The 72,089-nt window shown below is 36.2% G+C and overlaps 5 protein-coding genes across 8 annotated transcripts; 4 read left to right on the forward strand and 1 right to left on the reverse strand.

The window, feature by feature from the left end:
- Positions 1 to 2,721: 2,721 nt before the first annotated feature.
- Positions 2,722 to 8,607, forward strand: LOC122294513 (putative disease resistance RPP13-like protein 1). Its single transcript, XM_043103304.1, has 4 exons — positions 2,722 to 6,963; positions 7,301 to 7,412; positions 8,227 to 8,290; positions 8,416 to 8,607. Exon 1 carries the CDS (start codon positions 3,208 to 3,210, stop codon positions 5,392 to 5,394), a length of 2,187 nt encoding a protein of 728 aa, XP_042959238.1. The 5' UTR covers positions 2,722 to 3,207; the 3' UTR covers positions 5,395 to 6,963; positions 7,301 to 7,412; positions 8,227 to 8,290; positions 8,416 to 8,607.
- Positions 8,608 to 17,641: 9,034 nt separating this feature from the next.
- LOC122295042 (putative disease resistance protein At3g14460) lies at positions 17,642 to 23,350 on the forward strand. Of its 4 annotated transcripts, none has more exons than XM_043104062.1 (5): positions 17,642 to 17,744; positions 18,037 to 21,656; positions 21,959 to 22,081; positions 22,944 to 23,007; positions 23,133 to 23,350. In XM_043104062.1, the coding sequence occupies exons 2-3, from the start codon at positions 18,038 to 18,040 to the stop codon at positions 22,009 to 22,011; spliced, it is 3,672 nt and encodes a 1,223-aa protein (XP_042959996.1). In that variant the 5' UTR covers positions 17,642 to 17,744; position 18,037; the 3' UTR covers positions 22,012 to 22,081; positions 22,944 to 23,007; positions 23,133 to 23,350. The 4 variants fall into 4 exon arrangements, with proteins under 4 accessions (XP_042959996.1, XP_042959995.1, XP_042959994.1 ...); XM_043104061.1 differs by lacking the exon at positions 17,642 to 17,744 and adding an exon at positions 17,748 to 17,828; XM_043104060.1 differs by lacking the exon at positions 17,642 to 17,744 and having other exon boundaries at positions 17,874 to 21,673.
- A 1,564-nt stretch (positions 23,351 to 24,914) lies between these two features.
- On the forward strand, positions 24,915 to 30,132 carry LOC122294892 (WD-40 repeat-containing protein MSI1-like). The gene is made up of 6 exons (XM_043103875.1): positions 24,915 to 25,468; positions 25,852 to 26,178; positions 27,237 to 27,389; positions 28,413 to 28,537; positions 28,789 to 28,884; positions 29,658 to 30,132. Exons 1-6 carry the CDS (start codon positions 25,124 to 25,126, stop codon positions 29,881 to 29,883), a joined length of 1,272 nt encoding a protein of 423 aa, XP_042959809.1. The 5' UTR covers positions 24,915 to 25,123; the 3' UTR covers positions 29,884 to 30,132.
- A 3,915-nt stretch (positions 30,133 to 34,047) lies between these two features.
- Positions 34,048 to 44,141, reverse strand: LOC122294386 (ent-kaurenoic acid oxidase 1-like). Its single transcript, XM_043103080.1, has 8 exons — positions 43,697 to 44,141; positions 36,140 to 36,620; positions 35,803 to 36,066; positions 35,631 to 35,720; positions 35,436 to 35,514; positions 35,171 to 35,277; positions 34,706 to 34,827; positions 34,048 to 34,563 (listed from the first exon to the last, which is right to left on the reverse strand). Exons 1-8 carry the CDS (start codon positions 43,948 to 43,950, stop codon positions 34,458 to 34,460), a joined length of 1,503 nt encoding a protein of 500 aa, XP_042959014.1. The 5' UTR covers positions 43,951 to 44,141; the 3' UTR covers positions 34,048 to 34,457.
- A 9,132-nt stretch (positions 44,142 to 53,273) lies between these two features.
- LOC122293962 (protein NRT1/ PTR FAMILY 7.3-like) lies at positions 53,274 to 57,859 on the forward strand. Its single transcript, XM_043102423.1, has 5 exons — positions 53,274 to 53,493; positions 55,369 to 55,495; positions 55,654 to 55,871; positions 55,987 to 56,552; positions 56,644 to 57,859. The coding sequence occupies exons 1-5, from the start codon at positions 53,464 to 53,466 to the stop codon at positions 57,521 to 57,523; spliced, it is 1,821 nt and encodes a 606-aa protein (XP_042958357.1). The 5' UTR covers positions 53,274 to 53,463; the 3' UTR covers positions 57,524 to 57,859.
- Positions 57,860 to 72,089: the final 14,230 nt, after the last annotated feature.

Genomic DNA, 72,089 nt, shown 5'->3' on the forward strand with positions numbered 1-72,089 from the left:
TCGACGAATGGCCCTAACGAATACTTCTAGATCTCCTGTGGATGATTGACAGGTAGCTTTCAGAAAGTGGAGGATGATGATCACACTATTAACAAGTTCTGGGTACAGCTTTTCTTTCATCTTTACTTAAAATTCACATGACTAATGAATTACTTTTATTTTTCAAAAACAAATGCAATATTATATATATGGCTAATTTTCTTGATCTTTGGAAAAATCGTCACTCATTTGGTTGCTTTTTTTGCAATCTAGTACTGATCATGATCATATTGATATTATCTGATGTTATCATATACTCATTTTTCTTTAAATTGCACCATAAACTATTAAAATTAGCAATTTACATCATAAACCTGACAATTTGTACTCTCAGCGCTTCACATATTGTGCCCCTATAACATATATGATCATTAATTTGTTTATCACGTACGTACGTACTTGATGTTATAACTAATTACTTATTATTGGAATATTATATAATTCTTGATTTTTAAATTATATATATATATATATATATATATATATATATATAATTGAATTGGGGTTCGTATTTGAATCTGAATTGATATTAATTGAATTGTTTTTATATATATAATTGATTTGATCCATGAGAAGTGAAGATATTTGCTTAAATATTGTGTGCGCCAGAAGTCATGAACAGTGGATTTTGTTCGTTTTTACACTATGCATAGTTACATTTTTATCCTCTAATTCATCGTTAAAAATATAATGAAATTTTATTATTATTATTATTATTATTATAATAATGAACTTACAAATAATCTAAATTGAAAGATTTTTGTTTCTTTTATTTATGATTATATATTTGATTTCTTTTATTAATGTTATGAGATCTTTTTGTGACAGTAAATCTTCTCTTAAAATATATAACTATATATCTATATTTTATACTTTAATATATATATATGACTACATTGGGACGTCTACCTCTATGCTGTCTTTGGACTTCTCAACAATCGGCCCAAATCTAGCGTATAGCTGTATAGCTACTTGTTTTATTCTACAATGTTATTTTCACACAATTAATTAATTTTTCTTTTTGTAAATTCAAAAACCTTTTTATTCCCATTGGTTTTCAACAGTGTAGATCCAGGTTTGAAAATAAGATGAGAATTTTGAATTTAAGATAAAAGTTTAAAATATTATTTTTTTAATATTATTATTATTTTGAGATTTAAAAAAGTTGAACTGGAATTTGAGAAAATTAAATTATTTATTATGTTTTGTGTAAAAATTTAAAAAAATTATAATTATAAGATAAAATGAAATGAGAATTTTGTATCTAGTCTTACTTCCAAACCTGTATCAAATGACCTTGTTTGCATTTGTGTTAGGACTTTCAAATTTTCTAAGTGTCCCCAAGTGACCAGTGCATAAATGCTTGCTTGCTTTTGTTACATGACTGCCTCTTACAAGTGCCAATATCACTGGATGAAAGCGGTCGATCGTTTTCAAACGCATTCCTTGTATAGGCTAATGGAGTACAAAGCTCAGTCTATGCGCACCAATCTTAAAAGAAAGATCCAGAAATATCGTATAATAAGTGTATGAAAAAGTTAATTACACTGCTCCAAGCTCACAATTTAGGTGCCTTCGAAATCTCTGGTTAATTGTAAGACTGCTAATCATGACAAAAAAGAATATGGTTATTGTATTGGTTGTTTATCATTATGTACGTTGGCAGGAATGTTGAAAACAACTTGTGTAACTTCTGTTCAAATTATTTTTATTTAGGGATTTAACAATTCAAATTATTTTTGACTTTGTGATTAAAATTAAAGTTGGGGTTGTTTTCCTTACTAATCTTTTTATATATATTTTTTTTTAGGCACATCTTGGAAGTTTGAACGTTTGGAAGTTTGTAATATTTACTTTATTGTTGTTGGGAACATTTGTTGGACATTTAGAAGTTTGTAATTTAATTTATTTTGGTGCATTTGGGAGTTTGTAATTTGTTGTTGTTGCCTTGTTGGGAACATTTAATTTGGTTTGCACTTAGAAGATATTGGATTTCATTTTATTTTTTATTTTTAAATTTTGACAGCATGTTAGTATGTTACTTGTTTTTAGTTAGTTGTATTTTTTGTTATAATCAAAAGTGAATTATTTAGTTTAGATTTTATTATAATAAAAATATGCGGATTCATTTCTTGTCTTTGAATAGCGGATATAGCAATTTCGTTTGAACTGTTCAATTTAAGGAGGAGGCAATAGGCTTGTATTAAAAATAAAGATACGTGTTTCTCTAATTAAAAATTGGTTTAAAATGTTTGGAAAAATCTAGGCATTAAAATAACATATAGGTTTTGATTGATAAAACTCAAGACTTTTGTTAAAAATAAAGATATGCTTTGAAAGAATACGTCTCCTTGTGGGAGACTTAAAGATTCCATTTCCTGCATGATCCCATTCACATCAAAATTTCAAGAGAATTCCTGATTACATCGTTGCCTACACTAGTATTACTCCCCTTGTCCTTGGATAGAGTATAGGCTGTACTTTTAAGCAACATATTTTTATTTTTTTCTCCTTCCTTTTTCTTTGCTATGGTAAACTAAGACTGGGTGACGTGCTAATTTAACAAATTAAAATGGTTATTAAGAAGGAAAAATTCCCATAATTTGATATGGCACAATTAAATCTATCTTTAAAAAAATTCCCATAATAGTATTGTGCATCATTTCAATTTATAATCAGTTTTTTGAAATTCTTTTTCTAGATAATTAATCTTGTTAAAGTAAATTTTAATTATTAATTTTATTCTATGAAGTCACAATATTGTTACCTAATAGTGATAGGGAAAAAGGGGGCGCCGTTGATAATGTTTCATGGTGAAAGAATGGATTGAGATAAAAAAATTTGTGGAGGAGGTTCATTTAAAGTCTGACAATTTTCACTCTTTGTTCCCATTGACTTTGTGGTCCACGTAGCACCACAAGGGATGATTTCAGATATTTAATGCATTAAATGGTGGTAAAATGACAATCACGACTACTAAATTAATTAACCATACAGCGTCAGCCATTTTTCCCATTTAATTTTATTACAGTAAAGATGATCTCTTTTCATCTTCAACTTACATAAAAAGCAACGTATAGCTTGCTGTACCTGATCTTGCTCTGCACTTTGCTAAAAAAAAACCTTCTTTCATTTCCCTTAATATCTTTCATTTCGAAGAAGAAAAACATGGCTGAGGTGGGAATTGCATTTCTCTCTGCCCTCCTTGGAGTCGTATTTCAAAAAATAGCTTCTCCGGGAGTCGTTGATTTCGTTTACAAACAAAAATCAACAGAACAACCCTTAAAGAAGTTGGAGATAGCATTACTGCCATTGAATGTGGTGCTGGAAGATGCGGAAGAAAAGCAAATTACGAATCCTAATGTGAAAAGGTGGATTGATGAGCTTAAAGATGTTGCCTATACTGCAGAAGACATATTGGATGAGATTGCTACTGTAGCCCTCCGACGCCAGTTGCATGTTGAATTCAAACCCGTTGCAGGAAAGGTACGAAACTTCTTCTCTAGTACTTTTCTTAATCCTTTTGTCCATCGGGTAGAGGCGAAGATTAAAGAGGTACTTGATAGACTCGAATATCTAACAAAGCAAGAGGATTCTATGGGTCTACAAGTAGGAGTTGCAGGAAAACAATATCCTGAAAGGTTGACCACTGCTCATGTCGTAGAGTCCGACACTTTTGGTAGGGATGAAGACAAGAAAAAAGTAATTGACTTATTGCTCTCGTCTGATGTCGGGGGCAATGAAAGGTGGGTGATTGCCATCTTTGGCATGGGGGGAGTCGGCAAGACTACCCTTGCTCAATTGGTATACAATGAAAGTAGAGTGAAACATCATTTCGACCTTAAAATATGGTTTTGTGTTTCAGAAGAATTTGATATGCCCAAGGTAGAGAAATCTATTATAGAGGCAGCAACTTTGTCACCTTGTCATAAATTTGAGAATCAAGAGGTGCTTCAAGTTAAACTAAGGGAGAATTTGAATGGCAAGAGATTTCTCCTTGTTTTGGATGATGTTTGGAGTGAGAAACCTATTCATCGGGAGTTCCTAGAACAACTCTTGCAATATGGGGCTCGAGGAAGTAAGATCCTTGTCACCACAAGGAATGAAAGCGTTGCATGGGCCATGCATGCTATTGAACCTCATCATCTAAACCATTTACCAGATAATGATTGTTGGTCCCTCTTTGCAAAACATGCATTTCCTGATGGTAGCTCCAACACAGATCCAAAGATAGATGAAATAGGTAGACAAATTGTGAAAAAGTGCAAAGGTCTACCTTTAGCAATCAAAGCTATTGGCGATCTCTTGTGGTCTGAATCAAATGTCGAGAGATGGACGAATATATTGAAGAGCAATTTATGGGATCTTCCCATGAAGGGGACAAACATTCTTCCGGCTTTGATGTTAAGTTATAAGAATCTCCCCTCATATTTAAAAAGATGTTTTGCTTATTGTTCGATATTCCCAAGAGATTATACTTTTGAAAAAGATGAATTAGTTTTATTATGGATGGCGGAAGGTTTCTTGCAAGAATCCAAAATAGAAACTATGGAAGAAGTTGGCAATTGTTACTTCGATGCTCTTGTATCAAGATCTTTATTTCAACAATCACTTGAAACTAAGTCAGGTTTTGTAATGCATGATCTTGTCAACGACTTGGCAAATTTCGTGACTGGGCAATTTGGCTTTACACGGTTGGAGGGTGATAATTCAAAAGAAATTGGGAGGATGACTCGCTATTTATCGTATTTCGATGGAAGTTCAGATAACTTTGAAAAGAATATTGAAGAGGATCTTTACAAGGCCAAGCAGTTGCGCACTTTCCTAGTATTAGATTGTAAGGAATGGAGTGAAATCAAAATGCCAAGGGCATGGTGCTTAAAAGTTCTTTCTCTATCTAGGATAATGCAGCTAACTGAGTTGTTTGATTCAATTAGCAAAATGAAACATTTACGTTATTTGGATGTTTCTGACTCATTTATTGAAGGATTGCCAGACTCCATATGTATGTTGTACAATTTGCAAACGTTGAAGTTATCAAGGTGTAGCGAGTTGGAAAGATTGCCAAGAGATATGTGGAAACTCATTAATTTACGTCATCTTCAAATTGATGGAACTAGACAATTAAAGGAGATGCCGATACAAATGGGTAGATTAAATTGTCTCCAAACATTATCCAAATTCATCGTCAACAAACATGACAGTGGGTCTAGCAATATTGGAGAATTGGGAAATCTAATAAATCTTCGGGGAAATCTTTTAATTCAAGAGCTCCAAAATATTAGATCAGCCAAGGATGCTTTGGATGCAAGGTTGAAGGATAAGCGTTACCTCGAGGAGTTGGTGTTAAAATAGAATCCTCCAGAAGAAGTACTTGGTATTTCGGAAAGTCAAAGAGGTGTAATTGAAAATCTGCAATCTCCTGCAAATTTGAAAAGTCTCACCATCAACTGCTACAACGGGAGAGGTTTTCCTGATTGGATAGGACCAGGGCTTCCTTCATTGTCTAAGTTGGAATTACTTGATTGCAAATATTGTAGTGCCTTGCCACCTCTTGGGCAGCTACCTTCTCTTAATGAACTCTACATTGTTGGGTTGGATGGAGTTGTTACTGTGGGTCCAGAGTTTTATATAAATAGTTGTTCTTTTCAGAATCCATTTGGAAGACTGAAACTTCTATGGTTGAAGAATATGCCGAATTGGGAAGATTGGTTTCATTTGAATGTCCAAAATGAAGTCAAAACTTATTCTCAACTCGAAGAGTTGTATATTGAGAATTGCCCCAAGCTGAGAGGAAGGTTGCCTGTACATCTTCCTTCGTTAAAAATACTTAAGATTATGGATTGTCAACGTCTCGAGGCTTCGCTTTCCATAGAATCTTTCCCAGTACTTACCCCTAAGGAAATAACTGGGTGTGATAATTTGGGATCGTTTGCACTTCCAGAACAACATGAACATGATAAAATAGTGGACTTTAATAATTGTCTTCAAGAGCTACTAATCTGCCATTGTTCCTCGCTCGTGTCCCTTCTCATGGAAGATTTACTCTCTACATTGAAAGTACTTTGGATCGATGATTGTAAGAAGTTGGAGCTCCCATGCCCTGGCAACATTCATCCCTTGAAAATTTGTACTTGAGAGATTGTTGTGATTCTCTGACGTCCTTTCCATTAGACCTATTCCCCAATCTGAAGCATATCCAAATCCAATGGTGCAGGAACTTGCAATCTTTAGAACCACATGGAGTTGATTTAGCGATATCAGATATAAAAATTCATGGATGTCCTAATTTTATATCTTTTCCAAAAGGAGGATTGCTTGCCCATAACCTTGTAAGCTTTATTGTCAAAAACTGTGAGAGCTTGAGGTCAATGCCGGATGAGATGCACCGATTCCTTCCGTCTCTTTGTTATTTGGAGTTAGTAGATTGTCCAAGAATTGAGTCGTTTCCAGAAGGGGGGTTGCCTTCCAATCTTAAGCAAATTGTGATCAGTAGGTGTAAGAAACTCATTGCAAACAGGATGGGATGGGGTTTGCAAATACTCCCATCTCTTGAATGGTTGGAAATAATTTGGGATGACAAATTAGAAGATCATGTGGAGTCCTTTCCTGGGGGGTTGTTGCTGCCCACCACTTTGACCAATCTTAAGATCTCTTCATTTGGAAATTTGAAATCTTTGGACAAGGAGGGGTTTCAACACCTCACCTCCCTTGAAGAATTGCACCTCAATGACTGTCCCAATCTCAGATACATGCCAGAAGAGGGGTTTCCTACTTCCCTTCATGTTTTAAAAATAAAGAACTGTGATCCTGTGTTGAAGGAAGAGTTGGAAAGGAAAGAAGGAGAAGAATGGCTCAAGGTGACTTGCGTCCCCAACATAATAATTACTCACAAAGTCATCCAAGGAGATTATTTTTGGGAAGGTGAGAGCCCCATGCAAGCAACCTCATGAAAGCTTTTAATTGAAGTTATAAAATAAAATTTTGTTAAAAATTAATAAAAGTAAAAGTAAAAGAAATATGAATTGGCATTATATATATATAATGTGTAATTAAGTTGATGTGAGCATTGCATTGGGAATATTTGTTTTGCTGATCATCATGATTGACTTAACTCTTTTATTTTGTATCCAAATATAATGAAATGCATTTTTTGATTTGTTTTTAATATATAATATATAATACATCCAATAATATCCCTCTCATTTGATCTTTTCCATTTTCTCTTTTGTAACTGTCTCGTTGTTTTCTGCATCGACAGTTTATGCCATAATGATCAGTCCGTATGCACCACCACCGTATGAGTATGAGTACGAATAGATCTCCTGCGAATAATTGACAGCTAGCTTTCAGAATGTATTAACAAGTTCTAGGTACAGCTTTTCTTTCATCTTTACTTAAAATTCACACTAATGAATTACTTTTATTTTTTAAAAACAAATGCAATATTATCTGATTTGGTTGCTTTTTTTTTTGCAATCTAGTACTGATCATGATCATATTGATATTATAATCTGATGTTATCATGTACTCCTTTTTCTTTAAATTGCACCGTAAACTAATAAAATTAGCAATTTATTCCCATTGGTTTTTAACAGTGTGGATCCCACTCTAAGAGTCTAAAATACACCTTCCTCTGGATTTTCTCCAAATCTCACTCAATCTGCTTTTTCTTTCCCTTAACCTCTTTCATTCTTCCTCATATTTCTTCCCTCTTGATCTGTATCTCTCTCTTTCTAAATTATTTATCCTATGCTTGTACTACATTTATATCACTTTCCTTCTATGGAAAGGAATCAGGATGACCTTGTTTGCATTTGTGTGTGGACTTTCAAATTTTCAAAGTGTCCGCAAGCGACCTGTGCATAAATGCTAGCGTGCTTTTGTTACATGACTGCCTCTTACAAGTGCCAATGTCACTGAATGAAAGCAGTCGTTTTCATACGCATTCCTTGTATAGGCTAATGAAGTAAAAAGCTCAGTCTATGCGCACCAATCTTAAGAGGGTCTGGAGAAAAATCCAGAGATGTCATATAATATGTGTATGAAAAAGTTGATTACACTATGCTCCGAGCTCACAATTTAGTGCATTTTAAAATCTGTGGTTAATTGTAAGACTGCTGATCATGAAAAAAAAAAAAAATATGGTTCTGAGATTGTATTGGTTGCTTATCATGATGTTGGCAGGAATGTTGAAAACAACTTGTGTAACTGGCTGAATTCCTGAGGAACTCGAGTATATAGACTTAGAGTGAGTATTTTGTTCAAATTATTTTTATTTAGGGATGCAACAATCCAAATTATTTTTGACTTTGCGATTAAAATTAAAGTTTGGGCTGTTTTCCTTACTAATCTTTTTATATATATTTTTTTCAGGCACATCTTGGAAGTTTGAACGTTTGGAAGTTTGTAATATTTACTTTATTGTTGTTGGGAATATTTGTTGGACATTTAGAAGTATGTAATTTAATTTATTTTGGTACATTTGGAAGTTTGTAATTTGTTGTTGTTGGCTTGTTGGGAACAATTAATTTGGTTTGCACTTAGAAAACATTGGATTTCATTTTATTTTTTATTTTTAAATTTTGATAGCATGTTAGTATGTTACTTGTATTTTTTGTTATAATAAAAAATGAATTATTTAGTTTAGATTGTAATTTTTGAAAAAATTGAAAGTTGGAAGCCCATACAATTTATTTATTTATTATTTTTTTTACAAAAAAATAGGCTCAATATGAAGTTAAAATAGACTTAAAAAAGAAAAAAAAAAACCCAAATCGGACTTTGCTCCAACAAGTGTTGAAGCGGAGGTAGTGTATCTCAAAATCAGAGTTGGAGGTTAGATTAAACTTTTGAAAAAGTCAGAGTCGAAATTGGAAGTTGGCCATTTTGGCTCTGATCCGGTCGGTGCTCAGCCTTGCATGGTATGAGTGGTTTAATATAATGAACTTGTGAAAATTACGCAATCTAGTGGCATCTTCTTTTGCTTTAATTCCCAATCTAACAAAGCCAACAACAATAGGATTTGAAGCTTTGGGAGTTGAAAGCTATAGCTGTTTGTGGCTCTATTCAAAACCAATTATTATATGTAAATTTGATAGAACATTAACGAAATAAGATTAGTGGTTTGATTAGTTGAATTGTGCTTGATTTATGTATCATTCAAACTCGAAAATAATACAAAACAAACTTGATATGTAATATTTAGAAAACTCAACTCAATCAGACAATTTTTCTCTAAACCCTTAGATACGAAATTAATGATGAACCAAATGTAGAATTGAGAGTCTGAATGTACGAGTAATTCCATATAGTTGTGAGGGGGGCGAGCCCCAGGCCCAAAGATCCAGCCCAGAACCTCTAAGTGAGCCCAGTTCGAAAAGAACAAGGAAGCCTGTGCCAATCCCGAGTGGGGGCCTAACTAACAGGGCACAAAGGAACCGAGGGAGGAGGGGCACTGTGTAACGCCCGTCCTTGTGGTGGGTTTTTTTTTTTTTTTCAAAATACTTTAATAAAAATTGACGGGAATTACGGTTCATTTTAAAAAAAAAAAATTCCTTTCATGCCAGGATATAAAAGACTCTATATTATGAATAAAATTCGTTTATTTTCTTAATTAAAAAGCTTACAACGAAAAACATTAGTTTTATAATGAAAGCTTCTTGTATAAAATATTTTGCCTAAGCCTTCGTGCTCTTTCCCTTGGACTGTGCCCGTCTTGACCTGTCATGCTTATCTTGTCCTTGGGAGGGCACACCTAAAAACTAAAATGAGTCGATGACTCGTAAGCATTGCTTTATATAGTTAAAATATAATAACATATATTTTCAATCATGCATTTATCATTCCATACATACATACCATACTTATCATGCATTTTCATTCTGTTCGTTTTAAAACATTGCGAGGTGGAGTTTTTCTTTAAAAACATTTTCTTCTTTAAAATAGTTCTCCATGTATCACTGCCTTCATTTCTTAAAGAATATGTTCATGCATGCTTTTTTCTTGCATACATTCATGCATTCATCTTTCCTTACGTTCACTCATGCATACAATCCATACATATATACATGCATTCTTTTTTAACATGCATCCGTTCTTTCATTCTTTTCACTTTCATTGGCCCTTGTAACACACTGTTGCGCCTTGTGTGCTGGGGTTAGTGGTCTTTTGGACTTGATTCCGCCCGTAGCCACAGGTTGGGAATAAATTCCGTTAGGGTGCATCATTAGGTGCACTACCAGTACTACTTACCCGGTATTGCAATCTGCCTAGTCCAGTCCATTCATTTGGTACCATTTCCATTTCAGTCCATGTGGCTGTTACGTATCTTCATACATCATGCATTCAGTCCATTCATTTCTTTACAGCCCTTTCCTTTCCTTTAAAGTCCATTTGCTCATTCCAGTCCTTACAGTTCTTACAGTTTTTCAGTTCGTTTCTTTCGTAAAGTCATTTTAAAAGAAGACAGTTTTCTTTCTTTTCGTAAAAGTCGTTTTAGAAGAAGTTTTTCTTTTCGTAAAAGTCATTTTAGAAAAAGTAGTTTTCCTTCTTTTCATTTTGAAAGTGTCTGTTTTTGCATCTTTTAAAGCTTCTTTTCATTTTCTTTCATGAACATACATACAATACGTACCGCTTATAGCATCCATTCACATGGATACGCGTACATACTTCGGGTGCGTGAAAATGGGCTACCAAGGAGGGCTGTTACATACTTATACTTGAAAACTTATGTTTTGTTTTCTTTTTTATAAAGTGTGTCTCGTAGAGAAAAGTTTTATTTTCTTTTTAGAGAAAAACTTTCGTTTTCCTTCTTTGTTTATATAAGAAAAACTCTAGAAAACTATGAACACAATACTTACCTGGATTTCATGCCATACTCATTCCATGTAGTTCATTCGTGAGCATGTCAGATGGAGATCTGCATGCGTACACATAACCTTACGTCATGTTCTATCTAATGCTTAAGTAACCATTCTAAAAAATAGAACTACGCCCCACTTGGAACATTTTCCGTCCATCCCTAGGCTCTTACGTGCCATTTACTAGGCAAAAACATTCGAGGTCCTATTCCTTAAAGTGAATCCCCGTGATTCACCTTAGAGTGAAGACACTAAGACCTCCATCTCATTCTTCTATTTACATATTCATACGCATGATTCCGACTGACAGAGTCACGCGTTCCAACCTTAGACAACTTACCCAATACTACCTTCATGTATCTTAGTCCATACTGAATCCTCATTCCCATCCAAATATGCTACATGAATTCAAGCCAACTTTGGGACTAAAACACCAAGTAACCATGTTGAGGACAAATTATCCATTACATATGGTGAACCTATCCGGCATACGTGTCTTGCTAAAGGCACCTGTATCTTATCCCCTTTTGTCACCTAAGAACAACTTCTAATTTCAATGAACGCCCGCTTGTATAAACAACCTCCATACTCCGATATCAATTTGCTTAGATCTGATTGATAGGACTCTTTCTACTTCCCGGCCCTGCACAAGTTCATCCCAACACTTGATAGGAGAGGACTACATCTAAAATGCACCTCTGCCACGTCACGTAGCTCGAGATTAATCTCGAGTCACGTCACGATGCCCATCATGCTTCCGCTGCAATCTCTGATACTTTTCCCACCACTTTCTTATACTTTTAGCCATTGTAAACCACAAGGTGACACCCATCACCATGGATTACAGGCCACATCACCATTGCTTCAGGACACTGTTACATAGTTCCCGACGCTACACCATACACTCAACACTTCTCCTCTACGCCATCCAACAATTCGTGACACGCCGTCACGTGTATCACGACATAGCACAGAGTACACTCAAGTGAACTCTCTTCCATCCACACTACAACACATATCATTACGATACATGCCTCACTGTGCATCGCTACACAACATGGAGTGCGCTCCACGCATACTCTCTTCGCTACATCACTTATTACCATGACGCACATCACATGGTGCATCGTCATACAACACAGAGCACACACCACATGTACTCTATCACTCAATGCCACACATCACTATAGCGCACGTCACACAGTGCGTCACTGCACAACAGGGAGTAGGCGTGGACTCACACTTCACGCCGTATCACAACTACGACATCCATCTCATGCCTATACTCATAGCACATTCCACAACACCACACAATCAAGCCCAACACTTCACAACTACACTTTACTTCACAACTACGCAGCGAACTCTACAATTACTAATTACACAGCTTACAGTCCAACCAACCAACTAATATAAACATAAATAACTAGAGATAGAGGGTTATACCATCGACGAGATAACCCGTGCGTCGCTCGTTGCCAGTCACGATCAAGACATCAGAGGAGTCGTAAGTGGCGGTAACATCGCGTATGGTGGCTGTCCACCACGTAAAGTGGCGGTTTTGGCTTGAGAATAGCTATGTGTGGTCTTGGAAAGGCTCAAGGCGGCCTCGTGGTGGTCAGAGGTGGCAGAGCACGGCAGCATCACGCTATGAACAGTGTATCCGAAAGGAAGAGAGAGTGCTTGAAGTGGAGGAAGGCCATGAAACTTCATGGGAAGCTAAGAAAAGGTAGAGGAATGTGTGGTGGAGCTGTGGTGGCGAGGTGGTGGCTTACGGCAGCAAATCGGGCCTTGGAGTGGATATAAAGCCGTGAGAGAGTGAGGGAGAGTGAGGGCCGTGTATAGCTCGGTTGGACATGAAAATTGTTGGGAAGGGTCGTGGTGATGAGAGGAACAAGATGGTGGTGGTGAGAAGCTGTGGGTAGCCGTGTACGACCGTGCACGGCGGTGCAACCGAACGGGTAGTTGTGGAGACCCATTTGAGAGAGAGAGAGAGAGAGAGAGAGAGAGAGAGAGAGAGAGAGAGAGAGAGAGAGAGAGAGAGAGAGAGAGAGAGATAGGGGGAAATGAGGACATGGGGAGGAAGTCCATGATGTGGAAGCAGTTGATGGTGCTTGATGACCGTTTTGGTTGTGTATGGTGGCGCTAGAAGGAGGAAATGGATGTAAAATCCATTTTGAAGATGATGTCGTGGAGGGAGGAGTAGAGCACATTGGGGCTCGCTGGTGGGAGGAAATGATGGCCAGAGGTTGGTGGTTAGTTGGTGACCAGTGGTGCAGCCATAACTGCCGTTTACGGCGGCATGGAGGTGGAAGATGGGTCTTTTACCCATTTCAGCTAGTAAGACAATGGAAGGGGAGAGAGAGACAGCGTGTGAGTTGGCTGATGGGAGGGATTGGTGAGTGGCATGAGAGGAGTGGTCGATGGCCAGAGGTGAGGCCAACAGTGGCCGGTGGCGGCTGGGCTGGATGTGGAAGGAGTTGCACGGTGAGGAAGGGTGCAACGTACGTGAGACATGAGGGAGAGAGAGAAGAGAGAGAAAGAAGAAAGGAAAAGTGAAGAGAAAAGGGTAGGAGCTTGGGTATTTAATCCAACTCATTCATTTCGAAATCTTCAAAACAATCTAACGATGAGTTTAAACACTGATTTGAAAACGCGTAAGTGTTTGATTTAAACTAAAGTTTAAAATAAAACACTGAGATGAATTAAGATAGAATATTATTTTATAAACTAAAGTTTATAAAAAAATATTTCTTCATCATTATTTAAAATGATGAAGTATCGTTAATTAATCAAAAAGAATAAAATCACTTAAATTTAATTTAGAGTTTTCAACGTAAAATTAAATATATTAATATTTTAAAATAACCAAAATATTTAATTTAAGTAATTATCCACAATTATAATATTTTTAGAACTCATTAAAATATTATAATTGTGTTATTTTAAAAACAAGCTTATCTAATAATACTGGAAATATCTCATATAAATATTTCTAGAATATTTAAAATATCCTTAAGTTTTAAAATATATATCTTACTTTAAAATCCGTTAAATAACTTTTGGAACACGCCATCAAGGTACGGCATATAAGATGAAGCTCAGCACATAAATTGAAGCTCGGCACATAGATTTAAACTCGGCACTTAGAACGAGGCTCATAATTAAAAAAGAAGAAAGAATGAGCAGATATCACACGCTGCCCGTCCCAGCAACCCCCCTACCTCACAAAAAGGGCCCTCCCAGATCACGGCCCATAGTTAACCAAGATGCCCATCGTGAGTCAACCTAGGCCATCTCAGAGAGTGGGAAGTTGACAGAAAGTACACAATCAGGAAACCTTGTGGCGTGCCAATGATCAGACCTGCCCAGTCAGGGTCACATTGCATTTAAAGCATGACATAATATACTAGTACGCAACGGTGCACCTCTGAGACCACACGACCATAGTATGGCACGACCATGGTTTTTCTTGCCATATGATTCTGTTTTGAAATATAGTTTATCATTATGCTATCATTTGCAAACTTAATTTAGAATTAATAGATGAGGCAGATTAGTCATATTTACAAAGAATAGAATAGTTTGGCTGAAGGTTTAGCAAACTTAAGAGTTATTGGTATGTATAGATGCTTCTTTTTACTCAATTTTTCACTTACCAAAACGTACACTTATATGACATTTTATGTTGTGGATCACGCGGGACTCCCTCTCTTTACACACTAGTTTAATACTTTTTTGTTATGATAAATAGTTTGAAATAAGTATTGTATGGATTAGTTTCTAAGAATATATGGTTTTTGTAAGACCTTTGGTTTTTGCATTAATTTATATAACCTCCAAAGTTCTTCTCTCATTTGTGAAAGGTATTCATCCGCCATAAGTAAGGGTTATTAATAAAATTAAGGGTACCGACTTCAAATATTTTGATATTAGATTTTTTATTTAGCTAAGATAATACTTATTTTTTCATGTAGCTACTGCTTTGGCTTTGTAATGGTGTTAAGCATTTTAGAATGGTTATAATTTTGGAATTTTTTAATTTCTATGACTTAGTAATCTCTCTGACTCTTTTTTTTTTTTTTTTGTTAAATCATTTATGGCCTCATGAATAGTGGATTTTGTTTGTTTTCACACTATGCATAATTACATTTTTATCATCCAATTCATCACTAAAAATATAATGAAATTTTTTATTATTATAATATTAATTATAATATAATAATAATAATGAACTTACAAATAATCTAAGCTGAAAGATTTTATTATATTTTATCTTAGATTTAAAAATAATTGTATTTTTTGTATATAATATTATTTAAAAAGAATAACAATGATCTTCATATATATTATTTTCAATAGTAACTCATAAAAATAAATCATAGTCATTGGATTAATAATATTTTCATTTTTCAAAATGCTATTATTATTTTTAGGTTCTAATTTATGCAACAATTTATAATTGGTCTTTAATTTATCATATTCACTATTTATCTTATGTGGTAACACATTTCATATCAATCTATTTGTAATGCATTCTTTTAAATTATTATTAAAATAATTAATAACACTGCTTTTATTTCTAAGATCAGTATTGCAATTCCAAGTTTGAAAAGAATAATAATATTATATTTAAGTTCAAAAATAAAAATATTACCTTTCAATTTAAAAAATAAAATCTCATTATTATACAATACTGTTTAAAAATAAAAATTTTCTTCTTATTATTTCTCATTACAATGAATCATCTTATTATTATTTCTCATAATAATGAATCATACTGAATAGCACTTTTAAAATAAAAATAATAATTTTTTTTTCAAAATTCAAATGAATAGCCTTTTTTAACCTTTTATCATTCCAATAACAATTGTATCCAGTAGTTTTCTATAACAATTATATGATGTATGATGAACAGCTGTCATCTTGAAGTAGTGATCATTTTTTCTGAAATATATGATGAATGATGGGTCTTTCTTTCATTTCCCACAATGGGATGAAATGTATGATGCATGCAGGCATTCAATCCACAATTAGAATCAAAAGCTCGCCATAAATGAATCAATTATCAAGAGCATGTGCCAATTGACAGATAAAAGATGATCTCTTTTTATTTTATGAGGAGGGAAAACAAAAAGGAAAAAGAAGAACAAAACCAAACTCGAAAATACTCGTTTTGCTCTGCTTCTTACGTTATTAACGAACCTTCCTTCTTTTTCCTTTGATTTCTTTCGTTCTAAAGAAGAAAACATTGCTGAGGTCAAGTGGGAATGGAAATAAAATTATAAAAAATTGAAAAAACAATGAATTATTTTCTCTACTCCATAACTACTGAAAAGAGAGTATTTGAAAAGATGTCAATTTTATCTATTTATTTATTTATTTATTCAAAGGTCGTTTTTATTGTAAAGTTGATTGGATGCACATTATTTCATGATTGTGAAATGCCGCCCACCTTTTATGACCACATGGAAAAGTTCTTTCATACAAGAAAACATGATATGGCTAATTGACAAAATGGCATCCCACGGGGTCATTCACTTTTTGCAAGAAAGAAAATTTCTTAGCCAAAACCTCCATGAAAATTCAAATATATATATATATAATATGCAAATGCTATGGTGAATTTTGGGTATGATAAAGTAAGTTGGGTATGGTAATTTAACAAATTAAGAATTTGATATGCATGGCACAATTAAATCTATGTTTAAAAAAAAAAATTACAACTTGATATTCCTGGATAAGTAATCTTGTTAAAGTAAAGACACTGTACAATTGATGGATCTTGTAAAATTATCAAAGCTCACAACCAATCAATAATAAAAGACAAAGAAATAAGGTATTATTTTCTATTGCTATGTAAATATTGAAATATTAGGCGCGTTCAGTCTACTGACTACGAGATAGTCACCACTTATAATGCCAACTATCAACACCTTTTTGAATTTGTGATTTTTTTTTTATTTTTAATTTAATGGTTAAGAAAAACTAAATAATAAATTCACATATATATATATATATATATATATATATATAAAATAATAATACGTTTTCATCCTTAAAAACATAGTCCCAAGTACTCCATTTGGCTTCTCTCGGATAAAGCTAATTCAATTCTTATTTTCAAATATCGCAATTTTTTTTATAATTTTTAATTTTGTGACATAATATAAAAATTCCAAGAGAATTCCTGATTACATAATTTCCTACAGTACTATTACTCTCCTTGCCTTTGGATGAAGTATAGGCTGTACTATAGCTATTAACTTTGTATTAATGTGGCCAACCTTTTTTTTGTAATTAGTTTTAAATTAAAGAAGAAAGACATCTCTCTCATTTTATGAGCGTGAATTGCTACCTACCTGGCCATATGGATGAGTTGTCTTGAAAGGAATCTAAATTCAATTTTCTTGACTATTCTTTGGCAATATCTACCGCATTTAATAGTTATCTATTAAATAATATTTTATTATTATTATTTATGTATCCATCATCTACCGTTCATGATGTATTTTAATTGAGAAATAATATTTATAATCATGATTGTATAAATATTGTGTAGTTTTTCTAAAAAAATAAATTAATACGAAATTTATATAAAAAAAAATTAATTTTTTTAATTATAAATTTTATTATTTTTTAAAATAATTATGTAATATTTATATAAACAATTATATATAACCAGTCAAACTGTGGAAACTGAGAATCATAGTTGGCAGCTCTGTACTCGGCGGAGACAGAAAAATAAAGTTGAAAAAGACATGACTGAACATTGTAAGAGGGTTGGGGGAACTCATTTTGCAACTTCTAGCTGGTTCTCTGTATCAAGATTCAGAAAGACAGGTAGAATTCAAAAAGTCTTAGATGAACAGCTGTCAAATTCTATTTCTCTGAAATTGATAGATTTTTTCTTCAATGAAATGTATGGTACGTAGAGATTCAAAATTCATATATATATATATAAAATAATTTTCATTTTATTATAGTAAGAATTTTCTTGCAACCTGAGCTTGCTTTGCTGTTTGCAAAAATACCTTCCTTCATTTCCCTTGATTTCTTTCATTCCGAAGTAGAAAAACATGGCTGAGGTGGGCTTGGCATTTCTCTCTGCTTCACTTAGCGTGTTGTTTCACAGAATGGCATCTCGTGAGGTGGCTGACTTCATGCAGGGAAGAAAACAAACCAAAATGCTCTCAAGGAAATTGAAGAATGCAATGCTGTCTGTGAATGCTGTGCTTGCAGACGCGGAAGAAAAGCAACTTACGAATTCTTTTGTGAAAGAGTGGGTTGACGAGTTGAAGGATGTTCTCTTCGACGCGGAAGACATCTTGGATGAGATTGCTACTGAAGCCTTGCAAAGAAAGCTGGACGCTGAATATAGTACCACTGCAGAAAAGGTACTAGACTGCATCTCTAATACTTTCCTTGATATTTTTGTCAATGAAATAGAACCAAAAATTAAAGAGGTACTTGATAGACTTGAAGATCTAACAAAGCAAAAGGATTGTATGGGTCTACAAGTAGGAGTTGGAGGAAAACAATATCCAGAACGGGTACTCACTTCTTACGTCTCAGAGTCTGACACTGTTGGTAGGAATGAGGACAAGAAAAAAATTATGGACTTATTGCTCTCGTCTGATGCGAGTGGCAATGAAAGGTGCGTGATTGCCATCATTGGCATGGGGGGAATCGGCAAGACTACCCTTGCTCAACTGGCATACAACGACACTCGGGTGGAGCAACATTTCAACCTTAAAATATGGTTTTGTGTTTCAGAAGAATTTGTTGTGCCCAATGTAATGAAATCAATTATAGATCAGTCTGCAACTTCATCAGCTCCTTCTACTGAGGATCCAGAGCAGCTTCAAGTTATACTAAAGAAGAATTTGACGGGAAAAAAATTTCTCCTTGTTTTGGATGATGTTTGGAGCGAGAAATCCCGTCATCAGGAGTTCCTAAGCCAACTCTTGCATTATGGGACTCAAGGAAGTAAGATCCTTGTCACCACAAGGAATGAAAGCGTTGCATTGGCCATGAAGGCAACTGCAACTCATCATCTAAATCTATTACCAAATGATGACTGCTGGTCCCTTTTTGAAAAACATGCATTTCGTGATGGTAGCTCCAACGCAAATCCAGAGAAAGAAAAAATAGGTAGACAAATTGTGAAAAAGTGCAAAGGTCTACCTTTAGCAATTAAAGCCATTGGCGATCTCTTGTGGTCCGAATCAAATGTCGAGAGATGGACGAATATATTGAAGAGCAATTTATGGGATCTTCACATGAAGGGGACAGACATTCTTCCGGCTTTGAGGTTAAGTTATAAGTATCTCCCCTCATATTTAAAAAGATGTTTTGCTTATTGTTCGATATTCCCAAAAGATTATATTTTTAAAAAAGATCAATTAGTTTTATTATGGATGGCGGAAGGTTTCTTGCAACAATCTGAAATAGAAACTATGGAAGAAGTTGGCAATCGTTACTTCGATGCTCTTGTATCAAGATCATTATTTCAAAAATCACTTGAAACTTATGAGTCAGGTTTTGTAATGCATGATCTTGTCAACGACTTGGCAAATTTCGTGACTGGGCAATTTGGCTTTACGCGGTTGGAGGGTGATAATTCAAAAGAAATTGGAAGGATGACTCGCTATTTATCGTATTTCCATGGAAGTTCAGATAACTTTGATAAGAATATTGAAGAGGATCTTTACAAGGCCAAGCAGTTGCGCACTTTCCTAGTATTAGATTGTAAGGAATGGAGTGAAATCAAAATGCCAAGGGCATGGGGCTTAAAAGTTCTTTCTCTATCCGGGATAAGGGAGCTAACTGAGTTGTTTGATTCAATTAGCAAAATGAAACATCTACGTTATTTGGATGTTTCTGACTCATTTATTGAAGGATTGCCAGACTCCATATGTATGTTGTACAATTTGCAAACGTTGAAGTTATCATACTGTGTAGAGTTGGAAAGATTGCCAAGAGATATGTGGAAACTCATTAATTTACGTCATCTTCAAATTGACGAAACTTTCAACTTAAAGGAGATGCCGATACAAATGGATAGACTTAAATGTCTCCAGACGTTATCCAAATTCATTGTCAGCAAACATGACAGTGGGTCTAGCAATATTGGAGAATTGGGAAAACTAATAAATCTTCGGGGAAAGCTTTTAATTAAAGAGCTCCAAAATGTTAGATTAGCCAAGGATGCTTTGGATGCAAGCTTGAAGGATAAGCGTTACCTCGAGGAGTTGGTGTTAAAATGGAATCCTCTAGAAGAAGTACTTGGTATTTCGGAAAGTCAAAGAGGTGTAATTGAAAATCTGCAGTCCCATGAAAAATTGAAAAGTCTCACCATCTACTACTATGGCGGGAGAGGTTTTCCCGATTGGATAGGATCGGGGCTTCATTCATTGTCTAGGTTGAATTTAATGTATTGCAAATATTGTAGTGCCTTGCCACCCCTTGGGCAGCTACCTTTTCTTAATGAACTCTATATTTATGGGATTGATGGAGTTGTTACTGTGGATCAAGAGTTTTATGGAAATAGCCATTCTTTAATGAAGCCATTTGGAAGTTTGAAATTGCTAAAGTTCAAGGATATGTCAAATTGGGTAACTTGGGAAAATTTGGGTGCCGAAAATAAAGTTGAAACTTTTCCTCAACTTGAAGATTTATATATTGAGAATTGCCCCAAGCTGAGAGGAAGGTTGCCTGTATATCTTCATTCGTTACACAAACTTGTGATTTGTAATTGTCAACATCTTGAGGGTTTGGTCCCCATAGACTCTTTCCCAGTACTTACCCATATGAAAATAACCGAGTGTAATAATTTGGAATCAGTTGTGCTTCTAGAACAACATGAACATGATGGTTTACTCTCAAAATTGAAAATACTTGTAATCAATGATTGTAAGAAGTGTGACCTCCCCATGCACCAACAATTTTCATCCCTTGAAGAATTGTACTTGACAGATTGTTGTGATTCTCTAGTGTCCTTTCCATTAGACCTATTCCCAAATTTGAAGCGTATTCAATTCAATAGGTGCAGGAATTTGCAACTTTTAGAACAACATGGAGTTGATTCAGCGATATTATATATAAAAATCTATAAATGTCCTAAGTTTGTAGATTTTCCAAGAGGATTGTGTGCCCCTAACCTTGCAACGTTTTCCCTCAACGATTGTGAGAGCTTGAGGTCAATGCCAGATAAGATGCACCTACTCATTTCGTCTCTTTGTTATTTGGAGTTAATAAATTGTCCAGAAGTTGAGTCGTTTCCAGAAGGGGGACTGCCTTCCAATCTGAAGCAAATTGTGATCATCAGGTGTAAGAAACTCATTGCAAACTGGAAGGGATGGGATTTGCAAATACTCACCTCTCTTGAATGGTTAGAAATCGTCAGCGACAAATTAGAAGATCATGTGGAGTCGTTTCCTGGGGGGTTGTTGCTGCCCACCACTCTGACCAGTCTTAAGATCTCTTCATTTGGAAATTTGAAATCTTTGGACAATGAGGGGTTTCAACACCTCACCTCCCTTGTAAAATTGGTAATCAATGACTGTCCAAAGCTCAGGAACATGCCAGAAGAGGGCTTCCCTGCCTCCCTTCGTTTTTTACGTATATGGACCTGTGATCCTGTGTTGCTGCAAGATTTGAGAGGTAAACAAGGAAAAGAATGGCTCAAGGTGGCTTGCGTCCCCAACATAATGATTGATCGCACACAAATTCAAGGATATGAATGGAGTCAAGGTGAGAGCCCCATGCATGTATGCAACCTCATGAAAGCTTTTAATTGAAGTTATAAAATAAGATTTTGTTAAAAATTAATAAAAGTAAAAGTAAAAGAAATATGAATTGGGAATATTTGTTTTGCTGATCATCATGATTGACTTAACTCTTTTTATTTTGTATCCAAATATAATGAAATGCATTTTTGATTTGTTTTTTATAAATAATATATAATAGATCCAATAATATCCCTCTCGTTTGTTTTCCATTTTCTCTTTCTTAATTTGCTTTTGTAACTGTCTCGTTGTTTTCTGCATTGACAGTTTATAACATGAGAAGTCCGTATGAACCACCACCGTCTAGGTACCAGTTCTAATAGATCTCCTGCGGATCATTGACAGCTAGCTTTCAGAATGTGGAGGATGATCACTATTAACAAGTTCTGGGTACAGCTTTTCGTTCATCCTTACATAAAATTCACATGACTAATGAATTAATTTTATTTTTCAAAAACAAATGCAATATTATATATATGACTAATTTTCTTGATCTTGGAAACATCGTGTCACTCATGATTTGGTTGCTTTTTCTTGCAATCTAGTACGTACTCATGATCATATTGATATTATCTGATGTTATCATATACTCATTTTTTTAAAAAATTGCACCATTAACTATTAAAATTAGCAATTAATTCCCATTGGTTTTCAACAGTGTGGATCCCACTCTAAGAGTCTAAAATACACCTTCCTCTGGATTTTCTCCAAATCTCACTCAATCTGCTTTTTCTTTCCCATAACCTCATTCATTCTTCCTCATATTTCTTCCCTCTTGATCTGTATCTCTCTCTTTCTAAATTATTTATGATCCTATGCTTGTACTATATTTATATCACTTTCCTTCTATGGAAAGGAATCAGGATTACCTCGTTTGCATTTGTGTGAGGACTTTCAAATTTTCTAAGTGTCCGCAAGCGACCTGTGCATAAATGCTAGCTTGCGTTTGTTACATGAGTACTGCCTCTTACAAGTGCCAATGTCACTGAATGAAAGCAGTCGTTTTCATATGCATTCCTTGTATAGGTTAATGAAGTAAAAAGCTCAGTCTATGCGCACCAATCTTAAGAGGGTCTGGAGAAAATTCCAGAGATATCATATAATAAGTGTATGAAAAAGTTGATTACCCTGGTCCGAGCTCACAATTTAGGTGCCTTTGTAAAATCTCTGGCTGTAAGACTGCTGATCATGAAAAAAATAAAAAAGAATATGGTTCTAAGATTGTATTGGTTGTTTATCATGATGTTGGCAGGAATGTTGAAAACAACTTGTGTAACTGGCTGAATTCCTGAGGAACTTGAGTATATAGACTCAGAGTGAGTATTTTGTTCAAATTATTTTTATTTAGGGATGCAACAATTCAAATTATTTTTGACTTTGCAATTAAAGTTAAAGTTGGGGTTGTTTTCCTTACTAATCTTTTTATATATTTTTTTTTCAGGCACATCTTGGAAGTTTGAACGTTTGGATGTTTGTTATATTTACTTTATTGTTGTGGGAACATTTGTTGGACATTTAGAAGTTTGTAATTTAATTTATTTTGGTGCATTTGGAAGTTTGTAATTTGTTGTTGTTGCCTTGTTGAGAACATTTAATTTGGTTTGCACTTAGAAAATGTTGGATTTATTTTTATTTTTAATTTTTGACAGCATGTTAGCATGTTAATTGTTTTTAGTTAGTTGTATTTTTTATTATAATCAAAAGTGAGTGAATTATTTAGTTTAGATTGTAATTTTTGAAAAAAAATGAAATTTGGATGCCCACACATTTTTTTTATTTTTATTTTTAAGTGAGCCAAATATGAAGTTCAAGAAGACTAAAAAAAACCCAAAATGGGACTCTACTCCAAGAAGTTAGAGTTGGAGCGGAGGTAATGTATCTCAGAATTAGTTGGTGGTTAGATTAGACCTCCGAAAAAGTCAGAGTTGGAGGTTGGCCATTCTGACTTCGATCCAGTCGGTGCTTAGCCCTGCATGGTTTGAGTGGTTTAATATGATGAACTCTTGAAAATTACGCAATCTGGTGGCATCTTCTTTCGCTTTAATTCCCAATCTAACAAAGCCAACGACAACAGGATTTGGAGCTTTGGCAGCTGAAAGCTATAGCTATTTGTGACTCCTTTCAAAACCATTTATTATATGTAAATTTGATAGAAAGATTAACGTAATAAGATTAGTGGTTTGATTAGTTGAATTGTGGTTGATTTACATATAATTTGAACCCGAAAATAAAACAAAACAAACTTGATATGTAATATTTAGAAAATCTCAACTCATTTAGACAAATTTTGTCTTCACCCTTTAATAAGAAATTAATAACAAAACTAATGTAGAATTGACAGTCTGAATGTATGAGTAATTCTATATAGTTGTGAGGGAGGTGGGCCCAAGGCCCAACGGCTTGGCCCGGAATCTCCAAGTGTGCTCAGTTCAAGAAGAACAAGGAAGCTCGTGACAATCCCTAGTGGGGGCCCAACCAACACGGCGCAAAGGGAGGAGGGATGTGGCTCGTCCCAACAACTCCATTTGCCTCACAAAAAGGGCCCCCCAGATCACGGCTCATAGTTAACCAAGAGACCCATCACGGACCTAGGCCAACTTAGGCCATCTCAAAAAGTGGGAAGCTAACAAAAAGTATATGAACAAGAAACCTTGTGGTGTGCCCGTGATTAGACATGCCTAGTCATGGGCATCTCAGCCAGGAATACATTGCATTTAAAGCATGACAGAATATACTAGTACAAAATGACCCACCTCTAAGATCACACGACCACGATATAGCACTACATCGCGGGATCAGGGGAGTCGGACTAAGTGACTTAGCATCCCACGATCCCTCTCAATGCTAGAGCCTAAGCCAGGTATAAATAATTCGACCCTTTCCACAAAAAAGGATTGGATACTTTTTCATTTTTCAAATACCTAGAACTCTCAACTAACTTTAGCATTGGATGACTCATGGGCTCAATCCGAATCTACCCTTAATTCTTCTTGCAAGTTCCATAGTATGGGCTTGTGGAATTGCCTAGGTCGCAAAACACGATATCAACAACAGTGCACTCATATTTAATTTTCATTCTACCATATAAAATGTAATATTTTATTATTTTTGGATCCTCATTTATTTTTGTTAAAGAAAAAACTCAAAAATTGATGTGCAAATTGTAGTGAGATTTAGGATTTTTATTAATAATATTGATGAACTAAAATTGACATTTGTAGGACCAAAATGACCTTAGTAGTTGCCGCCGTCCTCACACTCTGTATTCAGCTCTAGGGTTTCATAACCCTCACTCCCCCAAATCTTGGCGGGAACGTCCTTATTAGAAAATAACTAAATTAATGAAGATAATCCAAGCAAGTGCCCACTGAGAAACCCCGAGAAAGCGAGAGAAAATCCAATCCGAGCAGTAGCAGCAGCAACCAGAAGAAAATGGGAAAAGACGAGGAGGAGATGAGAGGGGAGATAGAGGAGAGGCTAATAAACGAGGAGTACAAGATCTGGAAGAAGAACACCCCGTTCCTCTACGATCTGGTCATCACCCACGCCCTTGAGTGGCCTTCTCTCACCGTCGAGTGGCTGCCGGACCGGGAGGAGCCCCCCGGCAAGGACTATTCCGTCCAGAAGATGATCCTAGGCACCCACACCTCCGAGAATGAGCCCAATTACCTCATGCTCGCCCAGGTCCAACTCCCTCTCGAGGACGCAGAGAACGACGCACGCCAATACGACGACGACCGCACCGATGTCGGTGGCTTCGGCTGCGCCAATGGAAAGGTTCGTAATTTGCTTCCACCTCTCGTGCTCTTTCTCTGGCTTTGTAGTTTCTTTGGTGGCTGAGAAAGTGTTTTTATTGCTGTTGTTCGATTCTAGAAAATTGCTATAAACGATACTTCATGTCAAAGATGATATAAATAAAATTAAAATTTGCCCTTTACTCTTGGTGGAGATCAAATGACAAAAATGAAAATTGTTGTGATATAATTTTCATGAAGAGCCTAGTGTGCGTCTCGATGAATGTTATAGTATTCATTTTCATCAGAACAATCTATTGGTGCGTTTTCTTTGTAATTATCGATTTATACGATCAATAGTCTATTTTTTTATTTTTTATTTTTTATTTTTATCGGCTCCTTAATACTTGGGTTATTTCCTTGCAGGTGCAAATAATCCAGCAAATAAATCATGATGGAGAGGTCAATCGTGCTCGTTATATGCCTCAAAATCCATTTATTATTGCCACTAAGACAGTTAGTGCTGAAGTTTATGTTTTCGATTATAGCAAACACCCGTCTAAGCCTCCTTTAGATGGTGCATGCAGCCCTGACTTACGGTTGAGGGGCCACAGCACTGAAGGATATGGTTTATCGTGGAGTAAGTTTAAGGAGGGCTATTTGCTGAGTGGCTCTGATGATGCTCAGATATGCTTGTGGGATATTAGTGCAACTCCAAAGAACAAGAGCCTTGATGCCATGCAAATTTTTAAGGTAGACTTTTACTAGCTAAGCCTACGTGCACCCACGTATTTGTTTAGATAAAATACCCTTCATGTAAGACCGAAATATTCAAGACATGCTTTGCATGTTAAAAAGTGACTGATCATGTTAAACTGATGGTGTCATTGAACTTGCTCCATGTTTTCAAGAAGTTCATTGTACAATTTGTAAGTATCTTATAACTGGAATGAATGTGATGGCTACAAAAGACCTGTTTTTGGTATGTTGAACTCAGATAGCTCTAGGAGCATCCACATTGGTTTATGCATATGTATATGTAAAATCATATCTTTTAGAGATCCACTTTGCCATTCTAGCAAAACTTTCACATTGGCTTATGCATATTTGAGAAAAAATAATAATAAAATATTATCATTTTATTATGTTTTTCTTTTTGCCTGATATATATATTTTTTTTCTATAGAGTTTGCAATTTCCATGTATTGGGTTAATACATGTACTGTTTTAATACATGCAATTAGCATACAAAGAAATTCTATTAACACCCAATACATGTACTTAAAACCTGTGAGAGAGAGGTGCACGGGTTTGATCTTCAAATTTGTAAAATATTTGAGTAAAATATTTTTTGGGGAATGAATGAGTAAAATATGTAGTAAGATATGTAAGGTAAAATTTATTTATCAAAAAAAAAAATGATATGTAAGGTAAAATATGTAGAAAGAGAGTGGGAGGAGAGAGAAAGAATGAGTAAAATATGTTTTGGGGAGTGAATAGTAGATCTTCAAATATGTAAAGGTACTGTTCATAACTATGCAAATATTTGAAGATGCATAATCTAATGTAGATGAATTTAGGCTCATATTATGCAAATATGACTTTGCATATGCATATGCATAGACCAATGTGGATGCTCAGGCAATATGTATCTTTCATTTTATTTTATTTTGTTATTGGCAACGATTTCTGTACTTTTAATTCATTTCTGAGTTAATCAAACTCTCTTATAAAAATTTAATGGCTGCTCCTTGCTGATTTTTTTTTTTTTTTTTACCGTGATTTGGATTCATTACCATTTACAATGATAGGTTCATGAAGGTGTTGTAGAAGATGTAGCATGGCATCTGAGGCATGAATACTTATTTGGTTCGGTAGGTGATGATCAGCACCTGCTAATATGGGATCTCCGGACTCCATCAGTTAGCAAGCCTGTCCACTCTGTTATTGCTCATCAAAGTGAGGTTGGTGTTAAGAATGTTCTCTCTCTCTCTCTCTCTCTCTCTCACACACACACACACACATGGGAAAATTGCTACAGATACTCTAAGTTACAACACTCTTAGTTTGCTAAATCAGTTCCAATGCTTCAAAGGCAAAACTATGCCCTTGTAGATCATTGCCTACCTCACATATATTTGTAGTATCCTGCTCATAAAAAAAAAAAACGTATATTTGTAGTACCTAGGAACATAACCATTTTTCCTATCTGCTTCTATTTGATTTCACTGCCCTTTTACTCGTAAAAAAAAAAAAATGTATATTTGTAGTACCGAGGTACATAACCCTTTTTCCTATCTTTGTTGCTTCTATTTGATTTCACTGCCCTTTCAAGTGCATAGAAAATTCTACTCAATCCACATTGTCTTTCATGTTGTAGAGGATGATATGGAGCAGATGGGTAGGTCTAATTAATGCAAGCTAACAAGAGAAAACCTTATTAGTCTTTTAGTCTTATCATGTGTTATGGATCTCAATATCATGATGATACTTTAAAAAAATCTACTTTTTTTCTTTTTGGATGACATGTCAATATTAATTATGACTCAAATACACTTGCACATTAAAATTCGATTTTTGATCTTGTACAAACTGTGTGGGTTGGTATTGTCCACGTGGCTTGATGCATTTAATTACTTCTCTCTCTACTGGAAATATATGCATTGGTACATATGAGTTGTGAACTTGTGAATGTAAATAAATGAATTTTCAACAACTATTGTCCATTTCTTGATTGGCTCCTACCCTGATTAATGGTCAGGCCGGTGATGATAATTAATTTAGATACAATTAATTCATCATTGCCTTGTAAATGATTTAAACTCATAGAAATCCCTCCTTTGTACTCCGAATGCTTTCAATGCTTAAAGTGTGATAGTTATTTGTGCACACTGTATCTTTGCTATTGTCTAGAGGTGGTGAATATGGTGTTTTCCCCCTTTTTCTTGGTCAGTGATAATCCAATCTTTTTCATGACGTCGTGCCAGGTAAACTGCTTAGCTTTCAATCCCTTTAATGAATGGGTTGTTGCAACGGGCTCTACTGATAAAACTGTGAAGTTGTTCGATCTACGTAAGATCAGCACTGCACTCCACACCTTTGATTGTCACAAGTAAGAATTCTCTTTTGGATTTAATAGGCTATATAGATTTATCTTTTGGACTTAGTTGTCTATGTGCGTCTTTTGCACCTTGTAAAAAAAAATCTAGGTGTCTTTTGCACTTTTTTTTTTTGGGGGGGGGGGGGGGGGGGGGGGGGGGGGGGGGGGGGGGGGGGGGGGGGGGGGGGGGGGGGGGGGTTGGGTGTTTCTATTTCATTGTTGATGGCTATTTCTTAACTCGTTTTTGCCCTGATGTACAACAGGGAGGAGGTTTTCCAAGTTGGCTGGAATCCAAAAAATGAGACTATCTTAGCTTCTTGTTGTCTTGGTAGGAGACTCATGGTGTGGGATCTTAGCAGGTATTTGCTGGACCAACTATTTCTTCTAAGCCACGTTGGGATAGCACAGATCTAATTGAACTAATACAATTTATGAGATTTAAATTGTTCATTATACTATTTTTGGCTCAAGAACAAAATGTGATTTTGCATGGGAATCATTAAAGTTTTGGGACTATTTTAGTGGTTTGTCTGAGAAGGTATTACCAAACAAGCCATGCTAAGAGAATCAAGTTTAAATTTAGCTGTTGATTCATGATTGGCTAAAGTTAGCATAGAAGATATATATATATATATTTATATACCACCGCTTGAAGAGAAGGGGTTAGCCTCTCTAATATGATTGCTTAAATTTGGTAGAGAATTTGGTAGAGAAGGGGTTAGCCTCTCTAATATATTTATATACCACCGCTTAAATTTGGTATGGGAATTGGGATAGTTTTACAATGTATTGTACGTTTGAGTCATATATCTGCAATGTTTAGAATTATCAATCCGGGGAAGAAACTGGGAGTAGGGCTATCCAAAACAAGGGTGAAAAGAGTTAAAAAGGAAACTGTGAAGTGGGGGAATGCTAATACGGCTAGGTTGGATTGAAGCTTCAGAGATTAGAATGACCCTTCTGTGAATGTGAATAGAGCCACATAATTGGAATGCTAATGGTGTAAAGTTTATTTCACCCGAATTTGTATGATGATATTGACCAGCACTCTTTTCGGCTACCCAATATATTTGCAAGTAAGAACAAAGACATTGCCTGAAATAAATTCTTTTTGGCTTTTGGTTTATTGTAGGATTGATGAAGAGCAAACACCAGAGGATGCTGAAGATGGACCACCGGAGTTACTTTTTATTCATGGTGGTCATACGAGTAAAATATCTGATTTTTCCTGGAACCCAAGTGAAGACTGGGTTGTCGCTAGTGTAGCTGAAGATAACATACTTCAAATCTGGCAGATGGCCGAGAACATCTACCATGATGAAGATGATTTACCGGAAGAATCTACAAAGGCTACCTAGTGTATTTTTTTTAGCTAGATTTGACAGACAGGTTGCCAGAAAATTAATTAGAGAACGTGCAACTTTAGGTGTCCTCCCTAAGTATATGTGAAGTGATTGTGTTTTTGTTGTGTCGAACTGACTTGTATTGTATCCCCCAGGCACAGTTCTCGTAATTATTTTGCCGGAAGTAGCTTCTGATGGGGACAGCATTTGGGACTATTTTCATCACTTATGATTATAATGAAAAATTTTATGATTCAGCAACAAGAGAATGTGTATATATGTCAAGTTTGAAGGTATTCATGCATGCACAGGAGTTATTAATAGAAAATCAAGGATTCAAGGGGGTTCTTATTTTCTCCAAGATCTCTTTTCTTTCTACCTGCCAACAGCCTTAAAGCTTGTTTGAAGGATTCTAATAGTTTCATCTTAGATAACTGCCATATTGTAACACATCGAAGTTACTTAAAGAGAAATATATAAAAATTGCTCACTTAGGGGAGCACCTCCATTGAAGAAAGGAAGAAGAAGGAAATAGATTTGCATTAACTTTCTGGATGGATCCTTTCGATAGCTACAATGAGCATATATGCTAGAGTTTTGCGATACGTCTGAATAAGGCCCCAGCCTTGATAAAACATGACCCAAACGACTAACTAATGGACTGGATAAAAATAAATAACAAACTAACGGCCCAGCTACCTGTGGTCCATTTCGTTACATAACATAAAGAAAAATAACAAATAATAGGCCCAAATTAGCCCATGCCCGTGTATACTGTTCCTAGACTATGACAAACTATTCCCCATAGAAGACCTTATCAACAAATTGCGGTCATGATCGTCCCACCACCTGGTTCAAAAATAAAAATTTTCTTTATACTAACAGCCACTTCACGTGTCACAATAATAACCCAATCAATGGGTGTCGCTACATACCCCCGTTGATATTTATCTAACCAAACAAGTAGACATCTTGGTAAGTTGCCCAAGCGACAACAAATGCTCGATAATTAATGAACTCATCAAGTTTGCAAGCCCCCATACTGTCTCTGGAAGTTCCATTGTCCCTATTTTCAAAGAAAGCAAAAGTTGAGTGAATGCTCATCAATGCCCATATTTTTAAGGTGAACTGAAACAAACTTTCCATGAGCTCTGTAGAAAACTCCAAGCTAGTTGGGCCACCACCAACAATAGCAAAATGACACTTTGTACTATATGTAATATCGGGAAGAAGAGGATTGAAGGCTAAATAGTCACAAGGTGATGCCACTTGCACCTCATATGAGGGGCTCATCAGAATCTTAATAGCATCCTCGCCATCACAATTCCTTCCCACAGTAGTTATTTCCCTTCCTCTATCAAAGGGCCACAAGATGGCTGCCAAAATTTTAGCAAAGTTATCCCGTACCACCCAGAAACACCCTTCAATAGCAATATAACAAACAGCTGAGGGGCACTATTCACCCCCTCATCCAATTTGTCGTCCACATTTGAAAGAGATACTTGCCATATAAACTGTGAAACAAGCCATTTCACATCACACAAACGTGAAATACCATCCTCAAGTCCTCCAGTAATTTTGAAAAAAAAATTCAGATCATGAAGAGCATCCCATGAACCAACATACCTACGGGGCATTTTCGCAAACACAACTCTACACCCACTTTGAAGCTTTGAACAAGTAGAAGCAAACAATACATCAAAGGTCTCCCTGAAAATCTTTGGACTTCGATCATCGTCAACATGCAAGCTAGTTGCACTGTCTCGCCATCTGGGGGCTAATCCAAGGTCTACAAGAAATAGCTTTCTTTCTTTGTGGTAACCAGTATGAACTTCCTCGCTGAAGTAACTACAAGAATTCTCCTCGTTCATTTCATCAAACAGCTTGGGCCCTATTCTTTGCTTCCCACCGTACAACTTCAACTGCCGAATGGTATACTTATCAATTGCATCAACCATAAAGAGCACCTCGTAGCCCTTCTTCTTATTTAATTCCAGTTTCAAGCTAACCCCGGATTTCATCCATGGAACCCACTGGAAGACAAGCAGATCGTCTCCCACAACACCTTTCACGAATCATGAAAAATTCAAGGAATTAGAGATTACTGCAACAAAAGCATCAAATTGACTCACCTCTTGGCCATGCATACCCTGAGCCTTGAACAGAGTAGTTGGAACACTATGAGCAATCTGTTCCCTGAGGAGTTGGACCTGATGACCCCATCGGTAGGAGACAAAGGGCCAGGCGAGGTAATGGAGTACAGGGTTAAGGCTCTCATCGGTGCCAGGATTCTCGATGTGGACTATGGCCTTGCCTTCGATGTTGGCGGAAGCGGCGTGGGGGTACATCGCTGGATGGGACGAGTTGGATTGTCGTGAGGTTGAGAAGTGTACGAGGAATCCGCTTGAGACGAGAACAACCATTCGAATTTTCGAAGGTGTTCCCTCTTGTTGGACGGCAACATGGAGCTAGGCTACAACCGCACCATGTGCTTCATCTGGGTGAACCGCGACATGAAGAGGATCACTTGGGTCTAGAGTAAGGAGCCCAAATTCTTTAGAAAGGGGAGGAGTGGTAGTGTTCGCAGTAATCGGCCTCCACTGGAACAAAACTTGCAAATCCATGAAGCTTTTACAATAGAGTTCTCCACCCGGCAAAGGTGCTCTGTTTTGCTCACGAGTCACGACTCGATGAAAGAATGAGGTTGTTTCGGATCCACCAGGATCAAACTTCCATTTGGTGCTTCAGAACTCGTTACTACCGGATGAACTTACACACGCCTTCTCTCTGTGTCTGAGAAAGGAAAATTCCGACGGCCCCCAAGACTGAGCCACGGCAAGCCAAGAAATCTAGTTGCAGCTTTGGTTGAAGATGAAATGGGATACTAATCTGTTTGCAGCTTTGGCCCGTTCTTCGTCTTCATGCATCGCACAGATCTGGTCCTCTTGGCCTTTCTCATTTTCTTCGTCAGATGCTGCATGTACATTATCTTTTTGTATTGCACATGCTATCCCTATTTCACCGATTTGATCCTCCAATTGGTTGAAGCATTCGTTGAAGTTGTTCTCCCATTCGTTCATATGCTATTGAAATACTTCGTGCATTTTATTGTGGGTGTCCCGAAAATCATCCAAATGTTGCTGGAGAATGTCGAAGCGTTGAAATAGCTCTTTGATATGGAGTAAGGATGAGATAATTTGTTTCATTTTCACGGAGTGATGAAGCCGATGCAAAGGAAAGATGGCTCTGATACCACTTGTAACAGACCGCAATTTACTTTAAGAGTAATACATAGAAATTGGCAAATTGCTCACTTAGAGGGGAGCACCTCCTCCATTAAAGAAAGGAAAAAGAAAATGATAAGAGAGAGAGAGAGAGATTTGCATTAGTGAAACGCTTTGGAACAGACCAACCGGTAATGGGAGAAAAACAGCCTTCCAATAACACAAAGACACGTAAGAAAATTAGAAAAATACACAATGCATAAATCCACACATGATTAAAACCCACGAATGAAAAGAGCACGGTCTCCTCCCTCCAACTTCTTCGAATCTTCAATAGCATCTCATTTTCCCAGCAAAACGCAAATCCAATCGCATGTTGTTCATCAATCTGAACAAGAAAACCCACTAACAAAACCCAAACCCAATTGCAACAACCCTTAAAGAAATAGGAAAAAAAATTACAACAAAGAAAATCTCCAAGGCCCTAATGCTCCAGATCTCACATTCGCAACAATCCACCATTACATCTCATTAACAAACAGATTTATGTGGTGATGAACGGCTGAAGGAAAACCCATTAACAAACCCACCATTAAATCCCTTTCTTTATCGGATAAACTGCAAGTTTTTGTGGAGTGTGGTGTTGTGTTCATCAATTTATGTGATGACGAACGGCTGAAGGAAAACCAAAAGTGGAAGATGAAAGGTGCCGGCGACTTAGTCGTAGTTGATGCCAATGAAGGAATGGGAATCTGTAACCTAGAAAGAAAAATCACTAGACATTGAAAAAAATAAATCAATCAACCAGAAAAAAATTAAAACGAAAGTCGATGAAGGAGGAACATGGGGGATGCTTCGGTGGGCTACTGCACGAGGAAGGGATTTCACGTGTGGACAGGTACATCGTATATGAAATGGAAGAGCTATGTGGAAGTTTTTAGATGGAGGGTTGTTATTTTAAAAGGAACAGACTGACCGGTGATAAGATATTCTCTTTGCATTAACTTTCTGGATGGATCCTTTCGGTAGCTACAGTAAACATATATACTAGGATCTTGCCATAAATTTAAATAAGGCCTCAGCCTTGATAAAACATGACCCAATATTACTAACTAATGGATTGGATAAAAAGAAATAACAAACTAACGGCCCAGCTACCCTGTAGCCCACTTCATTACATAACATAAAAGAAAAACAAGAAGTAATAAGCCCAAATTGGCCCATGGCCCATGTATACTGTTCCTGGACTGTGACACATATCTGGGCGTAAGATTGCAGACAATATCATACTTTATTCAATAAACTAGATAACTGCAAATGTTCAATATCATGCTGGCTTTATATTTGTTTCCACTTTCTTTCTCCCTATGCAGATGAAGTGGGGCATTTCTTGAGTCTTGCCAAGCAATTATCAATGGGCCTGGTATGTGGCAAGTACATCACAGGGCTTCCAGGATTAACCCGCTCCAGCCTGTACCAAGAAAAAAAATTAGAAAAAAAAAAGAAAAATATTAGAGAAAGAGAATATTGAGTTGGCAAATGCTTGTATATATTTTCTCTATCTGAAATATTAGAGAGAGAGAGAAAAAAAAAAGGTTGAAAGATAAACTCACTGATAATGAAGGAGAAAATGGTGAAGGAAAATGGTGATTTCCAGCTTAGCAAGATCATTTCCAGGGCACAACCTGCTTCCTGCTCCAAAGGGAAGGAAGGTTCCAGCTTTGGGTGTATAATTCTGCCACAAAATAAAGCAAATAAACAGAATACCAATCATAGCACAGACTTAATGAACTGTTGTCATGCATTGATGCAAAGCTGCAAAAGTACTGTATATTGATCTGAAAAAGGAAAGAAGATGATATTTTGAGTAATGATATTTACAGTTATAGAATATGTAAATTCTGTCTAAATATGAAATTCGTATGAAAGAAATAATTTTTTAATGATGGACTAGTTCACTTTTTTTCAAAAGGAGTGTGCGGCACGTGTACAACCCATGATTGTATTTAATATTACTACGATATTTTACTTGCATTACATCTGCAAAGAGCAAAAAAAAAAAAAAAAAAAAAACTTACATCCCATCTGGAAGGATTAAATTCCATTGGATTTTCGTAAATTTCAGGATCCAGATGAACACTTCTAAACCAGACAACGACTTTCCAACCTTTGGGAATGGTATAACCTGAAAATTAAAGCAAGATATATACTTGTAATAAATCATAAGCAGCTACATTGGATGAAGTGTTTTAGATAAACCCATTGTTTACATGCCGAAGGGAATTGAGTACTAATCACTACAGAAAACTATAAAAAGAACGAAAATCCAGAACATAAACTGACCATTAATGTTGACATCTGTTTTTGCCTCTCGGAAAACAAACGGTGAAAATGTTATCAAACGAAGGGTTTCATCGATCACCTACGTACGTACAGCAGTTTAAAAGCATAAGATGTTAATGAGAATAAAAAGAATAAGAAAAGAGTACTGATGCCAAATTGACCATGGACAGGTCGAGCACATAGAACATGCTGTACCTTGGAAAGATACTCCATTTCTCTAATTTCTTTCAGAGTCAACCCACTTTGCCCCGGTGGCCTCTTCCTTACGATTTCCTCCTGCTCTGCCTGCATGCAGTTTTGTTGCAATACAATTCAATAACCAACAAAAAAGTTGAAACTTAATGAGCAATATATTAAATTATAGTACCTTAGCTTTTTGAAGAAATTCTGGGTGCCGTTCCAGGAAAATGGCTGCCCACATTGCTGTATGTCCTGAAGATTCATGACCTGCATTTAAGTACATCAACAGAATATCTATGATTTCCTCGTCAGATAATTTTCTGCCATTTTCATCTGCAACATCCAGCAAAGCATCCATCATATCTTTCTTCTTTGGCAAGACAAACTCCTTCCTTTGATTTCTCCTCTCATCAACAATAGATTGAAATGTAGCCACAAGCTTCTTCCGAGCCTGAAACATCGATTATTTTGGTAAACAAATCCTGAAAACAAAGCTGAGAAAATACAACTACGATACTGATCACCTTGAGTGCTTTATGGTAAACAAATCCTGGAAGATTAATTGCCGTGGCTCTAACTCCATAGTTAAGAGCTGTGTATTCCCTCTCCAAAGCCTCCATCACAGGCTCACTCTCAGAGCTAAGAAAAATGTACATAATTATCCTGAAAGTAAGCTTCCGAAGCTGGGTCAGAAACTCAAATTCTCCCATCGTTGTCCACTTGTTCAAGGAAGAGACGACATTTTCTTCGATATATTTAGCATACGTGGACAATGCCTCGTAACCATTGACCGGAGCAGCTGTTAACCGCCGGAGACGCTTGTGTTCTTCGTAGGAAATTCCGATAAATGACTTGTTTCCAATGAGTTGAACGGTGGATTGAGGCCAACCTGGCTTAAAGCTATCATCATCTGCAGTCAAAACTCTCCTGCATGTTTCAGGTGTTGTAACTATCACGCAGGGGCTCCCAAACATGAAAGCCTTGTATATTCCAGTACGTCCAAATCTGCATCGTTTGAGAAAGAAAACTTAACGTGCATGCATGCAAAACTCAGATCAGAGGATCTAAACCTTTGAACAAACATCCATATCCATCTGAAACCACAACAAAATATCCTGTAATTATTATAACACATACAGTACCATGATTATAATCAATTTTCCTGTCACATAATTATGAGAATCATATACACGACATTCAGCCACAATTCATTTTTGTTGTTCCTGAAAATATTGACAGTGACTCAGGAAAGCAAATGAACCAGAGGTGCAAGAGGAATAACTGAGATATATTCCAAAAATGTTACGTACTGCATGCACGATGTGTGCTGCTATTTATGGTTTACAGAAATGAATAACGAATAGAAAATAACAGATCATGCTAACAATCCTAACAGAATGTACAATGCGTAGTGTTACTGGTTTTCCTTTTTATCCGGTGGATCCGTGTGCATGGAAGGTTGCTGTGAGTTCAATACCCCCCCGCAAGATGGAGAGTAAATGTTGATTACTCCCATCTTGGATAACAACTTGTTGAACGTGGGAGAATGGATTGGCTTAGTGAACAAATCTGCTAACTGACTTGCGGAAGGAACGTGTGCAGTGGATATTTGACCAGCCGATATTTTTTCGCGAACGAGATGACAGTCAAGTTCGATGTGTTTCGTGCGTTCATGAAACACTGGGTTTGCAGCAATGTGCAATGCGGCCAGGTTGTCGCAATACAAGGTGGCAGGCTTGGTGATGGAAATACGTAGGTCATGTAGAAAGTAGCGTAGCCAGGTGAGTTCACAAGAGACGGCTGCCATAGCTCGGTATTCAGACTCGGCGGAGGATCTTGAGATAGTACTCTGTTTCTTCGATTTCCAGGAGATTAGAGAGTGCCCAAGAAACACGCAAAACCCAGTGGTTGAGCGTCGTGTGTCTGGGCAATTTCCCCAGTTTGCATCAGAGTATGCAACGAGTTCGATTTTTGAAGATGCAGGAAAGTATAGGCCTTGACCAGGGGTGGCCTTAATGTATCGAAGGACTTTCAAAATAGCATGATAGTGAGGAACCCGTGGAGTTGCCATGAACTGGCTGAGAAGATTCACGCTATAGTTGAGGTCTGGTCTCGTGTTGGTGAGGTATATCAACTTCCCAACTAGTCTGCGATACAAAGCTGGGTCCTTAAAGAGATCACCATCATCTTTTGTTAATTTGAGATTCGGTTCCATAGGGAGGGGGGAAGGTTTAGCAGCAAGTAACCCAGTTTCAGCTAGGATGTCGAGTGCGTACTTGCGCTGACAGAGTTGGATACCGGCCTTGGATCGAGCTATTTCCATGCCAAGGAAGTACTTGAGGGGGCCGAGTGTTTTAATCTTGAACTTGGTTGCCAAAAAAGTCTTGACAGCATCACTGGAAGCAACGTTTGAGCTGAGAAGGATGATATCGTCGACATATATGAGGAGAGCGACAAAGGATTCGGCAGTGAGCTTTGTGAATAAGCTATAATCGGCTTTGGACTGTTGAAAGCCGAATTCAGCCAAAGATGAGGACAGTTTGTTGTTCCATTGGCGAGAAGCTTGACGTAAGCCATAGAGGCTTTTGTGGAGACGACAGACTTTGTTGTTTTTGGCCGCTGAAAGACCAGGAGGAGGCTTCATATATAGTTCTTCATCGAGCTCGCCGTAGAGAAAGGCATTGTTGACGTCTAATTGTTGAAGATCCCAGCCTTTGATGGCTGCCACGGCAAGGAGACAACGTATAGAGACCAATTTGGCAACCGGAGAAAATGTGTCATGAAAGTCGATTCCTTCACGTTGAGTGAACCCTTTTGCAACCAGACGAGCTTTGGCTCGTTCAATAGACCCATCGGCTTTGAATTTATATTTATAAATCCATTTGCATGCTATTGGCTTCTTGTTGGGAGGGAGATCAACTATGGACCACGTCTCATTGAGCTCAAGTGCAGTGAGCTCCTGTTGCATTGCTTCACGCCATATAGGATGTTTGATGGCTTGAGTATATGAGGTGGGTTCAGTGTATGTAGAGAGGGAGGTGGTGAAAGCTTTAAAAGATGGTGAGAGTGAGTGATATGAAATAACAGAAGAGAGAGGGAAATGTACCTTTGAATTTTGGAGATGAGAAACGCCAGTCCTTTTCTGCTTGGATGCCGATTGAAATGAGGTGTGTGTAATGGCTTGATTACAATGGAAGTCTGCAAGGTAGGTGGGGGCTTTACGTAGACGAGTGGAGCGTCTTGGATTAGGGGGAATTGTATTGGTGTTGTCAGAGTGGGATGGGTCAGGTGTTGTGTCCGTAGGGGAGGGGGGTATGTCTGAAGATGAATGGGGGATGAAATGGTCGATGGGAAAAAGAATAGGTGTGGAGGTAGTGGGGATATTTTCGTCAGGCCTATTATCTGAGATGTTTGAGTGTTTGGAAAAATCAGTGATGGATGTCGATGGTGGTTGTGTCATCGGGAAAATATTTTCGTGAAAGACGACATCGCGTGAAAGAAATATTTGGTTGGTTTGGAGGTCGAGGAGTTTGTATCCTTTGACTCCGTAGGGGTAGCCAAGGAATAGACACTTTCGTGCTCGTGGGGCAAATTTGGTGCGAGAAGAGGAAATTGTGGAGGCAAAGCATAGGCAGCCGAAGATTTTGAAATGCGAATATGATGGTTTTTGATTAAAAAGTAATTCGAAGGGAGTTTTGTATTGGAGATTGGGGGAGGGTGTTCGGTTGATGATGTAGATGGCAGTGGTGATGAAATCTGTCCAGTATTGTAATGGAAGGCCTGACTGGAATTTTAAGGCTCTGGCAACGTTAAGAATATGCTGATGTTTACGTTCGGCTAATGCATTTTGTTGGGGCGTAGCGACGCAGGTGAGTTGGTGTAAGGTGCCTTTGGATTGATAAAAGGATGGCATATTAAATTCGGCTCCATTATCGGATCGAATTGTTTTTATCTGAGTGTTAAACTGAGTTGCCACGAGGGAAAAGAAATTTTGAAGTGATTGTCGAGCTTCTGATTTAGATGACAGCATGTAGAGCCAGGTACATCTAGTGAATTGATCGACTATTGTGAGGAAATATTTGGCACCATTGTAAGCTTGAGTCTGACTAGGCCCCCATATGTCTACAGATATTAAATCAAATGGTTTGCTGGTAGTGATTTCAGATGGTGGAAATGGTAATCGATGTTGTTTTGCAATGGGACAAATTTCACACAGATGTTTTGAAGATGCTGAAGCTTTAGAATTGTTTTGGAGTATGTCATTTAAAATGTGCTTGGTCATGGAACTATGTCCAAGACGATAATGCCACAATGTAAACTCATCAAAGTTTGAAGCATTGGAAATGTTCACAGAACTGTAAGGAAATGCAGAAAAAAAAAAAGATAAAGTTGTCGGATGCGGTCTTGAGGTTTGAAGGTGGTATAAGCCATTAAGCACCTTCCCCAGTCCAATCGTCGTCCAAGATGAAAGGTCCTGGATGTAACACATTTGTGAGAAAAAAATGAGACAGCAATGAGAGTGAGTAGCTAATGATTTTGCCGAAATGAGATTAAAAGAAAATGAAGGTACGCATAAAACATTTCTGAGAAGTAGAGATGGAGTAAGCCGAACATCACCGATATGAGTAGCTTGTGTGGTGGATCCGTTTGGAAGCTTGATGGTGTGTGAAATAGGAGTGATATTGTGAGAAAAGAGAGTGGGGCTACAGATCATGTGGTCTGTAGCTCCGGTGTCTATGATCCAAGAGGTGTTAGTGGCTGTGACAATGGGTTTTGAGTGAGTGAAATTGCAGAAAAATTTACAAGATACAGGGGAATTGGAGGTGCTGGTAATGTTGGCAGCAGGGGCAACGGTAGGGAGTTGAGAAGATTGAAGCAAAGCAAGCAGGTGACTATACTGCTCCTGAGTAATCGGTGGTCCATGGCTGATTTGTTCCTGTTCAAGAGTAGACTGATTAGCATAGGATTTAATTTTAGAGCTATTCTTATGGCCAGGAGGAAAGCCATTGAGTTTGTAACATTTCTCTTTGGTATGTCCGGGTATGCGGCAGTGAGCACACACAGGGAGGTTGGGATTGGCTTTGAAACAGCGTTCCAAAGAGTGTCCGGAGATGTTACAATGCGAGCAAAAAAGACGATCCTTGCGAGCTGATGATGTGGTGCGATGGTCCGGTCCTCTAGTAGCCATAGCCAGAGGTGCTGGAGAAGAATGAAGTTGCCGGCGTCGCTCCTCCTGTTGTACAACCGAGAGGACTCGATTTAATGCAGGGAGTGGATCTTGGAGTAGTATTTGAGCACGTATTGAATCAAACGAGTCATGGAGACCCATGAGAAACTGCATGACTTTGTGCCGGTGGGCATATTCTAGTAATGTTTTCACAGAACCGCACGTACATATGGGCATGGGCTCATAGATATCCAACTCATCCCAAAAGCATTTGAGTTTGTTATAGTATTGACTAACAGAGTCATCTTCCTGCAGGAGAGAAGAGATGGATTTGGATAGTTGAAAAATGCGTGGTGCATTCTGGATTGAGAAACGTTCCCGAAGGTCATTCCAGACCTGTGTAGCTGTTTCTGCGTGGGCAATGCTGGATCGATGTTCTGGACCAACGGAGTGTTGGATCCAGGCAATTATCATATCATTACACCGTTCCCAAGGGGTAAGAAAAGGATCAAGGGCATTTGTAGGCTTAAGGATTGTGCCATCGATAAATCCCAGTTTGTTTTTAATGTTCAGTGCTCGTCGCATGGTTCTGGCCCAGGTGACATAATTTTCTGTGTTGAGGAGATCTGGAACCAGAGGGGATGAAGCTCCTTCTCCTGGTTGGATGAAATAAGGACTGGCCGGATGATGGGGATTGGTGGCAGGATTGTTTGGGGTATGGGAATCGGTGTTTGGCATGTTTGAATCGACGTTTTCAGGGTCTGAATCTGTATCGGAGGTTGGAGGTGTCATGCTCGTGATACCATATTGACAGTGACTCAGGAAAGCAAATGAACCAGAGGTGCAAGAGGAATAACTGAGATATATTCCAAAAATGTTACGTACTGCATGCACGATGTGTGCTGCTATTTATGGTTTACAGAAATGAATAACGAATAGAAAATAACAGATCATGCTAACAATCCTAACAGAATGTACAATGCGTAGTGTTACTGGTTTTCCTTTTTATCCGGTGGATCCGTGTGCATGGAAGGTTGCTGTGAGTTCAATAGAAAAAGAAAAAGAAAATGTACCTGCTGGACAAGGCTGTTATGGAATGGCATCAATTTCTAGGTTCCCATAAAGTTATCAAGAAGGATATACCCTGCCCTGTGCGGATCTCATGCATACATTTAGATATATAGCACTAGAGTACTTATGATCATAACCCCTGTTAAAAGATAGATTCCCTCTGTGGCACTTAAATTTGGTATAAATCAAGAGATATTTTGATCATTCTACATTAATGAATATTTGAAATGGAGAGAATTATTATCTAAAGTTTCTTTGAATTCATTCAAGAACTTTCAAATCTAACTAGCTATAGTCTTTGGTGCTCAACTTGACACAGCAGCCAACACCAAGACTTGACTCTAGATCATGTATGTACATGTTCTTTTTATGTTAGTGGATTTCCCTTTTAACATGTCTACGAAGTGTTATAGTTGTCAATCATTTTGTTGAATAGACAAGCACTAATCTTGATAATGAAAGGAAAAGAAGAAGAAGAGTGGACTCAAATGATTAAAACTCTTGACTTTTTCAAGTCTATAAACTACATCATCTGTTTTCGACTCCTGAAGTACAGTATTTGAGACAGAAAAAAGGAACGCACCCCCCATTTTTGGTGATGCAAGATGAAAACCCTACAAAGGGGGCTAGAGTTTGTGATAAGATGTGCGTCTGTTTGCTATTACGAGTAACGTTATTGTAGGGTTAGAGTTTGTGATAAGATGTGCGTCTGTTTGCTATTACGAGTAACGTTAGATATAATTATCTAATTTTAAGGAATTTAAATTTTATGCACATTTTTTAAAAATAAAATGTAAAATCTAGTATTAATATATAAATTTTTTCATGTGTATTCAAAATTTACCTACTTTTTGAAAAAGAAATACATGAAACTTGTATATTGTAAGACTGTAAAAATCATTTTCCTTATATACTATAATTAGCAAAGCCTACAATATTTTTTGCCCCTTTTTAAATAAGTTAAAAGGCAACTTTTTAATTAAGAAAAGGTTACCACTTACCAACCACTCCCTTGCACTATTCTCTTCCACTATATAATACCATGTTGAATAAACATCATGAGAGCTGTTAGAAATACAAAGGGATTCCACAAATTAATGTGCCATACTATTATTAGTGTGCCATGCCAGTCTTTCTTTTTGCCTCCTCTCCCCTCCTCCTTGGAGCAACCCCTCACTGGCGTCCCCGCCCTCACCCTTCACCTTTCTTGCCCCTCACAGTAGCTCAATCATCTTTCTCGCCCCATCATTGATGTCGAAACATCGTCATTGTCGCCCCCTCACGGGCAGGTACAAAATCTCTCTCTCTCTCTCTCTCTCGGGGCTGAGGGGGTGGGGAACAGGGGAGTACTAGGATAAAAAAATTTAACTGGGGTGGAGTTTGTGGGATCCCTTAATTATGTCTATAGTGCTTTCCAAACATCAAACCATGTGGCATGATCTATTTATTTGAAGTGTAACGTGAATCATTAAGCATGCTGTCTAATTATGCTTTCATTTCTTTTGTATTTAACATAAAAACAAAAGTTGAAACAAAATTTGAAACTTAATGAGGGAAAAAAGCTTTAAGAAAAAAAAAATGTTGACAAATCTATCGTTGTATGCAAAATGATGACGTGGACATATAAAAAGCTGAACAATGCAAGGATGCGCGGTTTGGATTTAACGGCCCCAAAACAAGAGTCTGTCCCTTTTGCAACGCAAGGGACGGTGATGTTTGGAGCATTTCCATGGCCGATGATGCCTCTGCTCCGCATCATGCATGCACTGAAATACCCTCGTCTTAATATGCATGTAGAGAGAGAGAGAGAGAGAGAGAGAGAGAGAGAGAGAGAGAGAGAGACCTGGAAACAAAGGAGGAGATGAAGGATTCAGGATGGTTGGATTTGAAGGAGCGAAGGAAGGAGGGCATGTTGCCGAGGAAAGGCCAACCCAAATCACCAGGTGGAAGAGAGTACTGTTTCTCCCCCAAGTGCTTCTCGTGGAGCCACTTATTTGCATTCTTGAGCACCCATTCCAGTATTGCCACCAATACAGCACCAAAACTCCAAATGAGCACCATCACCAACCACATCCAACCAAATTCCATAGTTATCATATATATATATCGATCCCTGCTGCTGCTGCTACTTCCTCTGCACTCCTCGCAGCCTCCCTTTATGTATTTATAAGTTTGTGAATGTTGTTGGGGGTATTTATAACGGGGCCTTGAATGCTAAAACAACGAGACGGAGCTCATGAGCCCCTTTCATCTCCTCTCTCTCTCTCTCTCTCTAGAACATATCTCATTAGTTTCCTTTCAGGGGGCCTCTTGACGTACGTAACTGAGGCCGACATATTCCATAAATATATAACGTAAGGAGGAAAAAGATCAAAAGGTGTTAGACAAAGCTGCATGGTATGGTATATGTGCACGGGGCTTATGAATAGCAAAGCTTAAATATAGTTATTAATTATTGATCTCTTGAGCTGTCGCTTAATTAATAATTAATTTTCAGTGCATGACTGATTACAATATTCGGATTTCGAGCTTGATATTGGTATATACAAATTCATGCATCTAAATCACAGCACATTTATGACGAAGAAATCTACACAATTACATTCATGGTATATAGGGGATTATTATAATTATATTAATATTGCTATTCAAACTTATTGCATCGCATAAATTGATAAAGGTTGTATTTGGATACTAATAATAATAAAAAAAAAAAAAAAAAAGAGCCAGGGGATTAGGATTTGGGTCTTAAAGAAAGAGATCCAATTTATAAATGAGTTGGATAGAGTTCATAATAGGGTAGATTTTTAAATGGTTTGAAACTTCTATATAAATATATATTTAGATTTCTTTCTATAAATGTCTTGATTCTATATTCATTAATGTGACAACTTTTTGGATTTGATCCAAATCCAAATTTAATTTTTGTCCTAAAAGGGAGATTTAGATTTTAAATGATCAAATCTAAATCTTCATTCTAAATTCATTTACTTAAATAACAAAAATATGATGTGTAGTCACTTTTGTGTATTCATTTGTGTATTCTACTAATATGATTGACTGTAATTTTTTTAATATAAAATAATTATTTTAGTAAATCACATTAATGAAATATGTAAATAATATACAAACGTGACTGTATGTAGCAGAATTTTTAAATAATGCATCCGAAGAGAATTCTTTCAGCAGTTTTTATGCATTTTTTGCTAATCTAATAGATATACATATACATACATACATATATATATATATATATATATATATATATAAATATATATATATATATAAATATATATATATATATATATATATATTTATATATATATGTCGTCCAAATTAAAGAGATGATAGTTAAAATTAAGGAAAATGATATTCCCACCTAGGGAATCTAACGACAAAACCCACCGTTAAATTTTTATTTTTTTATTTTTTTTTATTAATGAGTTTGTGTTTTTTTTAATGTTTAAAGGATTTAAAAAAATGTTTTAAAAAGAAATGGCCATTTAGTGGAAACCATTGGTGGCTCCCCTCGGTGGGTGTAGCAACACCCTAAAATTGAACATATGAAAGTTTTGTGTGGTGCCAAGGTTCTAGTGTATATATATATATTGCTTGGTTGTCATTGTGTGAAATGAAATTAATTGAGGTTAAGTGTAGAGTCAGGTCTTGAAAAATCTTAATAATAATCCCATCTTCATCCATATATACTTCCATTGACATAAAAGAACTTTAAGATATTGTTTCACTGATCACTCACTAAAATGCCTTCACCTTTGCTTATCAAAACATGTACTGCAGATAAGGACATAATTAATCAAGCTTTGAGCTTTCAGATCATCGAGGTTCTAAACGATAAAGCTTTGTTTCTTAAAAATGCTCTTAATATAATATATTTGACAGTACTCTTCAAGTAAAATTGTCATTGAACAACGTTGTTTCGAACAGAAATTTGAAACGTTGGTTTTTCACCTTTTTGGGCTTCGAGGTCCATGACTGCTATGGGCTCCGTGGGGAAAGAGAAGAATAAGTTGGTGCATGATGATCAGTATGCGACCAGCACAGACAGACAGAACCCATGTGGGCCAGTATATGTAGAGTCCAATTAACAGACCTTAGGCCCAGTTGTTAGACCTCTGCCCAAACTTCGTTGGGCCCATCTCAATAAACCCATACAAAGCTTTGCGTTGGTCTACAATTAAGCAAAGTGCTAATAAAATTTATAAACAGAGACACGAGTTATTCTATTATGAATTCAGTGCATAGAGTATATTATTCACATTATTAAAATAATAAAATTTAATTTGTAAAATTTAAATTTTAAAATTTATCTTTTAAATTAAATTATGTCATGTAAGCACTTTACTATGTGTTCTACACAACGACTTGAGAATATAACTTTTCTATTGTATGTGTAAGGGGGTAAAATACATCAAATCCAAAATGATTCTTAGGACCTAGCCCATCAAAACACCATGATTACTATTAGACAAAAGAAGATAGAGGGAAAGGGGGACAGAGAATGGACAATGGAAGTCAAGGTGTCAAGAAGAAAAGATGGGGAGTACATAAAGGAGAAGTGAGGTGACCTAAAGCAGAGGGGGTAGGAGATAAAAGATATGGGCATATACGACTTCAAGGACTTTTGGACCAGACTTCTCAAGAAGGCTTCTTCAACCTAGAGACATGGGTTCCAGTGATGAGATTTATACCAGAAGATAAATCATCTTCAAGATCTATTGTAGAATGAGAATGAGAAACTATGAGAGACTGTATAACAAACTTATTATAGTGGATTTTTTCCTCTCCGAACCTCTGTGGACGTAGGTCTAGTACTAAATCACATAATTTTACATGTCTCCCTCTATTCATCTTCTCTACATATATTTACTGTTCAATGCAATAAATGTATGTACGGGTACCGTATAACTGCATCAAACCAATGCTGGGGCCCATGCAACACCAATCCAGGCCCATAAAAGCTTTGACTGGACTAGGAATAGATCATTCTCTCTTTTCAAATTTTTGTCCTATTTTTAGGGGTTAAGAGTATGCATTACATTTTCCTATGCTACTTGAAAAATATTTTATACTATATTTCTAGTTCACTTCCATTCATTTATATCGACGTGGCACTGCCTTTTTCTTATTTTTTTTTCCTATGTCTAATGCGGCAAAATTATCTTTGGTTCAACTTTTCTCTATATATTTTTTTAAAATTCGATGATTAATGAGCATACCGATAATATTAATGTGAAAAAAAAAAAAAATTCTGCATTTTTAAGGAGGCGTGGTAGTCCTCAGTACTCACCAAACTAAAAAGTAAGAGACTACTTCTTTAGAAATTAGCCACTTTTAATTGCAAGATCGTTGATAAAAATAAATCCGCTTATTATAAGAAATTTTTTTATTTATAACCAATTATTTCATGTTAAAATGAGTTTATTTTAGTCATAAATAGTCATTCTGATTTCTCGTCATAACTAATATATCACAGATGTTTATTTTTCTTGTAGCACATGCCACATGCATGAAAGTACTTTTAATGGAACACTAGATCACCATTACCAACTTCCAACAGTAACATCATTCAAGTTGGGCACAAAACTCTTTGATTTAATGTTTTGCTTTTTAGTCAATATTATATAGTCTAAATTCATGTACATAATTAAAAAACACAAGGACGTACAGATTAAAGCAATTGAACTAATTAAAAATTGATATTGTATCAGTACCTACCATCCAGATCAGAAAAATCTGAAATACATTCCCTTTAGGCCACAGAATCCTATCATCAAATTAAATAGTTTATTTTTGTATGGGCGGCTTGATGATTCAAGTGTATATACATTATCATTTAGAGGTTGGGATACATGAATCCCTCAGGCCAAATTTGTTGACACAGCTACGATAAAATTTACAAAGAGAAGTGTTATTTCTCTCCTAGGCATGAAAAGAAAGATAAATTAAGTACTTTCCTTTACAATAGATTTGTAGATGTAAGAGCTTGATTAGAACTAGGTGACTAAGTTGATAAGTTTGGATAGAACTAGCTAGGTGACTAAGTTGAAAGACTTCATCTTATTTTCGGTTTTGTAATTTGGATGAATGTAAAACACTTTGACTTTATTTATAACTATTTTGAGTTTATCTAGAAATTTTTAGGAAGTGTTTTAGATAAGTTAAGAGAGTAAAAATCAAGTTCTAAGAGTTTTAATATTATCCAGAGAAGATTTTGAATATGAAACTACTATTGCTTAGAAGATCAAGTGCTAGGTGTCAATATTTTGTCAAAAGATTTTGTCGCGACAAAGTCAACACGTCAGTAAGATCCTACTACAATTCAAATTTCTTTCAGATTGTTTATTAATTTAATGAATTATACTGGTTAGGATCAGTAGAGATTCAGTTCTGGATATTATCTAGAGTAATTTTCAGTGCATATTTTAGTAAAAAAATTTATTGGAGAATTTTCATGTTGTTTCTCTCAAAGAGTGAGATTGTTGATCCAAAATTGAGATAGCCTAATTGTAATTCAGCCACTAAAATTCTAGTAGAGAAGTCAATATTTGAAGATCGTTAGAGGTTTTGACTACTACTGTAGTAGAGACAAATGGATCGTTTGTCTAGTCAAGTAAGAGTGTCAATTGACAAAAGTTTTGTAATCGAAACTTGTTATTTATTTTCAAATAATAAAATTAACTTTTCTGGATTTCTCTATCCCATTGGGTTTTACTTTTAAATAATTCTTGAAAGAGTTTCATTTCGTTACCAATTTTAGTGTTATGTAATTTATTTACTTTATGTTATTATGTTATTATTAAATAGTTGTATAGTTGACGACTAACTAATTTGTTGAGTGAATTGGTAGATCAGCTTTGTGTTGCACTACATAGACAAATGAGTAATTTCAAGATTTCAAAAAAAAAAAAAAAATCTCTATAAACCAATCTATTAAATCAACTTGTCTTCTTTAAACATGTGAGAAGTACCCCTATTAATTTGCCATTCCTCTTCAAGATCTAAAGGTTTTTTATTCCTTGTTAAATAAAAAAAAAAAAAACATGCATGTATCTAAAGGTTTTTATTCCTTGGTTTTTTTAAATAAAGTTGTATAGTCTTAAAATATATAATTTCTGTGTATTTATTTTGAAAAAAGTGAAATCTATCTTTAAAATAATATTTTTTATGTGAATATTAAATTTACTCATTTAAAAAAAATACATAAAATTTACACAATTTAAGGTGAGCAAAATTACAAATATCATTTCTTTAATTTTATTTAATAAATTGATTTAATAGGTTAAAAAAAATGTATGAAGCAATGGCTCTTGGAGAGTTTTAAGAGTTCACGGCTTCTTCTTCATTTGTTAATTAAATCGTGAGCCGGCTCATCAATCTGTATCGTAGTCATTTTGGTTAGAAAAGCTAGCCCAAGTCCTTAACAAAAGACAAAAGGATTCTTAAATTAATTAACATATGAAAGAAAAAGGACAGGAACCACGTTTGAAAATTCTGCAACTTGCTCACACACATCATGATCACTGATCAGCAGCCGCTGCATCAAGAAGAAGATAAGCAATGGAGGAGATAGTTCCTCGTGCTTATATATTGCGCCATATATATATAAGTCTGTGCGTTACAGATCATAACCAGTGTTTTAATATTATTGTCATCATGATCAGATCAGAAGTGATAAGCATTAACCTGAACGAATGCGTGTCTATATATTATATATATATATAGATATATTAATTTATAATCTTAGACTATACAACTTTTGTTTTTTTTAAAAAAAAAATAAATATGAGATTCATATAAAAATTAATTTTTTAATAATAAATTCTATTTTAAATATATATATATATATATATATATATATATAAGATTTACACATATCTTAAAATTGTATTTAACTATATATGTACATGTGTATATATATAAGCTAGCCGTGAGCAAATCAAATACGAGCTGTTGCTTTTCCTGATTGACGATGACCCTCTCTTTTATTACGTACCTACCGTTTGGAATTACTTGGAATTTTGTAAAACAAAGTCGACCAGATTGCAGACAGATTTTCTTTTAGTCTTGGTCTTGACTCTATCCTCTCGTTGTCTTCTCCCGGCAGCGAATCTATACTTTTATATCCTAATTGATCACTACTGTGTGTTTGTTTTCGGGGTCGCCGACGGTTGGCACCGGCCAGCTTTGGACGTACGACTCAAATCGAGATATTTATGGGATGGTCTTTTTGGTGACTATGATTGTTTGTGCAGCTTGATTACGTACCCACGAGACACTGCGTGCCGTGCCGCGCCGCGCGCACGCTGCATGCATGATTCACAAGCTGCTAGCTAGGGTCACTACAAACAATAGTACTATTACTACTATATTTTTTACAAAGAAAAATATAATTACAATTACAATTATAGATTAGCATCAATTTGATGTGATTGATTAAAAAATAAATTTTATTAAAAAAAATATTAATTTAAATTTTAAGTATGAATGAACCAATATTGATATGCAGATTAGTATGTGATTTTATTTGTATGTAGCAAAACTTTTTTCACAAATCTTTATCTAACTAAAAGCATTTTTAATAAAACTCACGATTTTCACCAAATTTTATATATAAAATTATATCAATTTTCAGATTATTTTTCTATATCAAATATCAATTGAAAGAACTAATTTTTTTGTGAAAGATGAATAATATTTAATTAAATAGAGTAGAGTAATACTGTAAAGTTAGAGTTCTATCTCATGCATGCATGAGTACTATTATATACGAGAAATTACCACTTGTTCCAAAAACTTAAAGTGATAAAAGATAAATAAATTTAATTATTTGTATTATATTTTTATATAACAATATTCCTATTAATTGATCAACCTTTTTAAGAAATAAAAATTAATGCTACACCTATAATAATTATACTGACCTACGTACTCCATTTATAGCCACACTTCATCAAGTTCTTAATTAATTAATTTCCAATCCTAAGTAATAAGTCTTGACGTCAACGCAAGATATTTGCAAGTAATTAAGGAAATTGGAGCTAAATAATATTATGTATAGCGTCTGTGGTCTGATCTGCCTTCGTCCACAAAATGACCATCGGACGTTGCTTATGCTGATAGAAACGACTCTGATGTCGACGTTGCATGCTTCATTTTTCTCTCAACATTGCTTGACGTGTAAGCTGGAGTAGTACGTGATGCGTTGGTATAACTTGGATGTTTATATATAAATTTGCTGCTTATGTTTTACACTCCATAATTTTTGCGTTCCATGTCTTAATTAATGAGCAATAAGGCCGGGTTTGGATATAAGAAGTGTTTCATCTTATTTTATCATTATAATTTTTTCAAATTCTTACACAAAATATAATAAACAATTCAACTTAATTTTTCAAATTTTAAAACAATAATGATATTAAAAAATATTATTTTAATAATATTTTATTCAACTATTAACTTTCATTTGAATTTAACTCATCTAAACTCTCTATTATTCAAACGGCACCTAAGACTATGCAAAACTTGTCAAATTGCTTGTGCTTTTTTGCTATTAATTGTATTAAGAATATAATGTAAAAAATTACATTTACATTTATATTAGTTAGTTCGTGGTTTTACATAATATCAAAGTAGAGCTGGCACCGAGTTCGAACGGCCTACGTACATGATGCAGCACTTTTATCCTATTAAAATTACATTCATATTAATTTCATAAACTTAAAACTTTTTATATAAGTGGTGGTGATTTTATAAAATGTAAAATACATGATCAATCATGTATTGACTAGAATGACATGACTATATATATAATTATCTACTTAATTCTATTAACATCCTACCGATGGAGATGATCATCATGATCAGCGCCTATGATCTGATGGAGATCGAGTCCAAAATGAAAAATGCCTCTGGGATACAGATAATCAAAAGAAATCCCAAATCGACAAGGGCAGCTTCATGATAATTATGCTGTGACGTACGATCTATTGATCATGATGGGATGAACTCGGGGGTGGTTTTTTATTAATTGCTTGTTGATGATCTAGGCATGCATGCATGCATGTATTGAGATGCCTAGCTCTGATCTTGGTACGTGTATCCACGTACGCGGTATACGAAGACTAGCTAGCTAACGGCCTTTGCATGTTTCGTACGTACGTACGTACGTAGTGCATGTTTGTCTTCCTTAATAAGTGGCGCAAGTAACGATCGATCCCCAATGTTTAGCATTAATTTGAGACGTAAAACCATGATCGATCAATAATATTAGATCAAGTATTAACTTAATTAATTATTTTGGCCAAACTGATCATCATCGTGATCAAGATGTGATATATTCTGTTTTAGTTTGTGCACGAATTGCGTACGGCCATTTGAGAAATTCTCGATCTATACATAAATAATATTGAATTTGTCTCTTGGCTTACATATATATCCAAATTATATATAACCAAGCATATGTTGCAAGTTGTGTATATATATATATATATAAATTAATTAAAAATTTGGAATAATTAATATATATTCGTAAGGAGTACTACTAGCTTTCCTTGTAACTCGAACAACTTAGTGCATGTATCTTCTCTGTTTTGTATCTTTTTGTCGAGATAGTGGATGTTGATCTGAGACAGTGCGTATAAAAACTAATATCAAACTCTACATGATTGATACTTGCACTAAGTTCTAATTCAAAAGCTCTAGAGAATATATACACACACTTTGGCAGATGATCATAAAAGCATAAACAAATTAAATAATAATCAAGGTCATGTATATGACAATACTTAGCATGACTTACATTTGCAAATCGGAATAAAAGTCCGAGCTCTGCATTATTAATATAATAAGATTTGATTTGTCAAAACTTTTAAATTGCTTGTAAATTTAAGAAAATGTAATCGATGTGGGTGAATATATACGTGTGTAAATTTTAACTTAAATTTGTAAATATTAATAACACTATTTATAAATAAAACAATCATAATAATAGCCTGATAGATCCATCAAATGAAAGCACGGGGCAAGATGAAAGTGCAAAAACACATGCTTGATTTAATTTATTGGTCATTTAACTCATTGAGTGGAAGACGGAACTAAAAGGCAGACAGAGAAAATTTAAAACAATATGGCACAAAAAAATAGAAAAATAATAAGAAGTACTACACTGAAAGCAGCCCACCAAAGCAAAAAGACATATTTCAAACATGTCAATATCAAGACAGCTCTAATTACGGCCACCCTAATTTAGTGAAAAAGAGGGTCATCCTAGACATTGTCACGTTCTTCCTTTCTTTCCACATTCTCTCCTCGGAATCTGGGTCTGACGTCCCTCACATGAAATCTCTGCCGCTGCTGAATCATTCTGATCCCTATATATACGTATCCCACTGATCCCCACTTCCTTCACAACTCTCTAGCTTTTTCATTTCTTCTTCTTAATTCCTCCTCGTCAGATCTCTCTACTCTTTCATCACCTCTCTATATATACAGAAACAGTTCTTTCTTTGAGCCTTTATTTATATATATATATATATCTTGGTTTGCGTTTTATATAATAGTTCCAGTACTGCTGAAAGTTCATCGACGATCATGGCGGCTTGCTTAAATGTCTGCAACAAGGTTAGTACTGTTGTGTAACTACTGGTATATACACATTCCATGGAAATGCATGATCCCTAATTAAGGGCTTACTTAAATATTTCAGGCAAGAGGATAGTGGAACGTATATCGATCCTTTAATTTCCATATTTAAAATGTATACAGAAACAAGAACCGGTCTTTTTGGTCTACTTCTGTTAATATCTTGGATTCACAAGCTCTTCACCAGAGTTCAAATGGTACATATATATGTGTGTGTGTGTATGTCATACTGATTAATATCAGATCCAATCAAGTAGTTGTGATTTTGATGCATGAAATTATTGTTCTGGGTTTAACTTCTCTGGTCAGCTTCATAGCTCATTCTATGGGTCCTCGTTTTGCACTATTAATGGAGGTCCTTGGTGAAAGGAAGAAAAAGAAGAAGAAGAAGCATAATATATACCTAAGTTCCCTAGCTACAAACTCATGTTGAAAATGGCATAAACCCGGCCAATACGTACGCACTAATTAAAGTAGGGTTGGTCAATGATCCAACGTCCCACATATAAATGAATCCTGGTGTGCTAATTAACTACTGGTTTTGTTTCCAGTGATCCCAAGAGAGAGAGAAAAAAAAAAAAAAAAAAAAAACAACGCACAGTTTTATTATCTTTTTATTATTTGCTTGTCCTTTCGAGCATGGACAAGTCACAAACCAAATGATCGTGTGTGTATACTGTACTGTATATTAATATACGTACATATCTTTCCCTTTTCTTAACTATTTTTTTCCCTACAAACTGTTGAAAACGCCATTATATATACCATTAATGGTCTCTTCATACGGTGCAGTACAGACTGTACTCGATCGAATTTGTTCTGATATTTCCTCTCTTCCTTGAACAAAAAACTGATGAACAATATTCCTTGAACCCTTTGATTTTTACTGTTGTTAGTTAGTAATTAGTTCAAAAGAGAATGCAAACTCGGGACTCCGGAAAGATAAATATTATATATAGGAATCAGGTAATTTTTAATCATCAATATCATATCATGAACTAGCTAGGATCGATCGGAGATTTAATATAACTCCTATGTTCTTCTTGATATAACGGCTTCGATCGGATCGGAGATTAATTAATTATGTGGAAAACTATACTTCCAAATTAATAATAATAATAATAATAATAAAAAACCTCAATTTTGAAATTCATGCATATAGCTAGATGTGATTAGTTAAACCCGTTTTCTATGAATTTATAATGGCACATGATCATCTCAGATCATAGCAGGCTGATGTACGTCTATGATATTGGTTATTATGTTAATTACGAGAAAAATGGGCAATTGTAACATATTATTTGCGATGAGAATTGATTATTCACGACGAAAAGATATTTATTTTATCAAAAAATAATCATTCTTATAAGAAATAACTTACTACAATTAGATAATTTTTTATCATGTATGTGCATGTAAGCACGCGATCAACTCTCGTGATGAATTTATTTAGGTGATATTTAGGTGAAATCGATTCAGACTACTCGAAAATCCTATATATAAAGACAACATTAATTAAAGAACATATAATCTTAGTTATTAAAATGAACCTTGCAGGGCTTAAAGTCATCAGCCCCATCTATATATAATTGGTTTGCCTGGCAATCTGATCTATCTGCTTGATCATGATGATGTCAGTAACCTTTCAAGATTAACGGATCAAAATATATTATAAATATCTCCTGCTTGTTCCATTTTGGTACGATGATATTTAATGCTCCATGCATGCAGTTTGCGTTCAATACGTTCAAGTAACTCATTTTTAGGTTGTTCGAGATAACATTCCTCGTTTTATTTTTCGGTTGGAGTGTTAGTTGAGATATTTCAACGTCACTGAACGGCTAGAACATTCAGGGTGCCGTGGACGGAAAGGTCAAACGGGGGCAAGAGGTTTGTACACTTGATGGAACCGTTGATCGGCACGGCCGCCCTGCAGTCCGAGAGAGAACTGGTACTTGGGTTGCTGGAAGTTTGATCCTAGGTATACATATTTTTCTATATAGATATATATGCTAGAGTTATATATAGCATTACAATTATCTAATTTTCCTCGAAAGATAAACAGCTCAAAATCCCTCCTTAATTGTCAACGGTACTTAACATGATCTCACTTTACTTTGGAATTTATAAATCTTTCAGTGAATCAAGGGCTGGCTACATTGGCATTCTTTGGAGTAGGAGTGAACTTGGTTTTGTTTTTGACGAGGGTGTTGGGTCAAGACAACGCTGATGCAGCTAACAATGTCAGCAAATGGACAGGAACTGTTTACCTTTTCTCTCTTGTTGGGGCCTTCCTGAGTGACTCTTACTTGGGAAGGTACAAGACTTGTGTCATCTTCCAAACCATCTTTGTCCTCGTAAGTTGCCACCGTTTGATAAAGGATCTCATTCCCATTAGCACAAGCACTCAAAGGACATAAATTTTATATCTTGTATACTAATGTTCAAATATTCTTATCTGTTATGTGGTAGGGGCTTGTTTCACTATCACTATCAACATACTTATTCTTACTCGAGCCTAGTGGTTGTGGTAATGAACAATCTCCTTGTGGATCCCATTCAGGCTTCCATATGGCTCTGTTCTACCTCTCAATATACTTGATTGCCCTAGGAAACGGAGGTTACCAACCTAACATAGCCACATTTGGGGCAGATCAGTTTGATGAAGAGGACCCTAATGAAGGGAACTCCAAAATAGCCTTCTTTAGCTACTTCTACTTGGCTTTGAACTTGGGTTCTCTCTTTTCAAACACTGTTTTGGGCTATTTTGAGGATGAAGGAATATGGGCATTAGGATTTTGGGCATCAGCTGGCTCTGCTACTCTGGCATTGGTCTTGTTTCTGTCGGGCACCCCATGGTACAGGCATTTCAAACCTAAAGGCAACCCTCTCTCTAGGTGTTGCCAAGTGCTGGTAGCTGCCACAAGAAAATGGAAGGTTAAGCTGATGCCAAGGGAAGAAGATTTGTTTGAATTAGAAGTAAATGATCAATCTTCCAAGAATGGGGATAGAAAGATACTTCACACTCAAGGCTTCAAGTAAGTTCATATCCTTAATTTTTATGCATTATAAATTACTAATGATGAAAAATGTTTTTGGGATTAATAATGCTTTGAATATTTTGATCAGATTCTTAGATAGAGCAGCAGTTATCACTTCAGAGAACATCCACCAGATGGACAAAGAAACTTATAATCCATGGTATCTTTGCACTGTGACACAAGTTGAAGAGTTGAAATGCGTTTTACGACTGCTTCCAATATGGCTATGCACGATTCTCTATTCGGTAGTTTTCACTCAAATGGCATCTCTATTCGTGGAACAAGGTGCTGCCATGAAAACCACCCTTTCGGGCTTCCACGTTCCTCCAGCAAGCATGTCTAGTTTTGACATCCTCAGTGTAGCAGCTTTCATATTCATCTACAGGCGGGTTCTCGAACCTCTTTTTGCCATGAGGAAGCGCAATGGTAAAGGGTTAACCGAGCTTCGGAGGATGGGAATCGGCCTTGTCATAGCAATATTAGCGATGGTTGCAGCTGGGGTTGTGGAGTGTTTCAGATTAAACAATGCAACGACAGATTGCAGCAACTGTGAAGGCTCAAGCTCAATGAGCATCTTTTGGCAAATTCCCCAATATGTGCTTGTAGGAGCATCTGAGGTTTTCATGTATGTTGGGCAGCTAGAGTTCTTCAATGGGCAGGCTCCTGATGGATTAAAGAGCTTTGGAAGTGCTCTCTGCATGACATCCATATCACTAGGCAACTATGTGAGCAGTTTGCTGGTGACAATTGTCATGAAAATCTCAACCAGAGATGACATGCCTGGTTGGATCCCAAGTAACCTTAACAGAGGACATTTAGACCTGTTCTTCTTCCTCTTAGCAGCTTTGACAACAGCCGATCTCATGATCTACATTGTCTGTGCAAAGTGGTATAAGTATATCAAGTTTGAAGGAAAGAATGGAGACAACATTAATGCCTGCAAGCAAGCTGAGCTTGGAGTGGTATAGGATATGGCGATTTCCATGTTATGGTGAATGCTTTGTAATAATTCAAGACATAAAGTTGAAGAACTGGGCAAGAGAGTGACTTTTGCAATGAAACTAGAGAAATTTAGGAATAATTTCTAATTTCTCTTCAGTTGAGCTAAGGGTGTGGTTTTTGTAGGAAGTAGAGTGCTTCTGTAATATACAAATTCTCAAGCAAAGCATTGATATATGCAACTCCCCATGTGTGATGAAAGACCCTTGTCACTGCACTGCATCTTTTATCCTTTTTATGTAAACTTCCATGTACTTGCAAAATATTAGTAAGAAAAATAATTTTGAATTTGTTATTTTTAATCATATATTATTGATGTGAAATATTTTAAATAAAATTTTATATTAAGTAATTAAATATAAATTCAGTTTTTTATATATAATTATATCAGTTTTCAGATCATTTTTCTATATTGAATATAAATTAAAAGAACTAATTCTCTGTGAAAGATGTACAATATTTAATTAAATAGAGTAGAGTAGTACTGTAAAGTTAGGTTTCGAACTCATGCATGCATGAGTATTATATATATATGTGAAATTGCCACTTGTTCCAAAAACTTAAATTGATAGAAAAAAGATAAATTTAATTATTTGTATTATATTCTTATATAACAATATTCCTACTAATTGATTAACCTTTTTAAGAAATAAAAATTAATTCTGCACCTATAATAATTATACTGACTTACGCGATACTCCATTTATAGCCACAATACTTATCAAGTTCTTAATTAATTAGTTTCCAATCCTAAGTGTTGAGAGAAAAATGAGTTGATTGGCGTATTTTTGTGAAAACCTGGTTAAAATAGTGTTATAACAAGTGTTGAAGCGGTGTAACATGAAAAGGATTGGAGTGTGCTCATCATGGGTCAAGCAGAGCTCAAAACAGAGAGTTCGCTTGACTACTGCTCGAGTGAGATCCATCTAGAGTGGGTCGCTCGACTATCGCTCGACGTGGCGCTCGAGCGAGCCCCATCCAGATTGGGTTGCTGGATGTGCACTCGACATGGCACTCGAGCGACTTTTGAAAGACAACATGCGCTTGACTCTCGCGCGACACTTCACTCGAGCCTTAAAATTTAAGGTTTTGAGCGCCTCTTTCACTTGGAATTATAAATAGAACAACTCATTTATGTTCTTTGTATGAAGAATCATAGTAAAAACCCTAATGGCTTCCAAGAGCTTTTTAGAGCAACCTCTCCCCCACATGGTTGATTCTCTCTTGGACAAACACATCTCCACCACACCACACTCAAGATCAAACTTCATATAAGTCCATTGAAGTGGACGTGTTCATTGGCCGGAAGAGTTCGGAGCTGCTATTGATGCAGAGATCAAGAGGTTCTTGTGGGAAGTTATAGAAAGGTCGGAGTTTCGGCACTACATGAGTGTAGAGATCGAGTGGATCACTTATAGTGTTGCAAGCCAAGTTTAGTTACTAAAAAAGTTTTGTGAGTGTCTCTAAATTAGTTGTAACAAACTTATTTTCTATAATAGATTTGAGGTGTTGTCTTATACCAGGAGTGATTTTAGATTTTGAAGATGTTTTTTAAATGAGTTTCCACTTCGTGATCAAAATCATTGTGTTGATTATTTGTGTTATTTGATTCATTGATTAACTGTTTGTTTGACTTTAATTTTGAAAAGACCATCAAATTGTATTACACCTATTCACCCCCCTCTAGGTGTAGTAATTGTTACAACCACTACTTTTTCAGTTGGTATCAGAGCAGATTTACTCCCCTAAGATTCAGTTTCTAAGTGTGATCCTACTGTAGTGGTTTAAATAGATAGGTCTCAATCTCTCACATCGCCACCATATTTTGATGGGAGCAACTACGCTTATTGGAAAGTTCGAATGAGAGCGTTTCTAAAGTTTGTGGGTGAACGAGTGTGGGTTTCCATAACAAAAGGATGGAAAGAACCATTTGCTATTATTGAGGAAGTTCAAACCCCCAAAAGTGTGGAAAATTACTCTAGGGATGAAATAAATGAGTGTGGCTGGAATAGCAAAGGCCTGAATGCGATTTTCATGGCTGTGTCCCAGGAGGAGTTCAAGCGAATCTCTATGTCTGAAAATTGCAAAGAGGCATGGGACATTCTTGAGTTTACGTACCCATGAAGGTACCAAGGCTGTAAAGAATTCTAAGCTTCAAATGCTGACCACTAATTTTTAAGAACTTAGAATGAAGAATGATGAAACTTTTGATGCCTTCAATGCCAAACTAAACGATATTGTTAATTCTCATTTTAATTTAGGGGATATAATTCCTGAGAACAGAATTGTGAAAAAAGTCCTTAGAACTCTTCCCGAGAGGTTTCGCCCTAAAATTACTGCTATTGAAGAAAGCAAAGATTTGGACATTGTGAGAATTGAAGAGTTTGTGGGCTCCCTACAAACATATGAACATACTCTTTCTGTGGATAAGAAACACAAGTCCATAGCCCTCAATACTATTAGAGAGGAATCAGATGAGTCATTCGATGAGTTGGCTATGAATGACAAAGCAATAGCATTGTATGCTAAGAAATTTAGGAGAATGTTTGTGGCAAGAAATAACAAGAGCCAGAGGCTAGAGAAGAAAAAGTTTAAAAGATACAACAGAGGCTCAAGTTCAGGGAACGAGGAGATAAGCACATAGAAGTACACTAGAGCAAATACAGAAAAGGTACAATCTAGTGTGTAGTGTCATGAATGTCATGGGTTTGGACACATTTGCATGGAATGTGCAAATTACAAAAAGGCAAAAGAAAGAGTTAAGACTGCATCCCTAAGTGAGAGTGAGTCAGAGTCAAGTGACTCGTTAGGGAACTCTTCTCCAAATAGAAATCTCAACCACATGGTGTTCACTGCCTCTGTTGGTTGCAAAAATCAATGTAGTGAACAAGTGTCTGATGATGGGAGTATATATAGAAATGAATCTAGGTATGAAGATCAGTTGCAAGAAGTCTATGAAAAGTTGTACAATGAATGTATTAAATTGAGAAAACTCAGCAAAACTCACATCGAGGAGATAGACTTTAGCAAACGAGAAAATGAAGGGCTTCAAGGCAAATTAAATGAAGCCATTGGTCTAGCTGATAAGTTAAAAATGAAGAGTGTTTCTCTGGAAGATAAATTAAAAATTCAAGAAAGTGAGATAATTTTGCTGAAGGATAAGTTGAAATATTTATCCACAGGGAAACAAAGGCTAGATGAAATCCTGAGCTCAGGAAATTCTCCTAGTGACAAGAGTGGATTAGGATATGATACTGAGAAATCTGATGCTGTTACTACCTCAAAGGTCTCCCGTAAAAATGAGAGGAAAACTTTTTTGTTTGTGAATCAACTGCCAATGGGAATCCTAACCCATCTAACAAGGGTAAGAAATCCTCACATGTACAAATGGGTGTTTCGTCTCATGTGAAATCAAGAGCTAGAAATAAAAGTCATATTTGCCACCACTAAGGTAAGACTGGTCATGTTGTAACGGATTGTTTTAAACTGAAAAGATACATCACATATGATCATACACCTTCTCAAAGTAGAAGTGTGCACTCTCCGAAAAATGGGTAAACATCCTATAACCGTTCCTAAGTATATCTCATCGTTCAGGGGACAAAGAGATTGCAAAGAGAACTATGTGTGCCATAATTATGGTAGGGCTGGCCACATCCGACCAAACTGCTATGAGTTTAGGAAGAATCCCATGAAAGATGGAAATAGACAGCTAAGAAGAGGGCATTTGAATCTTTGGAGTCAAGTCATGGCCTTAACTAGAAAGAATGAGATGCTAAATGTCAAGTTAGACTAACTGTCGACTAGCAAAAAGGGCGGTTCTCCAAAAGTTAGAAAGGTGTGGGTCAGAAATGGAGAAAGAAACACGTGCCATGTGGCACACATTACTCTAAAGACCAAAGACACCTATATGTGGTACCTTGATAGCAGATGTTCTCATCACATGTCAGGTGATAAAAGCCTATTTAAAACTGTTGAAAAGTACAAGTGTGGAATAGTAACATTTGGAGATGGTGGAAAAACTGATATAATTGGGAGGGATGAAATTGAAATACCTGGACTACCTATCTTGAGGGAAGTCTTGTTTGTTGATGGATTAAGAGCAAATCTCCTTAGTATAAGTCAATGTGTGATAATGGTGCTGAAGTCTATTTTTCAAAAGAAATGTGCATTGTTCAATATAACAATGGAAACTGTATGATGCAGGGAACTGAGACATTTGATAATTGTTATGGCATCGCTCCTAGCTCTCATTACAGTTGCAATAGTGCGTAGAGTGAGGCTATAAACCTTTGGCATCAAAGACTTGGACAAGTGAATCACAAAAATCTATCTAAGATTGCCAAGAAATAAATGGTGGTAGGATTGCCTGAGCTGAGTAAAGTGGAGACTCCAGTGTGTAGGTCATGCCAATTGGGAAAATAAATTAGAACAACTCACAAGAACACAACGACTATCCTGACTGAATGACCATTAGAGTTGTTGCACATTGATCTTATGGGACCCTCTAGAACTAAGAGCCTGAGGGGAAGAAATACATACTGGTAATAGTAGATGATTTCACCAGATACTCCTGGGTAAAGTTTCTGAGAGAAAATGGTGAAACTCCTAACGTGATTAGAACCTTGTGCAAAAAGCTTCAAAAAATAAGCAAGGGAAAGCAATAGTCAGAATTCGGAGCGATCATGGAAGAGAGTTTGAAAATTCAAATCTTGAGAGTTTTTGTAACGAAGAGGGTATCAGTCAAGAGTTTTCTACTCCTATCACTCAACAGCAAAATGAAGTGGTCGAAATAAAAAATAGAGTCATTTAAGAAATGACACAAGTCATGATATACAATAAAAATGTTCCTACCCACTTCTGGGGGGAAGCTGTGAAAATAATATGCCATATTGTGAATAGAGTCTATCCAAGACCAAGCACTTCCAAAACACCGTATGAGCTGTGGAAAGGAAAAAAACCAAATGTGAAGTACTTCAGGGTGTTAGGAAACAAAATGCTACATTTTGCGAGATAGGGAAAATTTAGCTAAGTTTGATTCTAAGAGTGATGAGGGAATCTTTCTCATATATTCCAGAAATAGCCGTGCTTATAGGAGCTACAATCTACATACACAAACTGTCATGGAGTTCATAAATGTGGTGGTGAATAATACTTCTGGAGAGGAATTGAACAAGGAAGAACCAGCTCACTCACCGAGTGAAACTGGAAAAGAAGGTTTTAGTGCACTCAATGAGAACTTTGAGATCGGTTTAAATGAAAAAGGTGAGTAACCAAAAGGAGCCTTCTTCAAGAGTGAAGTTAAATCATCCTCAAGAAAACATTATAGGAAATATAGATGGCTGAGGAGGAAAGTAATAAATCAATTGGCTCACTCAAGCTACATCTCACGAATTGAATCAAAAAGAGTTGAAGAAGCCTTAAATGACTAGAATTGGTTGAATGCTATGCATGAAGAAATAATCCAAATTTTGAGGAACAATGTGTTGCATTTGGTGCCAAGACCAGAGGATCATAATGTGGTGGGCACTAAGTGGATCTTCAAGAATAAGTTACCTGAGAATGGTACAATAGCGTGAAATAAAGTAAGATTAGTTGTCAAGGGTATGCCTAGATGGAAGGAATAGACTTTGATGAGACCTTTGCACCAGTTGCTAGACTTGAAAGTATCCGGATTTTGTTGAGCATTGTCTGCCTTATGTGCTTTAAGTTTGATCAAATGGATGTCAAAAGTGCCTTTCTGAATGAGATTCTCCAAGAAGAAGTATACATAGAGCAATTAAAGGGTTTTAATGATTCAAAGTACCCCGATCATGTCTATAGGTTGGAAAAAGCCCTATATGGTCTAAAACAAGCTCTTAATGGTATGAGAGACTAACTTCATATCTAGAAGATCACAAGTTTGTGAGAGGAAGTGTTGACAGAACACTGTTCATCAGGAAAATTGGGGAAGGCATAACAGTGGCTCAAATCTATGTAGATGATATTGTGTTTGGCTCATCTATTGATACTCTAGCTCTTGAGGTTGCAGAAGAAATGAAAAACAAATTTGAAATGAGCATGGTAGGTGAACTACCGGCCTTTTTCTTAGGACTCCAAGTGAAACAGTCGGACGATGGGCTGTTCATATCCCAATCCAAGTATGCGAAGGATCTAATCAAGAAATTTGGGTTAGATGGCAACAACCATGCTAGAACCCCGATGAGCACGAGTGTCAAGCTTAGCGCTAATGCTTTAGTCAAGAGTGTTGAGCAATTCTTGTATAGGAGCATGATTGAGAGTTTATTGTATCTCACTACAAGTAGACTAGACATCGCTTTTAGTGTTGGAGTTTGTGCTAAATTTCAAGGCAATCCAAAAGAATCGCATTTGGTAGCTGTCAAATGCATATTTTGCTATGTGAATGAGACAGTTAATTATGGGATCTAGTATTCTAGAGACTCTAATACTGAGCTTGCAGGCTATTCAGATGCTGATTGGGCAGGTAATGCAGATGATAGGAAAAACACTTCTGGTGGGTGTTTATATGTTGGCACGAACCTGGTTGCCTGGATGAGCAAGAAGCAAAACTCCATTTCCTTGTCCACGACTGAGGTTGAATACATTGCTGCAAAGAGTTGTTGCTTGTAATTGTTGTTGATAAAGCAAATGCTGTACGACTATGGCATTACCCAAGGTGTGATAAGCATTTATAGTGATAATACCAGTGCCAAAAATATTTCAAAAAAATCCTATCCAACACTCTAGGACTAAGCACATTGACATTAGACATCATCTTATTCAAGAACTTGTGGAAACACATGTTATGACTCTTGAGTACATTCCCACCAAACATCAATTAGCCGACCTTTTTACCAAACCCTTGGATAGACTTCGATTTGAATTACTTAAAAAGGCTAATGGTATTTGTGCTTTGACCTGAGCACTGAAACATGCATCATATGCTTCACATGCATTTTTTTTTTTGTTTATTTTGTGTTTGTTTGTTTTCTTGTTTCATTTTTGTTGATTGTTGTCCTTACATACAATCCATGGTTGTGAGTTTTGATTGTGGTGCTGTTATTTCTAAAATCTAGATGCTTGTGTCTTTCGAGAGTTGTATCATATACCTATCTATAGCTTACAAAAGTTTGAAACATGGGTATCTATTGTAATCTGTGACTAGCATTACACACTTCACTCCCTGCTTGGTCAATTGACATTTCACCACTTGTGAGTTTTGGGGAGGCAATCAAAAGTGTTAGGAAGCTCTACATGAATAACAGAATTGACCCCGGGCTAGATGACCTCATCACGGTTCTCATATGCAAAAATCATGCATATCAAATGGAAAAGAAAAGATGATGATGTTATAAATAAATTAAAAAAAGGGGGTAAACAGAATAAGTTTTCTGTTTCTTGAATATACTGAAACAAATATTAAAACAGAACGATCCAGGTCCTAGCTGTAACAGCCCGCTAGAAATTCAATTGTGGAATTTCTATTGACTTTAGGAACCTCGTGAAGACTTTATAAGCTTTTACGAATCCATTAATCATATAGGTTTTTTGTCTAACTACATAGTTAGTGTTATTATTTACTATGGTATCAGAAGTGTGTTTTTGATTATTGGAGATAGTTAGAAGTGTCAAAATGTATTATGGTTTGTGCCATTAGACTCGGATGGTTATTTAAGGTCTTATGACGCAATAACATTTTTTCATAATTTCGGGCGACACTTCTGTTCAAAACTGTAGATATTATTGGATAAAAATATCTTAAGCTAATTTTTTGTATATTATTGAATTAAAATATTTTAAACTAATTTCGTGGATATTATTGGGTAAAAATATCTTGAGTTGATTTTTGTAGATATTATTAGGTAAGAGAGTCCTACACTCTACTCTCACTCCGGGTAAGAGATTCCTACACTTAACTCTCATTCCAGTCTCATCTCTTCCATATCTCATCCATAAGTATCTCCAGCCACCCCTCCCCACAAAATTATTTTCATTTACACTTTCCATTAAAAGAATATCAAACACTCTCTCTCGGACAGCTTTTAAGAGTTCTTTTGCACGCCCATTTCGAAGTTTTTGTAAGTGTTTTATCATAAAGTCTCCTTCATATAAGTTGTTTCTTTTTTAGTCTAGTTTACGTGAATATCTTATTTATCCCATTTGAAGATTATTTGGTCAGTCAAATATTATATAAATTATAAAAAGGTCATTCTGGGAGATAAACTGAAGAATATGTTATAATTTGGAGTTTTTGACCAAGCTAATGGATAGATATGGGTCTGAAATTTTATAGAGTATTGTTAACATGTGTATATGATTATTGGTTGAGGATTTTTGCATGATTAAAGGTTTTGATGAAAGATTTTCTTAGATTTAGAAACTGAGAAACTGGAAGAGGAAAAACTGTTTCTGTTTTGAGAAAGTTTAACTCTTTGGTGGTCTAAACCTATTCCAATGATTTTGATAATTTTATTGGAGGATCCTAAGCATCTTATATATATGTTATATTATTATTTTGAAGATATTTGATGTTAGTTTCAAAGATATGAAATTTTATGCAAAGGGATATTCAAATAAGCCAAAGTGTGGATGTTCTTGGCTAAATATATATTTTGGTTAATTTTTAACCATGTGATCTTGAATTAGAAGCTTATATATGTTTTAGGACATCTTTTTAAATCATGTGATGGTTTGGTTTGAAGATCACATATTTATAAGTCATAGATCAAAAGGTTGATCAAAACAAGTTGGAAACAAAAATCAATGGAAATAGCATATGAGAATTTTGGCCCTATGGAATTTTAATAGTTGTTATTAGTTTTAAATTTTTCTAAATTGATATTTGAGTTGAAGATAAAATTTACATGAGGTATGTAAATTTTGGTGATTTTTGGAGTTAGTATGCAAAATCCTTAAGTTATGGGTAAAACGGTCATTTTCCTATATATAGAGAGTAAAATGGAAATTTTACTCTATAAGTTAGTATTTTCCATATTTCAAGTTATTAGTGATTTAGTGCTAACTTTTAGAATCACTAATTACAGTTCCTCGTGATCGCACTTGAGGTTTTATAAGAAACACGGAAATCGAGGTAAGTTAGCTTTTAACTTACTAGTAGTCTACTGTGTATGTGTGCTAAGTAAAAGAACTACAGTGTATGTATGTGTGTTATAATATATGTCATGCCATGCCAAGTCATCACGTAATTATTTGTTATACAGAATTTATTCTGTCATCAGTTTTATCTGTTACATAATATATTCTGTCATGTATTGCTATGCATTACAAGTACATCATGCTAAGTATGCCATCTATTACATGTATATCAAGTCATGTAATATTCACTGTTGCAAGTATATCATGTTAAATATGTTGTCTATTATATGTTATGCCATGTTACGAAATATTTCTATCTCAAGTTGGTCATGTATTTCAAGTTATGTTCAAGTCACGTTATGTTACGTCAGGGCTTCAGTCTTTTCGTATTCCAGTCACGTTTCATCTTGATTACTTATGTATGGGGTCACAACAATTGTGATGTATACACTACGTGAGACACAGCAATTGTGACACGTATAATACATGGGGCCACAACAACTATGGAGTATGTATTTACACGTAGAATATATGGGGCCACAACAACTATGGAGTATGTATTTTTCATGTTAAGTCAAGTTTGTGTAGAATACATGGGGCCACAACAACTGTGGAGTATGTATTTACACGTAGAATACATGGGGCCACAACAACTGTGGAGTATGTATTTTTCATGTTAAGTCAAGTTTCAGAACAAGTTCATGATAAGTCAAGTTTCATATCACGTTCATGTGAAGTCAAGTTTCAGAACAAGTTCATGATAAGTTAAGTTTCATATCATGTTCATGTTAATTCAAGTTTCAGAGCAAGTTCATGCTAAGTCAAGTTTCAGATCAAGTTCATGTCAAGTCAAGTTCAGTTCATGTTTCAATTTAAGTTATGTCAATTATGCTATGTTGTACGCCAAGTTATGCTTTAATTACTTATGAATTTGATTATGCATTTATGCTTTTACTGTCATCCATGCATCATTAGCTTGTGTGGAAGTTTTTTTGTTAACTTACTGAGATTTGTAATCAAATCTCACTTTGGTAGTCCCAACTACCATTCCCCCCGAATGGTAGATCTTGTTATAGGACCTGAAGGAGAATCGGGAGCTGATCAACTAGACACAGTTGACTAAGCGACGGTGCGACATCAATGTTAATATAGTAATTAACGTAAATTACTACTTGTACGATTGAGTTGCATCTCTAGTACTTTTTGGATCATAACCATTTTGGACTAGTGTTGTGATCTTAGTTGTTCAATGAGTTTTTATATATGAAGTATGTTTTAAGTATTTGGGATATTTTCAATTTGGTGCATAGTATTGCTAAAGAAAAAATTTATCCGCTGCGAATATTGCATATTGTTAGATGCATGTTAGGAACATTGCATCTTATATGTCATGAACGGGGGCAGGTAACCTTGTGTTGCATGTCTCGATGCTTCAAATGTCCGTCCGATCCCAAACGGAATTTGGGGGCGTCACACTAGCAGCATTGAGTTTGACTTTCTGTGTCTTGGAAGAGCTTCCCAAGTATTCATGGTTTCATATTCAGCCCAACCCCGCTCACACTTTCTGGTTGAAATTTTTTGATTGAGTAAGGATCGATATAAACACGCATGTCTATATTACTTGTGATACTTTGTTTTTATTACGTGCATGTTTTGTGAGAATATGATGCTCTTCTATATTTGATATATATTTATGGTTTGACAATTGACTTCCTCAGTATTTGTCAAAGCTATGTGAGTGTTGTGTGTCTTAATTGGGGCAAAAATGCAATTCTGGAGTGTTCGCTTGACACTTCGCTTGACTCCGCTCGAGTGAACACCACTTGACACACTGCTCGAGGGCTTAATTTCGCTTGAGTGAAGGTCCTATATAAAAACTCCCTCCTGCGCTGCTCGAGCCTATTGTACGGTTTCTTCCTTTTTTTTTTTCTTTTGTTTTTGGCTCTTCTCCTCTGCCCTCCGTGTAATTCCTTTTGGTTTTCTTCACGACTCTTTGAAATCACGGTAAGACTTTTTTTCCTCTTTTATTCTTGGATTGGTGATTTTTTTTTTTTTTTTGAGTATTTTTTGTGTTCTTCATATGGGTTTCAGTTTGGGCATTTTGGAGTGAACTCCTTGTAAATCTTCTGATTTTTTAGTTTGTTGAAACTCCCTTGGAGTGTTGGTTTTTGATTGATTGTATTTAGGAGGCTCTTGGAACTCCCATGGAGTTTTGAACTTGATTTTCACTTGGATGCACACCAAGTGCTCAGTGAAATGCCTCAATGATGTTCGGTTTCTCATTTTCATCATGCATTGGCATAGCATTGTTCCCATACTCGTCTTAGGAGGGCTTGTCACTTCTGATCAAATGTACACCATGGCTGGTTTAGCATGGTTGGTTTAGCATGTTCACCACATGCTTGATGAAATGTCTGTGTAGACATCAAGCATCTTAGGGAGGTTACGCTTTGGATCTCATCATCATCATGCATTAGGCATATTAGACATGCATTCATCGGGTCTTCATATTACCTTTAGTCTTGTCTAACGTCACTAAATCTGTCTACAACCCAAAGCCATGTCTTGATGTGTTCGTCCTCACCACAACCCCCTACCCCCACTCAAGCACATTTCCATAATGCACGAGCACATGAGCTATACACTCAGAACTTCTCTCACCGTACCCCCATTGTCGAGCGAGAAGTCTCCCTTGGTGAGCTAACTAAAACCATTATTCCTCATATTTTTGAGTCTCAGCAGTGACAGGCCTTGATCACTGGTCATCCCATTCCTTCTGTGGAGTTGGTTTGGGAGTTTTATTCCAACATTTATGCCATCTCTGATGATGGCTCTTTTGAGCTTAGTCTCTGGAACATCCTCTTTCAAGTGACTCTGGCATGATAGCGGACCTGCTAAATGCTCCACGTGTATCCCTATACATGGACACCTCCTCCTAGTCCACCAGTCATTACTGAATGTCTATATGGTCGGTCTCGTAATTGGGATGGGATGTCACCTCTTTTAACTACATGATTTCCACCTGACTATCTCATGCTCAGTAGGATTGTTCTTACTAATCTGTATAATACTGGTTATCAGAGTGATGTAGGTCTTGACCGCGCCACTCTTTTATATGCACTGATCAATGATGTACCCATTGATCTAAAGAGTCTTCTTTGCCGGGTCATGCTTGAGGCTTTCCAGTCTTCCAAAGTACGGACTGGTTTGCCGTTTGCCTGTCTAATCACTCGGTTAGCCCTCTCTCAGTCAGTTTCTTTTCTTCCTAGGAGCCTAGAATTACTCTTAAGACTCCTATTGATCGTAGCACTATGCAACTTAGTCGTGTTTACATCACCACAGACCCTCTCCTTGTTGAGAATCCTCCTGCACCCTCCTCTCAGCCTTCGAGCTCTCAGCGATCCAGTTCTCAGCCATCTAACTCGGTACCAGGTTCGACCGAGCCTAGCCTTCAGCAGGTTCTTGAGTACCTAGCCCACCTTGATACTCGGTTTGATAGCATAGATGCTAAAGTTGATAATCTACAGCAGCTCGTGACTTAACACTTCAACGACATCGAAGAGCAACTTAATGATGATGATGATGGTGGTGGCAATCCTGCTGATGGTGATGATTGAGACTCTTTGCCTATTGTGATAAAAATAGGGAGTGGTATAGTACTAATTCAAGTGTTAGTAATAGTTGTTAGTAACACAATTTTTTTCTTAGGAGCAACAGTTTTTGGTTTTTTATCTCATGTTAGCTGCTGTTCTTTGACTAATTGTACTTGGATTGACTAATTGTTCTTAAACTAAATATCTGGTTAATTACTTAATGAAATATTTTTTTCTAAAACCTGTGCTTATCATGTCTATACATGTATTCTGGTTTGTGATTTGCAAACAATATTTTGTGCTTATTTGTGTGGTTATATTTAATCGTTTGCTAAGTGTGTGCAGAAATATTTCAACGTATTCAAGAATATGAATCCTGTGTTGGGTGTGCTAGGATTAGGTCCTATGTATATGTTAGAGGTTTTGTCACAAAAATGTCAAAATGGGAGATTATTAAGGGAAAAATGAGTTGATTGACATATTTTTGTGAAAATCTGGATAAAATGGTATTATAACAAGTGTTGAAGTGGTGTAACATGAAAAGGATTGAAGTGTGCTCATCATGGGTCAAGCAGAGCTCAAAACAGAGAGTTCGCTTGACTACTGCTTAAGCGAGACCAATCTAGAATGGGTCGCTTTACTGGCACTCGAGTGGGACCATCCAGAGTGGGTCGCTCGACTTGCGCTCGACTTGGCATTGAGCGAGACCAACCAGAGTGGGTCGCTTGATTGGGGCTCGACGTGGCACTTAAGCAAGCCACATTCAGATTGGGTCGCTCAATGTGCGCTCGACATGGTGCTCGAGTGACTTCTGAAAGACAGCATGCGCTTGACTCTCGCTCGACACTTCACTCGAGCCAATGTTCCAGATAACTTAAAATTTAAGGTTTTGAGCGCCTCTTTCACTTGGGACCATAAATAGAACAGCTCACTTCTGTTCTTTGTGTGCAGAATCAGAGCAAAAACCCTAAAGGCTTTCAAGAGCTTTTTGGAGCAACCTCTCCCCCACATGGTTGATTCTTTCTTAGACAAACACATCTCCACCATACCACACTCAAGATCAAACTTCATATAAGTCTATTGAAGTGAACGTATTCATTGGCCGGAAGAGTCCGGAGCTGCTGTTGATGCAGAGATCAAGAGGTTCTCATGGGAAGCTATAGAAATGTCGGAATTCTAGCACTACATGCATGTAGAGATCAAGTGGGTCACTTGTGGTGTTGCAAGCCAAGTTTAGCTACTACAAAGATTTTGTGAGTGTCTCTAAATTGGTTGTAACAAACTTATTTTCTATAGTGGATTTGAGGTAGTGTCTTACACCCAAAGTGGTTTTTTATTTTAAAGATGTTCTTTAAATGAGTTCCCACTTCATGATCAAAATCACTGTGTTGATTATTTGTATTATTTGATTCATTGATTAACTATTTATTTGACTTTAATTTTGAAAATGCCATTAAATTGTATTACACCTATTCACCCCCCTCTAAGTGTAGTAATTGATACAACCACTACTTTTTTACTAAGTAAGTCTTGACATCAACGCAAGATATTTGCAAGTAATTAAGGAAATTGTAGCTAATTAAATAATATTATATATAGCGTCTGTGGTCTCTGCCTTTGTCCACAAAATGAGCATCGGTTGCTTATGCTGATAGAAACAACGACTCTCATGTCGACGTTGCATGCTTCATTTTTCTCTCAAATTGCTTGACCTGTTAGCTGGAGTACGTGATGCGTTGGTATAACTTGGATGTTTATATATAAATTTGCTGCTTATGTTTTACACTCCATAATTTTGCAGTCCATGTCTCAATTAATGAGTCTTATTAGGGCAGGGTTTGGATAT

Source organism: Carya illinoinensis, chromosome 14 (genome assembly GCF_018687715.1).
Source record: "Carya illinoinensis cultivar Pawnee chromosome 14, C.illinoinensisPawnee_v1, whole genome shotgun sequence".
Taxonomy (NCBI): Eukaryota; Viridiplantae; Streptophyta; class Magnoliopsida; order Fagales; family Juglandaceae; genus Carya; species Carya illinoinensis.

Excerpts from the sequence above, each read along its gene's own strand:
- LOC122294513 (XM_043103304.1), top strand. The coding sequence starts at position 3,208 with ATGGCTGAGGTGGGAATTGCATTTCTCTCTGCCCTCCTTGGAGTCGTA.
- LOC122295042 (XM_043104059.1), top strand. The coding sequence starts at position 17,981 with ATGGCTGAGGTGGGCTTGGCATTTCTCTCTGCTTCACTTAGCGTGTTG. Across the intron at positions 21,657-21,958 it reads AGGATATGAATGGAGTCAAG|TTTATAACATGAGAAGTCCG; the intron begins GTGAGAGCCCCA and ends CTGCATTGACAG.
- LOC122293962 (XM_043102423.1), top strand. The coding sequence starts at position 53,464 with ATGGCGGCTTGCTTAAATGTCTGCAACAAG. Across the intron at positions 55,496-55,653 it reads TGCTGGAAGTTTGATCCTAG|TGAATCAAGGGCTGGCTACA; the intron begins GTATACATATTT and ends TAAATCTTTCAG. Across the intron at positions 56,553-56,643 it reads CTTCACACTCAAGGCTTCAA|ATTCTTAGATAGAGCAGCAG; the intron begins GTAAGTTCATAT and ends TATTTTGATCAG.
- LOC122294386 (XM_043103080.1), bottom strand. The coding sequence starts at position 43,950 with ATGATAACTATGGAATTTGGTTGGATGTGGTTGGTGATGGTGCTCATT. Across the intron at positions 36,067-36,139 it reads TTTACCATAAAGCACTCAAG|GCTCGGAAGAAGCTTGTGGC; the intron begins GTGATCAGTATC and ends TCGATGTTTCAG. Across the intron at positions 35,278-35,435 it reads AACAGATGTCAACATTAATG|GTTATACCATTCCCAAAGGT; the intron begins GTCAGTTTATGT and ends TTTAATTTTCAG.
- LOC122294892 (XM_043103875.1), top strand. The coding sequence starts at position 25,124 with ATGGGAAAAGACGAGGAGGAGATGAGAGGGGAGATAGAGGAGAGGCTA. Across the intron at positions 26,179-27,236 it reads ATGCCATGCAAATTTTTAAG|GTTCATGAAGGTGTTGTAGA; the intron begins GTAGACTTTTAC and ends TTACAATGATAG. Across the intron at positions 27,390-28,412 it reads TTATTGCTCATCAAAGTGAG|GTAAACTGCTTAGCTTTCAA; the intron begins GTTGGTGTTAAG and ends ACGTCGTGCCAG.